The sequence below is a fragment of the Mercenaria mercenaria genome, chromosome 1 (genome assembly GCF_021730395.1).
Source record: "Mercenaria mercenaria strain notata chromosome 1, MADL_Memer_1, whole genome shotgun sequence".
Lineage (NCBI taxonomy): Eukaryota > Metazoa > Mollusca > Bivalvia > Venerida > Veneridae > Mercenaria > Mercenaria mercenaria.
In genome coordinates this window covers 66,497,951-66,570,039 of record NC_069361.1, presented here as the reverse complement: position 1 = coordinate 66,570,039, position 72,089 = coordinate 66,497,951, and the positions used below count along the sequence as shown (strand labels likewise).

Genomic DNA, 72,089 nt, shown 5'->3' with positions numbered 1-72,089 from the left:
TTCTCATTGAATCGTGGCCACATGCAGCTAGAAGTTGGTTTAATTAGCAAAGAGAAATACGATGGCTTACAAAAGATATGAAACGACATATACAGGGATCCGAATGTTGTGTTATAGGTGCTGGTAGAACGAACACTGAAAACATCTCTGACTGAAAGAAGGCTAGCATACAGTTTAAGTTTTAACACAAAAAGTGCTCTATTAATGAAAATACTTTTGAAAACTGAAATAAAACCGCTATGCGAAAGCGTATTTTTAACATGCAAAACAGTTCCGACTGATGACCTCGGTCTACGTCAACAGGTGAAGCCAAATAAGGTTAGTCGAAAACAATACAATTAAGATTCCTTTTTTGAAATCAGTACAGAAATAACATGTAACGTATTATGGAATACTGCAAGGGTAGTATCTGTAAATTATCTCGTTCTTTTATATTTTCTATCTTGCATCCAATATCCGAATATCAGTATCCCATTTGTTTGCAACACTGTGGTCAATTAAGAAGATGCTATAGAGAAAGTAATTCTGTAGAGAAGGCTACCTATTAAACTCATGTATCAAAATGTTTGTACAACACTGTGATCCATGATAGCATCACATAACGACCATCATAACCACAATATTCCCCTCAAGCTCTTGCCAAGCATTCAGTAGGACTCCACTCAGCCGTTGCATCTAGTAGCCTTAAACTTGCTTCTCTATACTATTGTGCAGAGGATAATTTCATGTCTTATGGTTATGTTTTACCTTTTTCAGATTTTTACAGTTTCAAAATGCCCATTTCATTAGCTTTAAGAAAATGTATACATCACAGGGTACAAAAAGGTTAAATTATATAATTCTGGCAGTAAGAATGCCTAGTGATGTTACGTGGGAGTACATGACGTCGTTTAAAACGTTAAACGTCTAGATTACGTTCTTACGACGTTATGTATATCTTTATTCAATTTAGTCCATACAACACAGTTTTGTCAAACTAAAACTATGTAAACCTTTGTCTTTATTTAATTTGATGATCTAAATGCCTCATTCATAGCGACATAAAATAACACATGTTTACTTAATTGTCATTTATATTACTGTTATTTCTAAAACTAAACTAAAACAGTCCGAACATTTTACGACTCTTCTGGAGCATGACATAAAACATCCAGAAATGTTCGTCTGACTAGAGAACGCCCTTGCCGGTACAGGTAACGCACACGTTCAGCAGAAAGGCCGGGAGGAACTATCTGAGACGAGACGTCATCTCTGGCCATCTCCAACATATGCGTTTTGCAAATAACGAAGCACACCTCGTTTTCGTCAACAGTTGACTGCCTTATGTACACAACCCCTGGCTCCTCAGAACTGAAACAGAAGAAGTGATATTTTGTGACATTTGGCACTTCCTTAAATCTATCACCAATGAAAGTTTTCTGTGCCCTCCAAACCCATCCACTTCCTCCGTCATAGGTAACAGGCTTGTTACTATGGGAACTGTTGCTAACGACTCCAGCTATAGGTTGTAATGTGTCACAATCCTTCCTTCGGTACAGTGTCTTAATGTTCCCAAATCCTGCATCGATCAAACACCTTAAAGAAAAAATAAATAGCATTTTGCAACAACGTACAGAAGCAACCAGCTTTGGTGTTCAAGACCGACATTGAAGGTACATGTATATGTAACTGAATTTCAGGAATTGATTAGTGACGTTAACGTTAATCGTGTCATTTATTGTTATATTCAAATATGTTAAGTCTAGTGACGGCTCACTGCTTAGCATCATTCTGATTATTGAATATATAACCACTGGGCTAACATCCTTACGCATTTGAAATCTTGACCCCGTTATAGCCGACTATAAATAACCCGAATGCTTTCATTATTTCATTAATTAATCAAAAATATTTTTAAAAAGGGTCAGCATGCTAATTGCTATGATTTAATGAGTTCCACACACCATCACTAAATTGCCGACATCCGTTTCGATACTGTTACAACTCTGTCTTTAATCTTAAATAAAGCTTACCGTGTATGTCCAGGAAGTTGCATCATGCACCACACTGGTTATTCGGGTACCTACTCGTTTGAGCGATACCGCCCTCGTGTGATTTATATACATGTATGTTATATAGGGTATATAAAACAATGCCAACATATTTAAGCATGTTGAACATTTTAAAGACAGAATCGTCCGAGGAAATGCATTAAACTGCACTGGTGAAAATATCAGTCCTCAATAATATTGATATGACTACAAAATTTGAAGAAATGTAACAAAATTCATGTAATTTGACGTTTTGAGACGTATCTTTCTTTGTTCGAAGTTGAGATATCTGAATTTGCCACTCTCCTTGGTAAAATTATGCATACTCAACTATAAAACGAATGGATCGTGTACCTGCAAGTTATTTTTGTTGATAAAATTTCAATTATATGCATCCTGTCGCTGTTTTTGATGGTACCTCTGACGATGGATGAAAACAAACAATGATACCTACCCGTTTGCCCATGAGTACCGTCCTCGTTATGTCAATGAACATTTATAAATTTCCCCGCAGCGATTACTTCCACAATACGGTACACTTAAATGAACGCAATTAAAGGTAATCGCTTTGAGGATCTGGAAATAAGAACTGGAAATGTGAAACCCGACCTTTAGTAGATCTATTTGCTTAGAATGTTAACTTTAAAAATGTAAAAATGTGTGTTAGCAGTATTTCACCAATATCAAATCTTCCCTCACATCCACCCTCTATTCTACACATTCTATCATCTTGCCTACTTGGAGTTTTTCTTTTTCTCCTTCAGTCTCATTATGAAAGCGACCAAACTTGTCGTCGCACCGTGCAAAAGTGCTTATGTTAAGACCTTCTTTTTCTTCCTGAAAGAGAAATCGGACCCTCTCTATGGGCATGTATTCGTATAGGGAAAGGCTGCGGCTTCATAAATCTGCCTTTTATTGTATCTTGTAATTATAGGTGCACCCTCCATTAAGTTCGTGCTAATTATGCGACTTATTTACAAGTGCATACAATATACACTACTGTATAAGTGTCTTACAGGTGACTAACTAGAAAAAGAAGCAGATATGGAAGTCTGGTTATCAGATCAAATCTCTTTTTAATGTTTGTTCACACACTCCTCACAGCGGTTGTAAACGTTAAATGTACGTCAAGGAAGGAAATCTGTGAGATTCAATATTTCAAGATTTTATTTATAACTGGACCCATACGGGCATCAGTATTATAATAACAACAAATTTAACAAAACAAACACTTAAAAGGCCTACATAAAATAAAACAGTAGTTTTACGGTCATAATAGATCTGATACAAATATTTTGTAAGCTAAAAGATAAAAGACGGTGTACATTTAGAAATAACCAGGTTTGAAAACAGTGTTTTAACTGGATAGCAAATAACTGCCAGTGACAAAAATTTGAAGTATTTTCTGTACAAATAATGCTAACTTAAAAAGAAAAGTACTATCATTACTATGAAATAAACGTTGAAATGACATTACATATGACTGTTGAAAGTCATTTGGTATATTTTTTACTCTGTCTAAATTTAAGTACGGACATTCTATAATGTAATGAAATTCATCTCCTAAAGATGTACTATTATACAGATAACAAGTCCTGTTATTGAGCTCAATATTCAAAATTATCCCTCTTTCAACACTTGTAACAAATTGTTCCTACATCGGAAATGACACATGGATATTGCGAGATTTGTTGGTAAAACTCTAAAATAATTTTCAAACTCAAAGGTTGTTATAAATATTTTGTAACAAACATTTTCTGGAAATTTGCAAAGATTTTTTCATTCTAAGATTGAATAAACTGGCCTTCAACTTCTGTTGTACAATATTGCAGGAATACACTGGTAAAAATACTGATTGATTCAACCAGTATTCAGCAAATCTAAGTTGTTCTAAAAGTTTTTTTTACATATGAAATCCAAGAACAATAATTTACATTTTCTGATGGAGTCTCTACATGAACCTGTAAAGTATACAGTTTATCCTTTTTTTGTTTACCATTAATAATTGTACACCAGTAGTTAAATATTCTATTTCTAATTATAACATCTATTGGTAATACACCAAGCTCGCCAAAAAAAAAAACAACATGACATTAGGTGTTGACATTTTTTACCTTCAGTACCATTTTTAAAAAATTTTAAGCTGAAAACTTTTAACAATGCTAACATCACCACAACCCCATACCTCTGATCCATACAATAACATTGGTTGAACCACAGACTCAAATAAACGTAATTATAAATCAATACTAAGCTGCAACTTCCTACATTTTTTTCAACAGAGCATACATATTTTTTCTAGCTTGGTCAACCAAATACATTTTAATTTTATTGAAGTAACTATTGTTGTTAAATTAAATTCCTAGATAACTGAAGTCATCAACTACTTCAAGTGCCGCATATTATTAGCATAAAAGGTAGGCTTATTTCGCATTTTTACACGTGAAAAAATAACGACCTTAGTTTTATTGGAATGAACTGAAAGTTTCCATATATAACAATATTCTGACATAACATTTAATACAGTTTGTAAATCATTTTCAGATTCTGCAAATAACACTGTATCGTCTGCATAAAGTAACAAGAATAACTTGAAAACATTTCTGAAATGTCATCATTTAGCAGGTCCTTTACATTGTTTGATAATTCCATTAGTCCTGAAAAAATAGGCATACGTGAGACTAAATGATTAAAAAAAAAACAACAACAGAAAATAAGATTGGTGATAAATTTTCACCTTGTCGTACACCAGTTGAGCTATAATGAAGAAATTTGATAGACCTTGTAGACCTTGCTACTCTTTACACAAGATTTGGCTTTATCATATATTGTATATTTAGCCTCAAAAACTTTGTCATCAATGTTATGCTGCAGCAATTTATTCCATAAACACATACGATCGACAGAATCAAACGCTTTCTCGTAATCTACAAAGGCACAATACAAAGGCACATTGGTTTGTATATACTTTAACTTACTCCCCTTAGATTCATAATCACCATTTGCAATACAGAATTAGCAACAGACGATAAAACAGGTAAGATGATATTTTGTTAAAGTTTAAGTATCAGACCAGCTGTAATTACTTTGAAATGATGTACAAAAAGTTACCCAGAGCAAGCATAGGGTGGACCCAGTTCACCAAACTTTCTCGTCGTTTTCTCATTTTTTTTTCATTTCCCCTTCATTTTAGCTCTGATTTTCAACATGTTGATGATAAGCAAATTCTTCGATGCTTGAATTGTTCTACACACCTGCAAACCTATTAAACTTCATGTCCTCTTTACCTATCTTAATCAAGCGACTAGCTACCTTTAAGCAAATACGCAGCTGTGTAGTGAAAATCTTGCAACCATACACAATTAATTGGCTAGTGTCATGCAACGGAGATGGTTTCATACACTTTCATTGCTTACTTCATATTTTGTTTGAAGTACAGTAAACTCCGGTTTTAGCGAACTCATCGGGACAAGCAAGTGCGTTTTCGTTATAACCTGAGTTTGTATTAAAAACTGATTTATATGATTAGTTGATTTAACGTGCATTGAAATTCACCAATTGTCTTTGTAGTTTTATAATAATTTAGGTACAGTTTTGCAATTTATCTCATAATCCTACTATCTGATTGCTTATTTTGTAATAATCCTGACCATGTGAAATATTACAATCATACGCTTTCTAGGAGGAAATTTCTATAACAAAATTATAATACAGTGTTAACAATTAATAAAATGTTGGTTGAGAAATCGGAAAAAAATTACATTTTCAATGCTAAAAGCTTTTGAATAATGACATTTTGTATAACACTGCAAACGTAATTTGTCTCGCATAATATTTACTTTATCTTGAGCTGAGCGCGAAACTATTGTAACGGTATATAAATAAAAAATAAGATATAATAGCTTCACGCTCAGCCTTTGATATCATAGATATATGTTATAATTGTACTTAAGTGTATGAAATTATCAACTATTATTCCATAGAAAATAAAATTCAATAGAAATCCATTCATTACACCTAGTTAAATCTTACGCTATTGACACCGGTATAAGTCATACGAAATTACAGTATTTGACAACCAATTCACAGTGAGATAAATATGCTCCTTCTATATAACTGGTGATTAACTTTTTTCAATGCGTATTACGTAACTAAATTAAATGTATAAGATTTCGAAAGACCTTAAACAACATTTTTAAAAATCATCAAGATTTCAGTGCAATACTTGATTTTAGATGTCGTTTAGATAATACTATATCAACAATCCCGCTACGTTTAAATACTTGTTTTATGATTCAATATTGTTGGTACGAAATCTGCCCAATGCTGATGTTAAGCCTGAAATTTTCATAGTTTCGCACTTCGCCGTTGTGATCTCGCGCTTCGTCTTTCACGCTTCTCAGTCATGGGAAGGCGATACCCGAAGCGCGAGATCAAAATGACAAAGCACGAAATGGAGTTATTTTTTGTTGTTTTTAGCTCACCTGAGCACGAAGTGCTCAAAGGTGAGCTTTGGTGATCAATCTGTGTCCGTCTTCCGTCGTCGTCCGTCCGTCGTCGGCGTCGGCGTCGTCAACAATTTGACTGCTAACACTCTAGAGGTCACAATTTTGGCCCAGTTTTAATGAAACTTGGTCAGAGTGTTACTCTCAATAAAATCTTGGATAAGTTTGATATTGGGTCATCTGGGGTCAAAAACTAGGTCACAAGGTCAAATGAAAGGAAAAGCTTGTTAACACTGTAGAAGCCACATGTATGACTGTATCTTCATGAAACTTCGTCAAAATGTCAATCTTGATGCTCTTTAGGTCTAGTTTGAATCTGGGTCATGTAGAATTAAAAACGAGGTCACCAGGTCAAATCAAAGGAAAAGCTAGTTAACACTCCAGAGGCTACATTTATGATTTTACCTTAATGAAACTTGGTCAGAATGCTTACCTTGATGATCTAATGGTCAGATTTAAATCTGGGTCAGGTGAAATGAAAACTAGGACACTAGGTCAAATCAAATGAAAAGCTTGTTAACACTTCAGAGGCCACATTTATGACTGTTTCTTTATGAAAATTGGTCAGATTGTTAATCTTGATGATCTTAAGGTCAAGTTTAAGTCTGGGTCATGCAGGGTCAAAAACTAGGTCACAGGGTCAAATCAAAGGAAAAGCTGGTTAACACTCCTGAGGCCACAAGTATGACCTTAATGAAACTTGGTCAGAATGTTTATCTTGATGATCTTTAGGTGAAATTTGAATCTGGGTCAGGTGGGGTGAAAAACTAGGTCACCAGGTCAGATCAAAGGAAAAGCTTATTAACACTCTAGAGTTCACATTTATGACTGTATCTTCATGAAACTTAGTCAGAATGTTAATCTTGATGATCTTTAAGTCAAGGTTGAATCTGGATGATGTGGGGTCAAAAACTAGGTCACCAGGTCAAATCAAAGGAAAAGCTAGTTAACACTCCTGAGGCCACATTTATGATCATATCTTAATGAAACTTGGTCAAAATATTAATCTTGATGATCTTCAAGTCAAATTTAAATCTGGGTTAGAGGGATGAAAAAGTAGGTCACTAGCTCAAATCAAAAGAAAAAGCTTGTTAACATTCTAGAGGCCACATTTATGACTGTTTCTTCATGAAACTTAGTCAGAATGTTAATCTTGATGATCTTTAGGTCAAGTTTGAATCTGGGAAATCAAAGGAAATGCTAGTTAACACTCCTGAGGCAACATTTATGACCGTATCTTAATGAAACTTGGTCAGAATGTTGATCTTTATGATCTTTAGGTCAATAGGTCAGGTGAGCGATACAGGGCCTACATGGCCCCTCTTCTTTTTTTCTTTTTTTTTTCTCGAAATATTTCGCTTCACCATCGTGATTTCGCACTTCACGCTTCACAATACGCAAAGTGTTCACAGCGCAAAATCACGATGGCTTCACCATTGCTATCTCGCGCTTTACAGCTCGCCAGAGAAAGAGATGCATGAAGCGCTAAGCGCAAGATTACGATGGCAAACTGCACAATAATTTAAAAGGAGTAAGAAACATTTTGCAGAATACTGTTTTAGTTGAAGAAAAGATAAAACTACATTTTGACGAAGTTGACATAATGCAGACGTCGATGACATTCGCCGAAATATTTTTCCTATGCAAGGCATCAGTTTCTTATTTGGTACATGTGTAACAATATCATGAAACTTAGCATGTCTTTGTTGACTAGTATTCAGTTTGGAGTTATGGAAAAATTCCTTTTAACAACTCTCAAATATATACTTATACACACATCTCTTGTTATCCAATCATAATGATGTTTTGAAAGTGTGTTACCACCAACCATCTGTTTTGAATACTGCACACATATAACATAGATCAATGAACCACAAATAACACGTGCAATATTACACACATACCTAGTAAAATAATACATTTTATATAAAGGATTAAAACGAATAAGGTTTTAGTGCAATGTTTAGCTTCAAATACACGCCAAAATGCACCATTTGCGGTTCTCAGATGAAAAAAATATGGGGAGGATACCAAGACCCCTACGCATTACCTCTGCGTACTATGAAGAATGCCCTAGCTACGCGCCTGTAATAATAGAACATCATTTTTTCCAACGCCTATTTTTCATGAAAGTTCTATCATAACTTAAAGTAATGATGAAAATAAAGAGGGAGTGTAATAGTTCTTAGTAAAATGCCAGTCAGTTGTGGTCTGCTACCCTAAAATATGCACATGTCTGCACAATAAACCCCTACTTTCGGTTTCGATCCGCAAAACTTGCAGTGTGGAGTGTAGGCCTATAAAGCTAAACCATCTCATTTCATGCATTAGGCCCGGATCCAGGGCCCGGCAGAGGAGGCCCGTGCCTCCCCAGTTGGCCGAGAAGTGACATACTCATCAAAGATGCACCCTACTATTTTGGCAAAGAAATAATTATTTCTCAAAATTTAGACCCAGAAATATACCAGAGGCCACCATTTCATACCTGTATTTCTAAATTTTCCAGGGGAGAGCCCCCTGGCCCCCCAATCAAGAGGGAAGTATCTTACCCCTCCAATACTTCAAAATTTAGACCTAAAATACACCAGAGGACACCATTTTCTGCCTGTATTTCAAACATTTCCAGGAGTCCCCCTGACCTGAAACTGAAACTGAAACTGCTTTATTTGATTAAACGCCTAATTTTACACATAGTATATTCACTGGCGTTGTACATTAAATTATACCAGATTTATATAGCGCCCAAGGCGCTTTACATAGTTCAAATGCAGCCACACAGGGCGCATAATTCATCCTCTACTAGTACAGACACAGAGCGATCTGACCAGAGGGACAGAGTGAGACAAAGCCCCCACGACCGAGAGATCAGAAATCAGATACAGGCTTATCCGGCTAACTTAGCCTAGCTCGTTTCGAATAGACAGCCTGGTTCTTTAACGTGCCCAGTGTATAGCACTGATACACGCAAGGATTGCATGGGTTCCTGACCAGTACACCTCTAGTTGGGTGGGAAACACTGAAAAGCGTTTCTGAAAATTCCCGAGGAGCTGCCAGGGATCGAACCCCGACCTCAGGATTGGAAGGCCAGTGTGCAAACCACTGAGCTATCCGTCCACCGAAAGGTGGACCTGACCCCGGAACCCTGCCTAACGTCTAACATGGACAAAGGCATCCCCTCCAATACCTTGCAGTGTTGCACCTCGGCAGTGTTGTCCTCGTTCAAGACTGGTGCCAAACGCCCTCCCCCTCACCCAGTCAAAAATTTCTGGATCCGGCCCTGTGCATGATGTATTCTTGCAGTAAAATGTGTGATTAAAGCACTTGTTCCATACGAATTTTCGAAGAACAATAGATCTGGATTTTTCTTGGTTGAATAAAGTATGTTGGGTCTTTTTCTCTAGTGTGGTGGGGTAATTTGACATATTGTGAGACATCGAACGTGTAGTGTACGTCGTTGCGTGAAAAACTGTCTCCACATCTTTCGTCTTGTCACCTTAATCTCTCAAACATGTATGTTGTCCCCTCAAATCATACCCAACGGACATGAGCTATCACAATATAACGTTACATAATGTTAAGTATCATAATATAATACGAACAACATTTCAATGAATAATAGTTTAATTTGTTGTAAGCGACTTGGTTGTCAACTGAACATGTACAAAACATTCTTATATAATCATCATAAATATAAATACAACATTATGCATATCATTCGAAAATAAATTGACGAATAGTTTTCATTTCACTCATAATATTAAGTTAACTATAATAATCAACAGGTTATTTTATGTACCCAATGATAATAATACCATGAAATTACATTCACTTCTCGTATACACTGAACCGATTTTAAAATCCAAGTGATTTTCTATATAGCTAATCGACATACAATTATCGCGCCTCGAAATCCGTTCAGTGTATAATATTATATACAAAATGGAACACGCACATTTAAAGTATTAAAACTTAATATGAAAAATTTTCTACGGACATGTTGACAGTCGAGTGACCAAGCGCTGAAGTGAACTAACCACTCCGCAATGTGAGAAAATCGTGCTCAACAGAGCGCGAAATAGTGCCCCGCAGTGGTCCGTCAGGAACAATACGAGGGGAAACAATTCTTTTCTAATTCACTACGTTTAAGCGAAAAGAATTATATTCCCCTCAAATCATACCCAACGGACATGAGCTATCACAATATAACGTTACCATAATGTTAAGTATCATAATATAATACGAACAACATTTCAATGAATAATAGTTTAATTTGTTGTAAGCGACTTGGTTGTCAACTGAACCTAAAGAACGGGAAAACCTAGGTTAAATAGACTAGAGAAATATAATACTTAATTCAAGAATTAATGATCTACTTGCTTAAATGTGATATACGTGTTCCTTAAAAACATAAAACATGACTACACAATAGATCTACTAAATAATTCAAATATTCATAAGCACAGACATTGCGAAACAATAAGACGTTCCTCCAAATTGTCTTTAACATAACCGTGTTTTGCTTGTTCGCTGGTCCAACGACCATGTCTTTTAAAAATTCTGTCCTTAACACCCTTGTTTGCAGCGGCGGTGGTGCCACCTGAACGTAATGAATGTAAACAAAATTTTGATATGTCTATAACATGTGGAGCAAGAGCATTTTTAAAAATATCCCCCAAGGTACTGTTTGACATAGGCTTGTTAACTTTCCTGCACTTAAAACCTGTTTCTGTAGCACTCAAATTTCAAAATATAAAATTATCTGAATTCTCTTCGAAATTTGTCCATTCAAGATATTTTAAAGTGTTTATAACTGGACACAAGGATGTTCCTGTTTTAGCAATAATGCTCCATGCACCGTCTCTGTATTGATCTGTCTTACTAGATTCAATAAATATTTCCAAATGAGTATCGCGAAAAACTAAATCATTTCTTTTTATTTTCAACAGTTCAGAACTTCTTAAAAATCCAGCGAATGATAACAATAAAGCACATATTATTCTCTGAGACATAATATTACCATGCGTATATAAACTCTTATAAACTGAAGCAAGAAGATCTACGGTAACAGGCTCTTTCTTTACGACAGGCCTAGCAAGTAAACGCTTTGCTGCCTGTAATACATTATAAACTAACGAAGAATTAGTAGGAGAACTTAAACCATTAATTTCGTGAACCCACTTTATAGCGTAATAAGCAAATGATCTAAAGATTTCAAAACTCTGTAAACTGCCACAAGTTCTCTCCATGTGGAGGACCGTAAAGACTCCACCGGTGACCACACACCGTGTGCTACATGATTATATGCACTTACTTCGTAACCACCGTAAGCTAGAGAGCTTGCATCTGAATAAACAATTTTGTAGAAGAAAAACAATCAAAAAGCTTTCTAGAATTCAAATGAAGTAACTCTCTTTTCCAGAATTCTAACTGGTCTTTACTCTCTGGAGACAATTTTACATAATAATCCCAGTGAGGGACTGTAGCTATGTCCATACTAACAAATCTGGTCATAATTTGAGAAATTTTACCTATGACGATAGACATTGAAATCCTTTGACCAACAAAACTAGCCAGCGATCGAACATGGACTCTGCTATGTTTCACAATGCTATGTGACAAATTATCCAATGTCTTTAGACATTTGTCAATTCTAGTTTGAGGTACGGATATCATTCCATATACCGAATACCAATATCATTTCCTAGGAATTGTAAATGTTGTACTGGTACCCAAATACATTTTTCTGACTTGGGAACAAACCCTGAAAGAATGAGGTCCTGTTTGACTGAAACCCCAAGAGATAAAGTACGTTCGTAACTAGAATCGCACCCAAAACCATCATCTAGAAACATAAGTACTTTTTTACCTTCTGCTCTCCACTTTGAAATTAATGGTCTTGTAACCTTGCTGAATATATAAGGACTTGTTGATAATCCGAATGGTAATACTAAAAATTTATAATACTTGGTAATTCCGTTTTCGTCTTTCCATGAAAAACTCAGAAAAATTTAGTATGTGATGGAAAAATTTCAATGAAATGATAAGCTGAATGTATATCAAATTTAATCATCCAAAAGTATTTATCCACAAAAGATAACGCTACTTTGATATCTTCGTACCTGAAATACTGTTTCCATAAATGTTTATTTACTACTCTAAGGTCAAGGATCAGACGTTTCTTACCGTTATCTCGGACTGAAACCGTGAGCGGATTAACTATGTAAGGAATGCAGTCACATTGCTCGACTAAATTTCTATCCAATAATTCTGATATAGCTTCACTTACAAAATCGCTGTTGTTTAAAGCAGATTTATTGTTACATAAAAATGAAGACGCGGGTTCTGAATAGAAAGGTATTTTATAGCCTTGGAAAATAGTATCAAGTATAAAATTACTTGCACCTATAGATTGCCAAAAAGATAAATTATCTCTCAAACGACCTCTAACCAAATGTCTTTTTGTCCAGATTCATATTCAAAATAGTCTTTTGTCAATTTTGAATCTGCATTTTTACAGAAACTAACAGAATGTGAAAAATACTCATCTTCCATAGTGTAATCTTGAGAATCTCTACTTTTTGGCGGGAACCTGACCGGATCTGTCGCTGTCGAACCCTGTAGCGGCATAAGGACATGATCGTCGGAAGTGTTCGAAGGAGCCACATGAAAAGCATGAGCCGTAGGCGGGTGGTCTAGCTGAGAAGTTGCCGGAGCCTCGAGAAAACCTTCCTCCCCTTGTTGGAAATGTTGAAATATTCCCTTCTGGTGTGTAGTTACGAAAAGCAGAAAGACAGTTGAACAAAGCACCAGAAGTAACAGTAGCTGGAGGTGCTTTACGTGCTGACTGCAAACGTTTGGCCGACTTTGATTTCCGTTTCTTGAGAGCTTGATTTTCGGCCTTGCGTAGTTTAGATTCGTCTTCGGAATCGCTAACCAGTGGGTTAGAAGTGTAGCAATTGACTGTGTCCCAGCCTCCCTCAGAGCTGCCGGCGATACGAATAAGTTTCTGGCGTTTGGCGACATTTTCCAATGCCTCATTTTGAACTTCTCGGCAATATTGTGGTTTGCTATTGTCAATAGCCCAAACAGCTTGTTTCAAAAAGTCAATAAGTTCAGAGTTAAATACGTACTGTATTCTATTTCCCTGGCGTTTCCACTGAATATCAATGTCCGACTTCAACTTTTTGACTTCTTTTCCAACTGTAGCGTTAGTACCACGTACTTCTTCTCTCAAGGCTGTAACTTCTTCCCTATGCTGTGAAAGTTGTCGGGAAATCTCAGCCAAATGTTCCGTTATCAAAGTATTATTATCTGTTGCCGGATTTGACGAAGAAGAATTTTCTACGGACATGTTGACAGTCGAGCGCTGAAGTGAACTAACCACTCCGCAATGTGAGAAAGTCGTGCTCAACAGAGCGCGAAACAGCGCCCCGCAGTGGTCCGTCAGGAACAATACGAGGGGAAACAATTCTTTTCTAATTCACTACGTTTAAGCGAAAAGAATTATATATCTTTCAACACACTCCCGGTATATTTCTCTTTCTTTGCTAGCTTGTAATACATTATTATGATATTTCTCTGTGGCAGACAGTTTTTCATCTTCTGTTCTTGCTAGCTGTATATCTTGGCGAAAATCATACCACGTTTTGCATGCGTCATCTTTTAGAGCAGTAATGAGTGCCAGATATTTGAACACTAATTTTTCACTTGGCATGGCAACAGAGGTCTAAATTGAAGCTAGTTCCTGTTTAAATTTCATTGTGGATGTATTTTTGACATTTTGGTAGGAAAAATGGGAGAGCATGGAGATGTTGTCAAAAGTTATGGCATCAGAATCTTGCGGGCATGCAGTAATTTCAATAGCAACCACCACGCCACCGCAAATCAGGAGAGATATTTTTTTACTTTTTCCTGAAATCCGACTCGCTATAGGGCCAATAGAAATGCGCTTATTCTGGAAAAGTACAGCATTTCCCAAACTGAACATGTGCCCGATTCTTTAGTCTAAAGATCAGAACATTATGTATATGACGTGTTTAACGTATAATGTTCGGGAAATCCTTGAAAAAAGACCGAACAAAAAATTCATTCCCAGATTTTTATTTAAAAAAAGAAACGCCATATACGCTGATCAAGCTGGTATTTATCTGCAGCAGAATTATCGTTTAACTTAAACAAGTACGCTAAATACTGTTATAATTATAGGTTATTAGCTTTGTATCGGGAAATATGCACGAGTTCTTCAGCGGAAAAATTGCGCGACTTTAGGAGCGCAATATTCTTCCGCTGAAGAACGAGTGCATATTTTCCGATGCAAAGATAATTACCTTTTTATTACATACTCATCTACACGTATAAATATTATGTAAATATCATAATCATGTTCAACAGCCTGAATAGGGTCGACAAAACTGAACTAAATAGAAAAAAATAGTGCAACAACACACACTGAATTACGTCACGCACCCGATATGAAATTCAGGCGTCAGTGTATGGAAAAATATTGACGTTTCCGGTACCAGTGTAATTTAACGGGGAATAGAAACGAGTTTGTAATAATTGCGCGTACACATACGTATTTCATCATTTTTCAGACCGAGTAATTTTTGCTATGGGAGGTAATCCACCATTCTGCTATGATAAATTGCCACAGGTGCCCGTTATATTTTGGCCTCATTTTCTTGGTAATCATCCCTGCTGATGTACATTTATGTTACCAGTTTAATGTATTTCATCTTTCTGAGGGTGCAGAAATCTTGTTCTTTTTCTGCGGGCGTTTCGTATCCTTATTTACTCGAACCTAACTGTATGAGCCAGTTTGGTAGGTTCATTGATATGACGAATCACGGTTTTAATAGTGTTTAATGTATTTCTTATATTATGATGCTGATAGTTTGAAATACAGGTGTATATTAAATAACCTAAAATTGAAACAGACAATGTTATTCTGATCAACAAACATAACGAACAATATGAATAATAATATCATCATATATCATGTATATTTTTAAGAAAACAGTTACTGAATTTTAGCAATAGTTGGAATGGAAAAAAAGATCTATAAAAATATTTTTACAGGTGTTTGTGTGTTAACTAATAACGACTCCTTATTACAAATGATTCTTATTTGTAACAAAAAACATTCTTGACTTTTTTATTTAATAAGTATTGTACACATTAGAAAACATAGCCTAGATTTTTTCAATGTCAGTTCAAGGAAATCCTGTTCCTTTAAACTTTCACATATTGGAATATTTTGACTTTCTTTCCAAACTTCCATAAAGTGTTACAAAGTTTGCCTGTTTCTGTTAGGCTGTCAAGAACACATGATGTCAGGACATAGAGTACAAACAAAAGTATTGAAGAGATTGAAATACATTGTATAGCTTTATCTTCTTCATTTTATCAAACCTGGCAATGAAAGGTTTTTGTTTGTCGATGAACAATTGCTATTGGACAAGACTAGATTTTTTATCTTTATCTTTTGAACAAAATATAGAAGTGTATTGAACACAAAGTTAATAATTTTTATTGTTGTGCACTGTTAAAGTTGTGGTCACTCCATTTCTTGCCACACACAAGTGCATTACATAATGCCTGCATGTACTTCACTGACATAAATGGGTTACATCAAGACTTGAAACTGCAAAGCATTGCCTCCATCAGTCTTCTCAGTACTTTGATTTGTAGTTGTATATAGATATCTAGATCAACATGCGATTCTTTCTACCTGTCCCGACTTCTACGCAGTGATTAGAGTGGCAAGGGAGATCATCACTGTAAGTAATCTATAAGTAAACTATATGATAAACTGTTTTATATCATGTTTGATATCATCTAAAAATTTATTAGATTTCTAAATTACTCCCCTTTATTCTAATTTTCCCCTATTTTTGTACAGCTTTTATAATGACCGATTCATATTATTTATTTTTACATTTCATTTTATCTTTTAATATTTTTCTTTCACGATTTATGTAAAATTGAGTCAAAATATTTGTTTAAGATTTCTATTTTTCAACCACCGCCTCGGTAGCCTAGCGGTAGAGCGTCCGCTTCGAGTGCGGGAGGTCATGGGTTCGATCTGCGTCATACCAAAGACGTAAAAAAATGGAACTAGTAGCTTCCTCGCTTGGCGCTCAGCACTTAGAGGATAGTGCTAGGACTGGTCAGCCCGGTGTCAGTATAATGTGACTGGGTGGGGTATCATGCCACGTGTCTACGGCGTGATATTCCAGTGAAGCAGCACTATAAAGTTGGGCATTGTGCTCTCTGCTACAAGTAGACACCGTCGTTTATATGACTGAAAAATTGTTGAAAAAGGCGTTAAACCCGAACACACACACCTATTTTTAAGTAAATATAACTGTAGTATATAAATTACTACATTATTCCTTTGCACTACGGCGCTAGAAACGCGAGTACGGTCCGGTGCGAGTACTGGCCTTTCCAACCAGACTGTTAAATCCGGACTTGAGTACGTTTAGGTCTCAATGGCCGCTGTACTTACAGTCAGATTTTGGCTACTAAATTCATGCTCTTTGGACGAAACTCTCTGGGAATTGCAGTGAGGTAATCAATACCCCTGCATTCGAACCAAAAAACACTTAAGAGGCATGTTTGCGGTCTATACTCTAAGTGGCATCTATATGCTTCATTGTGTCTGAAAGGGCGGAGGGACCGTACTTTAACTTAAATAGACAGACAGACAAACCATTGCGCTACGGAAAGACACACGCTAACAGTTAAACAAATGGTCGTGCTGCACGTCTGGGATTACATATTTGTCTCAATATTTTATGTAAAAAGACCTATTTTTCTACTTACAAGATACATAATTGACATTCCTTGTAAGTTCTGAATATGTCGAGATATTAGCGATACCTGACTATGGCTTTTAACAACATTACGTCATTTCCGGATTTGTATTTTAATTGTTGTTAAATTGAAAAATTTACACGAAAATTATTGTCATTTTGTTAAAGGCCATAAAGCCGAAACGTTAATAAAACAGATTAAAAGCTACAGAATTTTTAAATTTGATTGTTAAGCAAAATAGAATCAAAGCAGTACATAACGAGAATTTATAGTCGGTTAAAAAGCTCATCAGAGCCTATGTTACTTGTAATTGTCTTTCCGACTCAATAGATCTTATCTTATCTTAGAATATCAAATGTGGGTGTTTGCATGATGTGAAGTTTATCGATGTTTAAATGTGTCCCCGATTAATGAAACTGTTTGATTCCATTTAAGCAAAATCTTCTCCCGACAATTTTCATGTGTATAATTCTTTCTCTTATCTCAAAACTGCGCGGAAGTCAAAACAGCAGGATCTTGGGGTAGATAGGTCTAGTTTCTAGCTTGGTGGACCCCACTGGCTTCTACTGTTGTTTAGCAGGGTCGGTCGTTTATAAAGACTTTTTTTAACAAGGTAGCGGAGTTTAAAGATAACAGCCCATGAATTAAATAAGGGGGGTTTGCTAAATGTTAAATGTTTTGGAATCACGATTAAGTCGTAACATCAATACATTTTATTTCTAGGATCGGCTCACCAAGAAGTTGATTTCGCAGAAATGTGTAAAATTATACAACCCGTGTTCCAAGAATTGTGAAAGTTGGTGTTTTATGTGATATCGTGTTAAATTTTGAAAAATAATTAGATTTTTCTATTATACTCGATACTTTGAACCTAGTTACATAGAACTATTTTTAAAAGTATGTCTTCTAGCTCTTAGACTAAATTAAGAATACGAGAACGGATCAATAATCATAAGATTATTCTATATATCTGAAAATTGTGTCGACACAATGGCTCTTCTTAATAAGTAGCCTTATTTTTTAATACAGAACGATTTGTAAAGAAAACATGCACTCAAGCATTATATGAACAATAGATTGGTGAACATAGAAAGTAGTACTGATTAGGTCAAGAAGGTATATTATTTGTTGTTGCCCGCTACCAACTGTAGATTTGTTCTTAGTATTCGAAACGCTATAACATACTTTAATCCAAAGACCGACACGCAGAGGTACATCCAAGATGGCATTCATGTGTAGCTTTCGAATTCTGAACCTTTCTAGAACAGTTCTCATTTAGATGCCAGTCCTGCTAGAACAAATCATAATTCTCGTTTAGTTTATCTATTAAACCTCACAATTTAGCAATTGTTCAAAAAAAAAAAGAAAAAAAAAAAAAAGAAAAAATAAACAAAAAAACTTGAAACCTAGCAAACACTGATAGTCATGTTTTGTTTGTTTTATCTTTCTTGAATTATGATAAGCTTAGTTTGGAAACAAGTGGAGCACATTTATGTACACAAACAGCTTCGACTAACTTTTTGAAGCATATAACGTAGCTTAAAACATCAGCAGACATTCTTCCTTACAATCAAGCATAAATAAAGCTGATATTTGACATCAAAATAACCTTTACTAGTCGAGAAAAATCTATTAATATGGACTAAATTCGAGTAGACCATGGTGGCATATCTGGCGAATAGTTACCCTCATGCCTTTAAATACCAACGTGAATGTTACATACACACTTCTTACTAGTTCTATAAGTAAACGTCGGACTTCAATATTTTACGATTTTTACATTTCATATAGCCCGACGTTTTATCGAAGTTAAAAATTTACCGGTAGAGCTTTCCGCAAAATATCTTGCGGAAGGTTTTACAAGTTCACGGTGGAAGTGACTAAAAAGTGATAGGTATATACCAACAACAGACAAAGAAACCAATAAATGCTGGTTACACCCATCCATTAGAATCATATGCACACTGCATAGACAATACCTTAGGTACGGGCCGCATTTTTGTTTTTATAAAATCCGACCGTGAGAATATTTTTCGTCTAAAATCATTCTCTATAATAAACAAAATTTGGCAGTTTCGTGTTGTGTTGTGTTGCAAAAGTGAATTGATGAAAATTTCACTTTCGAAGTGTGGACAGGTCTTTGCTAATTTCAGTAAGACAGTGTGTTCAATGGATGTGTAATAATTTTGATAGACACTGCGTAAAAACGATCACAGAGAAGTCATTTTACCTCTTATTTTTTTTTAAATGAAACCTCAAAGTATTGTGTAACAATTGTAAAACACAAAATAAAATTGTCGATAACAATTTTCCTTGGGAGCCTCGAGTAAGAGAATTTAATCGGACAGAAATTAAGCGTCAACTCTTAAGAATCATAGCCTTGCTCTCTGCATTCAAAAAGAACCATAGGGCAGCAAAAAAACCTATCTACATTTCTTCCAAACTTTGTAAAATGAAGAGCTTTCACAAAATGTAACAAAGTATTTTCAAAGATGTCTAAACATTCACCTTTCAGGTTAAATTCATTTTAAACAGCAAGAAATGGCTAATCAAATGAAAAATTTCCGCTTTTGTACGACTACGACAAATCAATGATAATAAGTATTTAAAAAAACAACAGTTTATCTTACTTGAAAAAAAAAAGAAATATAATGAATAAAGTTTGGTCCTAGTGGGGCTTGAACCTACGCCTTCCTGAAAAATTAGTTAAAGGATGTATATTATAACCGATCCGTCAATTTTCCTAATCATCATATTAGGGAAGTAACAGGACTAGACCATAATCATTAACAGTTCGGTTTGTAGCGGGTTTCCCTCATACCGACAAGAAAATCACCCCATCTGATCAGTGTTCATACATTCATACATAATGTGTTTGTTTGTGTGTGTTTGTGGGGGGAGGGGGGGGGGGGGGGGGGGGAGGCTTTGCATATCGAAGTATAGATGTTGTGTTTGTTACCTTTATACTTTATCTGATATTATGTCCCTCAATGTTTATTATTGCTTCTTTATAAACATATATATACGGTTATGGCACGCCAATTGCCCAAACAAAACACGTGAACCGAGGTTCATGATCGAAAAACTAGAATTTCGACCGATAAAATAGGTTTTTCGAACGTAAAAAAGCTTTTCGAATACTTACCCATAAATCATTTTCGAGCCAAATATAAGATAACGTGCGTTGACCATAGTTTACGCCCGTGAACCCAGCTTTAAACTAGTATTTTATGAATTATTAATTTCGGTCGTTAATCTATGTTCACGCGTGTGGACCTATGTTTACGGGCGTAATCCATGGTTCACGAGTGTAAACTATAGTTTACAAACGTTAACATATGTTAACGATCGAAAAAATGGGTTTACAACCGTACACATAGGTTCACGCTCGTGAACATAGGATTACGACCAAAAATCATAGTTTTGTTCGACGAACCAATTTTACTGAACGTCACGTTCGTAAACTATGGTTCATCTCGTAAACCTAAGTTCGTGGTCGTAAACATAGGTTCACGCCCGTAACCAATGGTTCGCGGCAATTCAATAATCCAATAATTTCATTCTTGGTCGAAAAACTAGGATTATCGAATACTGACATATATGTTCGAGCGAAAACATAGGACAACAGGCGTAAACCATAGTTTACGCTCTTGAACGCATGTTTACGTTCGATAAACTAGGTTTCTCGATTGAAATTTAACTTGGGTTTACAAATGTGGACCTATGTTTACGAGCGTGAACTATGGTTTACGACGTTATCCTTTGTTTTCGCCCGAAAGAATAGGTTAACATGCTTTTAAGTTTGAAAAACCTAGTTTATAAACGTTAATCCTAGTTTTTCATCTTTGAACCTGAGTTCATGTAATTATTAGACGATTTCCATACATGTCACGTCTGTAAACTATGGTTCAAGATCATAGACCTAGGCTCACGTTCGTATACAGGGGTTCAAGATTTGTAAACGAGGGTTCACACCAGAAATACATGGTTGATTGTTTAATCCTAACCATGGTTTACATTTGATAAACTATGTTTCTGGAATAATCTATGAATTTCGTTCATTATCCTATGTGGTTTGATTGGATTACGTTCTCGGAACCTGACTTTTTGTAAGATATTGATTTTTGTGGTTTCCGATTCCCAAAGGAGAATTTTGTGTTGTTTGTCTCACTAATTATGTTATCCCAAATGGAACAAACACTGTATTTTTTCACCATTTGTAGTCTGTAATAATCTTACACTACCTTCACAAATTAATCAAGATGGTTCATCACATCAATACCATATGCCCCCCTTAGTTTGACATGAAAACCCAATAATGTCTAAGATTTTGCAAACATCTTTCCCGCACAGATTTCATCCAGCGTTTGTGGTAGCCAGCCTTTCTGTACTTTCAGTACTTTGATTATATATACTCTTTCTGGTTAGTGTTATGGTGAATTTACATGTATATAATGTTCAAATATTGAATTATTAGTGTTAATAATATGACTTTTTCTTTTATGATAATATAAGTCTCTTGTAAATCTGAAAAGAAAATGATTGGCCATTTACAATTTTAAATGGTTTTGGATATGTTTTATATTTATGTCTGTAAATGAATGAGACTATTGATATCAAAACAGTGCCAATGTTTATATATAATGATAATAATATACTTCAATAGGGCGACATCCGATATGTGGACACGATCATCTCGAACAAATTAAACAGACTAAATCTAAAAAAAAATAATAAAAAGAAAAGAAAACCAAAAAAAAAAAAAAAAAAAAAAAAAAAAACATAAGAAAAGAAAAAACAGATAAGAACAAAACTCATGAACATGAGATTTTAGCAAACATGTTTATGCTATCACCTATTTCATCTTCTGTTTTAGATGAAAGGCATATTACAATCACTCCGGCTACACACTCATGAATATTTTTTCGCGGACGTATAGCCTATTGTTCGTTTGATATATATTTTTGTTGGATTAAAAATGGTTGGTGTTATGATGATTTTACATGTAGATATGTAACATTACTAAACTATAAGTATAAAATATATGAATATGACTTTTTCTTTTATAGTAGTAAAAGCATCTTGTAACACTAAACAAGAAGGTCATGATGACCCCATATCCCTCATCTGATAAACTTGGCCGTGGAATCACGAAGATAAACATTCTGACTAAGTTTCATGAAGAAAGGTTCATAAATGTGTTAACAAGCTTTACTTTCGATTTGCATGGTGATCTAGTTTTTGAACCCGTATGACCTAGTTTCATACTTTGCAAAGGAATCAACAAGATAAGTATTCATACATAGTTTCACGAAGATATGGCCTCTAGTGTGTTAACAAACATTTCCTTTAATTTAAGCAGGTGACCTAGTTTTTGATCCAGCAAGATCAAGTTTCTAATCTGGCCTACAATTTATCAAGATTAACATTTTGACTAAGTTTAATGAAGAGAGGGTCATAAATGTGGCCTCAAGAGTGTTAACAAGCTTTTCCTTTCATTTTGCGGGTAACTTTGTTTTTGACCTAACATGACCCAGTTTAGAACTTGGCCTAAACTCATCAAGATTAACATTCTGAACAAGTTTCTTGAAGATAGGGTCATAAATGTGGCTTTAAGAGTGTAAATAATATTTTCCTTTCATTTGACCGGGTGACCTAGTTTTAGACCCAACTCAGTTTTACACTTGGCATAGGAATTATCAAGACGAACATTTTGGAAAAGTTTCACAAAGATATGGTTATACATTTGGACTACAATGTGTTTACATGCAAGTTTTTCCTTCGATTTGACCTGCTGACCTAGCTTTTGACCCTACATGACCAAGTTTCATACTTGTCCTAGAGATCATCAAGATAAACACTCTGTGCAAGTTTTATCAGTAATAAAGCATGAATTAAACCTCTATATGACGTTAAGTGCTAGTACAGAAAATTTTGCCTCTTTCAGCGGCAGTTACTCTATAGAACTTATGACCAAATCTAGTCGATTTTCGAAAGAAATCGAGATCATGTAAGTGTGGTTAGACTTGAATGTAAAATGTCTCTTCCATCGTGTTGACAAGGTAAAATTAACAAATGTTTTCTCTTTCAGGGAACATACCTCCGAAACCTATGACTGGATCTGCCAGATTCATAATAGAATCCAAGATCTATCGCTGCTTAAGATATTGCATGTTTGTATTAAATCAAAACATAAATGGAGTCTCTATATGGCTGCAAAAGCCAAAATAGCGAATTTATCCCTTTAAAGAAGCAAAACTCATAAACCCATAATGAGATCTGGTCAGTTTACGAAAGGAACCGAGATATTATGCAAATACAGGTTGTGTGCAAGTCTTATTAAAATCAGTCGCAAAACGTGGTCTCTATCGTGTTCACAAGCCAAAAATAGCAAATTTTGGCACTTAAGGGGTCATTTCTCCGGAAGCTATGAAAGGAACCGAGATATTATGCAATACAAGTTGTGTACTAGTTAAATTAAAATTGATTGCAAAATGTGGTCTCTATCGTGTTCACAAGAAATTGTGGAGAGTCGACGACGGAAGACGGACGAAGGGCGATCACAAAAGCTCGTGACAGGTGAGCTTACAAATTATGTGTAAGTTTAATTAAAATTGGTTACAATATATGGTCTATATCGTGTTCACAAGCCAAAATAACAAATTTCGGCCATTTAAGGGGACATAACGCTGGAACATATAATGTGATCTGGCTAGTTTTTGAAAGGAACTGAGATATTATGCCAATACAAGTTGTGTGCAAGATTGGATAAAATTGAATGCAAAATGTGGTCTCTATCATGCTCACAAGCCAAAAATAGCATATTTAGGCCCTTTAAGGGGCCATAACTCTGGAACCCATTTTGGGATCAGGCCAATTTTTGTAAGGAACCAAGGCAGTATGCCAGTACAACTTGTGTACAAGTTTAATTAAAGCTGGTTGCAAAATGTGGTCTTTATCGTGTTAACAAGCCAAAAATAGCAGATTTTGGCCCTATAAGTTGTCATAACTCTGGAACCCATAATGGGATCTGGCCAGTTTTCGAAAGGAACCAAGGCAGTATGCCAATACAAGTTGTGTGCAAGTTAGATTAAACACTGCGAGGAATCACATGATCAAAATTATCTCTAAACCAAAATAAATTTATGAATAATGTCGGATAATATTGAAGAAACTTTTGCTGTAAATCTAAGATACAGCCTATCATACACCAGCATACATGTATCCTAAAACTACATAGATTTCAGTCACAATCACCTTCTGGTTATCTGGAACACTTCAAGAAACTGATACTTCTTATTTTCCTTAGTGTTTGTAACTACAGGATATCTATCATTATTGTCAAATCCATGAAAATTTAACAATTTTCATTAGTCATATGATAGGCTATGTTTAAATTTCATATCTTATCATGACTGGAAATATATTCATGTTCTTCAAAATATAACTTTGGTTTGGAGATTATTTTGATCATGTGATTCCCCACAGTGTTAAAGTTGATAGCAAACGTGGTCTCTAGCGTGTTCACAAGCCAAAAATGGCAAATTTTGGCCCTTTAAGGGGCCGTTAGTCTTGAATGTATGATGAGATCTAGCCAGTTTTCGAAAAGAACCGAGATATTATGCCAATACAAGTTGTGTGCAAGTTTGATTAAAGTTGATTGCAAAATGAGGTCTCTATGATTTTCACTATCCAAAATATCATTTTCTTTTTGCCCTTTAAGGGGCCATAACTCTAGAACCGATAAGGGGATCTGGCCAGTTTTCAAACGAGATCGAGATATAATGCCAATACAAGTTGTGGGTAAGTTCTATTAAAGTTGATTGCAAAATATGGTCTCTATCGTGGTCTCTATCGTGTTCAAAAGAAATTGTGGACTGACGGACGTCGAATGAAGGGCGATCACAAAAGTTTATCCTGTCACTAACATATTTTAATGATTCTGCGTGCGTTTTATATTGATATCTGTAAATGAATGAGGCTATTAATTTCCCGATCTTATCGTATTCAACTATAAAACAATGTATATTTACTACTAAATTTATCATATCTAGCCTGTAGAATTGTAGGGTTCTTTTATGGCTGCCTGTGTAAGTAAGAGTTTTCAGCAACCCAAGGGACAGCGTGAGACGGAAAACAGAACGCTTTCCCGAGGGTTGGAAATTCATCTGCCTTACTCGGACAGACGTGTCGGGTAATTTTATTCTTGGCTACCATTAATACCATTGCAGCAGTTTCAAAACTACAAGAGTATTGTAGGCTAAGTCAAAACTCTCTTATACACTACGATTTCATAAGATGACGTCAATTTTGACGATAATATGCCTCCGTGTAGCTTATGTTTTCCCTGCAAGGTATGTAAGAAAAATAAAGTACATCACATAAATACAGCTATGCACTTACCTGTAAAAGTATAAACCTACCATATAAACAACGTATCAAAATTTAATTGAACATAATCTGATTTATGGTAAGTTAACCAAAGAGAGAAAAGAACCCGTTGGTAAATTGTGTGCAATAAGCAACAGTCACTAAAATAGCGCTCATAAATTTAACAGAAGGCACCAGTCAGTACCCTTTGTTTATTTTCTATTTTCATAAGCAGCAAATCTTAATACTGCACTGTATTCATACTAAAAGTCATAAAGATCGATGTAATATATAAGTGAGTTACCGTTGTTTATGGACAAATTTATGATGGTATAACGTAGACCACCCATTACCAACCCATGGTTTACATAAGTATTTAAATCTGAACAAATTCGGCAATTGTAACTCACTACGAAATTCTAACATGAATGTTTTGCTTTATCGTTTTGGGGGAGTGTTGTAAGTTGTAACACAATTCTTTAAACTTTAAATTAAAAAATGTAAATTACTACCCAAATGTAAAAAGAATAAAAACAACAAAAACAACAACAACCAAAACAGTCGTTTTTTTTTCTTTTACATGGACATAATTGCCAATTTGACCTTAACCTTTTTCATGCTGGACAGATCTGATTCTGCTTTTGCGACCAGTTTAGATCAAGATCTGCACTGTTCACCGATTAGTCAGTTTATTTTTGGTAAAGCACCCATTTCAAAAGTTAAAGGTACTTCCCAAATGTTTATTAGAAATTTAGCATAGTAAGGGTTAATGTCTCGATTGTAAAGAATGTCGATCTCGTAATTCTAAAAGATCACACAAAACAAATGAGCCTATTTTGGTTTTTAATCAACAGAATTTGTGAATTAATAATGTGGTCTCTATGTTCGTGTGTCAATCCCATATCTTTAAAATGTGATCAGATTATCACTACTGCAAATATCCCCTCCGTCCTCCATAACCACTGTTCGAGTTCCCTCTATTCTGTGAACACCTGTTGCCGAAAAGATTAGGTTTCCCTAAAAGTTTGAAGTCAGGTAACTGAGGAAGTGCAGATTTAGATTCAATTTCATTAATTATCGGATTCTTTTCAAGACATTTGATCAACTGGCCATTAATATAGTTAATTCCATCTAAAGATATTTCTGTACAATTAACTTCTTGCTGCAACGATTTCAACACCTGCTCATGTTGGGCCATTTCATTTTTCATTTCCCTTTCCATTAGATAGAAATGCAGATCCTTTCCAAACTGTTCAATGGATGTAATCTTTCCTTTCGACCGTTTTAAATTAGCTTAAAGTTTTTCTATTCCAAATTGTTGTGTATGAACTGAACTTCTTAATCCATTGCATTTTGTCTTAACTGTTTTCATGACATTTTCTTCAAAGTTTCGAAAGTCATTGTCAAATTTTAGCTTTAAACGCATCAGTTGACTTTTAACGATTCTCAGATTCTTCAAATCTCTGTATATTGTTTAATTCGTGCATTTGTAGACTCTCTGCATGTTTTTCTATCTTTTCCATGTCTTCTCTAACACATTTTGGAAAACCTGATGCTATAGAGTCGGTTATTGACAATAAAGACTGGCATTTTCTATGGGTTACTATAGCACATTCATTGCAACACAGCTGATTATGGTCCTTACAAAGATATTTTACTTCTTCCGTCGGATGGTTATGACATTTTGTAAGTTTGTTGACATAGTCTTATCTTTTTGTTTCATTTAGATCACCTTGTATGCTCATTATTTTGTGGCTAGATGTGAACTTGATTTTTGAATGATGTTTTGTGTAATCTCCACATAAAATTTCGCTACATTCGCAGCAGTACACATTTGCTAATACATATACCTCGTCGCATAAATATGGTTTGCAGAATATATCCTGACTATCTTCTTGTTTTTCAACAACTTCTGACGAATTTTCTGTAGATTCGTCTTCATTGATATCATTCTCGTTCGGGACTTTGCTAAAGCAACGCAGGTTTTCATCTAGCGTTTATACATCTTTATGTGTAGCCATTGTTGAAAATGCAAAGAAATACTTTCGCTTCCCTGTCTATGGAATTAAAACATGTTAATTAACACAACTGTTTAAAGTCTATATGTGCACTTGTATCTTAATTTCATACTTATATTAAATTCTGTGCTAGGACGCAATTTATCTTAAGGCAATCACCCTATTAAATCAAGTAGAATTTTTCCAGATTTGCTTTTTTTGTTTATTAGATAGACAGAAAGTATGAATTTATATAGCAAATACTCCCATGATTTAGACTGAAATAACTACGCAGTGCAATCACTCCTTTAATGCCGATTATTACCATTTTACATGTAGTTGAAGCACAGCCAAGGCAAAGAATACTTTACTACTTAAAATCATTCATTTGTACGAATGATTAGGTATAATCGTCTTATTTGCTACGATAATATCGTGTAATACAAAGTGTTCTAATTGTTGTCCTGTATTATTTTCAAAGTCAGTCATTACAAAGCGGTATGTAAGAGACTCTTAACATTTTTATAATAGACACATTAAAATTGTTTATCTGCATTTTCATGACAAGACTGATAGCTACCATGACCTTTATTTTTATATACGTTCTTTGTCTCTCCACTGTGACATACCAAAAGTTTATATTTTTCAATATTTTATACATTAACTAAAACATAAAAATGTTTTTCACGATATAATGTATTATATTACATAAAATCTTATTAAACAATATTCTTAAAATTGAAATATGTATTTACTGGGTAAAGCAACATTGTTTTAAAGACGTTTTGAATATTAACTTACGTCTGTATCATTCTGTAGTATCACAGTTTGAGAATATGTTCTTTCCAGGGCTTATATCATGTATCTGTCTTGAAAAGTATTTCTTTTCAAATGTGTATGGTACATCTTTTCAGTAGAAGAAAAAACATTTTATCATACAAAAAGTAAAAACGGTGAAGTTTCTTGTTTAACGTGGGTAGTCGACGAAAGTCCCCACTGGATGGAACAACTTATTTCCAGCCGAGCCCACAGCAGGTGTCATATTTACCTCCCCAGCATCCAGTCTAGGCCGATACTGCTGGAGACAGTAACATTTTAAGCATATCACCCAGCACTGAACTCAAGTCGGGATATCAGCCGCGACCGAGAATCGAACCCGGACCGCTGGCGTTGTAGTCCAACCTGCTAACCAATGCGCCACTGACTCCCTTACAAATCAACTTCTTTTAACGTTGTTTTATTCAGTAATCACAGATCACCCCAGAAACCTTCTTTGTATTGAAAATATCAGTACTAAATACTGATATAACGAACACCATTATAATTCGAACTCTTTAGTTTATTAATAAGCATAACAATGAGTTACCGGCCTAGAAACATGTATGTTTACATTTATATCGCGCAAGATTTGAAACCAGATCGTTATCTAAATCTTTGCATATCTTTAAAATTACAGACAAATGAATTATATATAATTCGATAAAAGCTGCATACCACATGGATAAGTGTCTTGTGAAATGTTGTGCTGCACAACTAAAGGTGCCCCACTGCAGAATCAGTTCAGTGATAAGGGCGGGATGACGGTCTCAACTTGGACCAGAAATTAATTTTATAATTATGCAATTCAATGCAAGTGTGAACCGAACTCGAGATACAAGCCTAAGTAATATAAAGCCACTGTCACGCTGTATTGTAAATTATATGTGTATGTGTAATATGCTTGTGAAGTACAGTACGTTGGGCTACGTTGCCGAATCAGTTCAGTGGTTAGGGCAGGATGACGGTCTCAGTTGTGACAAAAAGAAATGAAATTTTAAATAGTAAAAATCTATGAGCCGCACCATGAGAATACAAACATAGCGCGTTTGCGACCAGCATGGATCCAGACCGGCCTGTGCATCCGCGCAGTCTGGTCAGAATCCATGTTGCGTGCTTTCAAAGCCTATTGCAATTAGAGAAACCGTTGAAGTGAACAGCAAAGGTCCTGACCAGACTGCGCGGATGCGCAGGCTGGTCTGGATCCATACTGTTTGCAAATGCACTATGTTGTTTTTCTCGTGGTGCGGCTCATATATAGCATATGAAAAATGTGTGGCGCTTTTTGAATTGTTTCAGTCTGGCACGTGACTCATCCTGGTACGACTGAATGCAAGTGAGAACGCTAGCCTTAGAAATGTCCGGCCACTGTGACTGAAGTGTTTGTCGCACAATTTCAAAGGAAATATATTTATGTATTTAACCTGTGATCTACATTTATAGGTGCTTCATTGCAGAATCGGTTCAAGTATTACAAGAATCAAATGTAAATAAATGTAAAAGCCGATAACAAATTAATTTCTCCATATAAATCAGAGATTGGGGACGAATAACTTCAGACATAATGTCTTTTATCAAATCGGCATGGAGAACACACGCTAGGGGATCGAACTTATGACTCCCCGATATGATGTTCTCCTGGAGGAACCAGGTCAGAAACCATCTGGTCACATAATGGCGGACAGGTTATTAAACACTAACTTTTAATTCGGTGAGGTAAAATTGTTTTTGTTTAAATTTCATTTTGGATGTATTTTTGGCATGTAGGTAGAAACAATGGGAGAGAAAGTTATATTTGGTGGAGAAAAGCATGCATAGTCCTACCAGGTCAGAGCAGTGTGATTTTAATTTGACAAGTGAAAATCTTTCGTATAGGGTATATGACCCCTACTTTTCTCTCCTTTGTAAATCATGATAATTCTGTATAATGCGGTATGGACTTTTAATTTGAAATTGGTCCGGTTTTGCGTGGCAGCTCGGCAAAAATTGTCAATTTCATATAAAACATAGAGGGAAAACAATTTAGGTGTGTGTAACCAATATCTTTTGTTATCATGCAATATCTATCTATTTGCTTAAATGTCACAATACCATTCAAATATTTCTTAAGTTATCAATACGGAAGTATATTTAGCTAGATGTTTGTTTAACTAACAAGATAAAGTCTTTCAAGAAAAGAAAAATACTTTACGTTCGTGATTAAGGTCAGATAGAAAAAATAATTTGTAAACGCCTCCTAACAATTAATATGTAGACTCGTATAGTTTCTGATCATATATTTCATTAGCGTAAACAGTTAGAAAAGAAATAAACCTATATGACTTAATGAAAACTAATTTTTATTTGTATGAGAAAACATATAGTTTATTAATTATTCGTTTTAAAGTCTCTTAAATCTTTTTTTCCCAATATAGTCCAGTAAAAATATGTAATTTAGGGGAAAAAATTTGCACAGAAATGATTTTTGGCATGTGTGATCTATAACATATCAGGAATGACATATCAAAAATCTACCAAAATCCAATGATGCAAATACCCTATTTTTGGGGTAAAATGTTGAAAAAATGAAACGAAAGTGCGAATTTTTGGAATTCCATTATAGCTTCATATTATACTTATCTAAATATGTAAAAATTTTAAAGGATATAAGCAGAGTCTATTACCAGCCACCGAAAATTATATTTGAAAGAATATATATCCAATATGGCTGCAAAATCCAATATGGCCACCATAACTTAACCCTTATCATGCTGAACATGATTTATTCTGTCTTTGCGACCAGTGTAGATCATGATCAGCCTGCACATCCATGCAGTCTGATGACGATAAGCACTGTTCGCCATTCAATCAGTATATTTTTGGTAAGCATCCCTTTTAACAATTAATGGTACTGTCCAAATTGAAAAATGGACACATTCATTATAGAAATTCAGCAGGGTAAGGGTTAAGGGAATTTCTGGAATTGATTCATAGTATGTTTTATACTGCATCTGAGTGTGTCAAACATTCATATGATAACAGAAAAGTAGACAACGTTCATTAGACATAATTCCTACAGCATTTTAATCCAATATTACATCATATATCCAATATGACTGCCTTATTTCCAATATGGGCGCCCAAAACAACATGATAACCAACAATTTTATCATTATCTTTATGAAATGGGTAACAAGTACCCTTATAGAAACAAAGGTAGCGGCTAGCAAGCCAAGCTGCTACCAAGTCACTTCTAGTTTTGATATCAAGAACTAGTAGCAGGAAAGAAGCAGGTGGTAGCGAGTATCTGCTATGTACCTGCTATCTACTCACTACTAGTAGAGACCCCCCACTTTCGGTATCAGGAACCTGCTAGCACAGATATAAGGTAGCGACAAAGCGATTTTGGTGGCACATTAAGTCTAATATGACAGCAGCTACTTGCTACCATAGCAATAAAGTAGCACTTAGTATGATGTCATTGTGTAGGGCCCCTAACATTTATTACGATATCACAATGTCTGTAGATGGAAATGAAATGTTCAGTGCTTGGGACATGTGCTGTAGTTGCCCGATTCAAATGTATAAAATGTTATATATTCTGATTTACTCAAGAGGGTGATTTTATTTTCACGCAAGTAAGAGTCTCCCTGAGTCTCTCTCTCTCTCTTAGGTTTTTATAAGAATGTCAGGAAGTCAAAAACATTGTCAAAGTTGAATTCAAGATGGCGCTGCTATGTTGTTTCATCCAGATATTCCGGGAGCTGATGTATTTTCAAATCCGTAAAATATAAATTTAGTTATTTTTTGCTTCAGAATTCAATTTTACAAAACAAGAGATGAGGGCATTATGTTGTTCTAGTTAGGTTGAGTGATTTACATGATAAATAGAAAAACAAAAACTGTCTTTTGATACAAATGTTATTAGGTCTCGGCAGCACATATCAGCCTCGACCTGATAACATTAATATCAAATGACCATTGCCTGTTATTTTCTATCATCGATATTTGTCATTTGATATATCAATACAAACTTTTCTATCAATGACAGCTCTATGAAATAAAATCTTGATCTAGTCATAATTATGTCTCAAAATATACCAATTAATGGTTTATATTTTGTTAATTTTTACTTCTGTTAATTTTGGGTCTGTATTCTGAGCCAGTCTTTTTAACTTCTACATTTATTTAGCTCACCAATATCTCGGTGTGATCAGGTGAGCTTTTTAGACCACATTCGTCCGTAATCTGTCAGACTGTCATCTGATCATAGGCATAGACGATTTCCTTGTAGACACTCTAGAGGCCATTTTTTTGCAATCTTCATGAGTCTTAGTCATGATATCTAGGTCAACCTTTTCAGATTTGAACACTTTCGGGGTCGTACATTCATTAATTTTTTGGTCCAATCTTCATGATACTTTACTATGTTTACCCTGGGTGGATTAGATGACATCCACGAAATATTCTACAATAATTTCAAAGGTAGCAGCTCGGTAGCATGAAAAGGTAGCAGCTAGGTAGCGGCTGCCAGTATAGCAATAAAACTAATATGCATACAAAACACTACCAATAGAAGCTAAGTAGCAGGAAAAGGTAGCAGCTAGCCGCTACTATAGAAGCAGGTAACAAGTAGCAGCAATTAAGGTAGCAGGAAAAAGTAGCAGCTAGCCACTACAAGTAGCAGGAAAACTAATTTGCATACGAAACACCAATAGCAGCTAGCGGCTACTGGTAGCAGTGTGGTAGCAGCTACTTAACTGCTAGATTTACCTAGCTGCTATTGGTAGCGAGAGGCCAATTATTTCTGTAAGGGTAATAACTAAAATTCACAAAAATTATATTTTAAGAAGTTATCACACTGTATAGCTTTACTTAAATGACTGTTGTACTCTAATAGCTAGTATCTCTACCAATACAATATCAATGCAAATAATCAAACAAGTCCTGATTTCTGAGCTTTTATTTTTTGTAGATGTAGAGAACTTTAGACTGTCAAGTCCTCTGCATGTGAACTACATTCCAAACCTAATTTTCTGCTAATTTACATGCTAATGTTTTACACCTCGTTACCTGGGCCCAGTTGTCTGAAACTTTAACGGGCGATTAAGCTAATGGCTAATTAACATTTAGGGTTATTTTAGAAGACTTAGTAAATCAAAGTTATAGATTAAGGAATATGAACAATAAAATGTCCTTACCATAAAATCAAAACATGATACTAGTGTTTTCCGCATTAACTAATATTTTGGATAAAAATTTAACCGGCGGTTAGTTCAACAGCCCGTTAAATTTTCGAACAACTGGACCCTGATTGGCAAGTACAGCAAACAACTTTCATGACAACTGTTCCGCCTGTTTGACGTGCAGAGGACTTAGTTGTGATAAATCGTTTGTACCGGAGTTTAGTGCTGACAAAATCTTTAACAATCTAAAGTTCTGTAGTGGGAATTCAGTTAAGGTTTAATTAAATCACTGTAAGAGGTCACAGGAGAAACAGCCAATCAGAGAAGAGGATCCCAATCACCTGGCCAAGAGGACCAATCATCGACGAGCAGCATCGCTTAACTTCCAGACTCCATTGTATCTACACGTATTCTGTATCACCAACTGAAACTATTCTGTATCACAAACTGAAATCCAAGGCTATCTTGGGTAGTAAGTGACTGCATTGTATTTATATCTGTCTGTTTAACCTCTTCCGCCCTAATAGGAGTATTGGACCCGGTATAGCAATGGCCATTTTCGCTATATTGGTGTAAGAAGTGGAATGAATGCAGCTCCTCTGCGGATACTCATCACTGATTTCCTCAAGACTAAAGTCTGGACACAGTAGAGAACTAACAGCCCCAGAGCTATTTGCCTGCTGTCCTCAATGTTACGGACATTCGCCCAGCACGAGAGCACTACTCTCATTCACCCACACCCCCCCCCCCCCCCCCCCCCCCCCCCCCCCTCCATTTCACTACATCTACAAAAATAATAGCTCAGAAATCAGGACTTGTTTGATTATTTCTGAAGAAATAAAGGATAACATATTTGTAGAAAATCTCTGGTGAGCAGGTCGGTAGACTAATTCAGAAATATTTGTTTTGCTGAGAGTTAGACATGGAAATCAAATAAAAGTATGCATTCATATCCACATGTGTACTTGCCTAAGTGTGTATATCAGGGCCGTAGGAACAGTCGGGGGGTGGGGGCCCCCAATAATTTGACTGATTATGAAAATTATCTTAGCAAATATTTTGAGAGCGAGTCAATTTGAGCTGATTTCCATGTGTTCGCTCATCCCCCAAATCTGAAAATGCTTCCTACGGTCCTGCATTTGACTTTGAAAGACATTCGAATTATGATTATATCTGTATTTGCTTATGTCCAGTTGCTTGATACACGTGCTTTGCAATGAGTCAAAGAAATCCTTACCAATACTTACATGAGAATACAATCTGGATATTTTTACGACTTCAAGAGATTTTAGATCGCTTGAACCATTTATAGCAGAACTCACTTGCTCTAAAGAAAGTATTCCGCAGTCACTTAAACTAATATTTTCAAGTTATTCAGTCCAATGAGCGCGTTTGAATCCATACTCTGATATTAATCTGTGCATGTAAATGAAATTCTTCTAATCTCTTTAGACCAGTGAAACATCTTGCTTCCAACTTAAGCATCTTCGTGTCGGCGTTCAGACTGTTTGTTAACGTTAAACGCTTCACCTGACTCCAGTTTTCTGACTGAAAAGTGGACCTTTCGACTACTACATTACCATGTTTGTCCGTGAAGTTCTCAATACGGACATCCAAAATACCTTGTGGAATATCCTTTGGAAAATAATTACACACATAAATTCTGTGAGTTTCATTTTCGGAACAATTATGAGCAAATGATATAGAAACATGTATTCCAAGCAGAAGACTCATTACATATTTCAAAGCCATTATATGTGAGAATCAGGGTCAATCTTCACAATGGCGCAGTCGTTTTTATATTTAATTTCCTTAATACACGCGTGTTTCATAATTCAACTATACATCAAAGAGTAAATTCTTAAATGAGCCGCGACATGAGAAAACGAACATAGTGGCTTTGCGACCAGCATGGATCCAGACCAGCCTGGTCAGGATCCATGCTGTTCGCTTTCAAAGCCTATTGCAATTAAAGAAACTGTTAGCGAACAGTATGGATCCTGACCAGACTGCGCGGATGCGCAGGCTGGTCTGGATCCATGCTGGTCGCAAAGCCACTATGTTGGTTTTCTCATGGCGCGGCTCAAATGACATAAGTCAGCGAATATAGATACTTAGTGTTGATCACGTGCATCTTTTTGATAGATTAAGCCCGTTGTCCTTTTCTTTTCTTTTGAATAAATGAGCCGTGCCATGAGAAAACCAACATAGTGGCTTTGCGACCAGCATGGATCCAAACCAGCCTGCGCATCCGCTCAGTCTGGTCAGGATCCATGCTGTTCGCTAACAGTTTCCCTAATTGCAATAAGCTTTGGAAGCGAACAGCATGGATCTTGACCAGACTGAGCGGATGCGCAGGCTGGTCTGGATTCATGCTGGTCGCAAAGCCACTATGTTGTTTTTTTCATGGCGCGGCTCAAATGTGGTGGGATATTTTTTTTTAAATAATGTAATATGCATTGCAACCAGTAAACAGCAAGATTATAATGTAGCTAAGATGAGACAAACTAAATTTTTTACACACGCAAGAACACGCACACACACGCATGCGCACACCATACATATTTACCCACAAGATAAGATGAAACTAGTATTTCTTGGAGACACCCGCCATTGCCTTTGAAAGTTATCTGCAGGACATAATTCAAACCAATTTTTAGGAAACAAATTCATGAGGCCCATGCTGCTGTTGTGCTGTGTGCCCATACACCATAAATCCGATTCATTCATGGGCGTCGGAACGAAATATAACGTGCGCATCCAAATGAACTGTTGTTCAAAGGTAGAGTATGCGGTGTACTTCAAACATTGCCAGTTTTATATGGGAAATAACGATGACACTTTATATCAAAGACATTTATTAAACCTATACAGGATTACAAAGAAATATGACGATCCAGTGGCTACTTCTATAATAATACATATTATAATATCCTGCAATAAAGAGCATTTTTCATGAGAAGTCATCCCTTAACCCGTATCATGCTCGGCACGATTGATTCTGCCTTTGCGACCAGCGTATATCATATTCAGCCTGCACATCTGTGCAGTCTAATTATGATCTGCACCGTTCACCATTCAGTCAGTTTCTTTTAACAGTTGATAATACTGTCCAAATTGAAAGATGGACGAGTTCATTATAGAAGTTAAACAGGGTTAATTCATTTTAGTGCGAATATATGCTCAAAGGTCGTTTCAAGTAGTGGATCCAAATTGACAATCGATATCTACACATATTGTTATAAAAACGAATTTTCGATGCTGTTATACAGACACTAAATAAGAAAATGGCGCGAACAATGCTTGTTGCTTTACGGTGGATTTAAAAGATCTGTTTTGTTTGCTGTGTAGAGCTATATTCCTTATTTTGTGTGAATCACATGACAAATCTATACTTGACATCCAGGTAGCATTTTCATAATGAAATAAAGATATAGTATTACAGAATATGTCATGAAAACTTAGATTATACACCACCACTATATTTTGTGGTATCTTTTTAAGATGAATTTACAGTGTGTTTTTTCGACTGAAAATATTTGTCTTGCATCAAAGATGATCTACATTTTATCTTTAATACGGGTCCGCTACCTTCATGGCACTGTCAATTCAATGGCGAACACTCATTATTCTGCGAGTGCGTTATTTTCATTTCATTGTCAGTATTTAAATATTACAGTCAGAATTTCCATGAAAGAAACTTTTTTTGCCATTGAGAAAATTTCATAAAGATTAATTGAACGGTAAAATAATTTCGTACGAATCTCTTCCAAAATGCCAGGAACCTGTGAAAGAGCCCAGGTCAGTACCGAATGTTTGCTTTTAAATGATATATATTTTCCAAACTCCGCGAGCGATTACCTCCCCTAGCGCTACATTATTCTCTGTCGTTACAAATACCGCGTGAAAGAAATTCATTCTTTTTTTACTTTTTGATCTTTTATTTTTTCTTTTCATCAACCACAGCAGCCTAAAATCTCTGAACAATATCCGAAACAATTTCAATCGCTAAAATCTAGCACAAGATGATGAATAAAAGCCATTTATGGAAGTCCTGTTTTTGTTGTGGCACAGGGTTTGCTGTAGGCGGAGATCACTGCTTAGGTGAGTCAAATTTCATATCATATTCTGCGGACGCTCACGTACAAATCATGTTAATGTTTACTTTATTCGCAAAACGCCATACAACCTACGTTCAAAGTACACCTGTCGTTTTCTTACTTCTTCCTACTTACGGCGTAATATGAGAATAGTTATCGTAAATATGAATATATTTAAAGGAACTAACCCACACATTTAGGCGAAAAATATTTTCTCTCAAAAATCCATAAAATGTAAGTACTCTGAAAGTGGTTAGTGGTACAAACTATCTGACATTTTTGCAAGATATTCTAATAAGACTATATGATATATAATACTAAAATTTACATTCTTCTTGCATTTTTACCAATATCTAACGTTTATTTTCACCCTATTCATCTTTTTTTTTTGCAGTGTCAAACTTGGTCGGAATGAACATGTTGAAAAACTTCACCCAAACTGTGGGCGAAAGCTTTAAGCACAATAATAAAATTTTCCACATCAGCTAACTGTAGAAACAGGTGTTTTCTTTTATTTAAGTTGTCTTATATCAGAAACAGTCCGGTTTTCGAATTGGATATATTATGAATTCTAATAAAGAATCTAAAATTTAGAATAAATCCAAGAAAAAACCAGTTTAGAATATCTTAAACATGAATGAGTATTTCGATGTAAATAATTAATAGTATTGAGACATATCCTGTTATATATTTATTTTTATTACTAAAACTAAGCAAAGGAAGTATCGTGACCCACCTTCACCATGCAGAACAGAAGAAAACAAAAAAATTCCAGACATATTATAGGCAACACAATCATGAAATAAAGTCGTTACATCAGCATATAACAGAATCATGAAATAAAATGGTTATATCAGTACATAACAAAATCAGAAAATGAAATCATAGAATTAGAAATCAAACATCAAAACATAACAAAATCATGATAATTATAAAATCATTACATCAGAACACAACAAAATCAAAACGTGAAATCATAACATCAAAACATAATAAAATCATGAAATGAAATCATAACATCAGTATAAACAAACTAATGAAATGAAATCATAACATCAGTACATAACAAAATCTTATAATAAAATCATAACATAAAAGGCCAAAAAGTGAAATCTTAACTTCCAAACATAACAAAATCATGAAATGAAATCACTACATCAGTACATAATAAAATCATCAAACAAACTCATGACACAAAAAAAAAAATCAAAAATTGAAATCATAACATCAAACATAACAAGCTGATGATAAACCTCTAATCCTCCGAAATTTTCAAGTAAACCTTTTAAATAATCCGTTGTGATAATGTGGAATCACTGTTTTCTTGTTTCATAATCTATTTATCTATATCCAACAGAATGCTTTTTGTAGTCCTATTTCAAAATCATCTGCATAACATTCAAAGCAAGCGGCTGGCTTAAATCTTTTTAAAAGCGGTTAAAGAAATTGGGAACGGTTAATGGTCTACAGCTAAACATGTTACATTTTCATTCTACTCGTTCATAAGTTAATAGTGGTTAAAATCTTCTGTTACGATATTCGTAAATAAAAACTGGAATAAATGTACTTTATTTTATATACATATTTTTAAGCAGAACCCGAAATAATACGACCATAAAACATTGATAGTTAAAAATTTGCAAATTACGCAAAAAGTGTAGAATCTGTATGGTCAACACCTTAAAATAAAATGTTTTCCTAAAAGAAACAATGAATACAAAGAAAGGATCTTTATTTTTCTACTTTAAAGGTTAAACGCAATAAGATCAAGAATAGAAGAACACACGTTTTCCCATGTTGTTTTCAGAACGTATTGTCCGTTTTGTTCCGTCCAGAGAATTCTGACATTCTCCTTGTATAGCAGTTTTATCCTCGGTTTCATTAACTCTTCGTCAACAATCCCTTTTATCATCAGTATGATTGGTCTTTGCAGCTGTATTGCCTGCTCGAGCTCATTGTGACAGTAGTTGCTCGTACAGAAATCATTAGATAACACAACGATAATCACAGCTGATTTCTCTATGCATCTGATAGTTTTATCAAGCACAAAGAAACCTGGTCGTAAGAAACGATCTCCGGAACAGACCAGTTCCCGTTGTATTCCTGTTTGCAGCTTCATGTTGTCTCTCAATGAATCAAAAACATTATTTTCCACAAACTCTTCATCCGAACTGCTGTATGAAAGGAAAGCAACAAATTCAAATTTCCCCTGTCCATTTTGCAACAACTGTAGAACGCTTTTCCTGTTTCTCTTTTTACGTATTTGTGTCCATCGCTTGTATACATAGGTTAGGAAAATTATTACCAAAAGCACAAACGTTCCAGCGGAAACACTTGTAGCAATCAATACTTTCCGTCGTTCACATATTTGCCGTACAAGTTCGATAGCGGCGTTTGTGACGTTAATTCTATTATCATTTTCTCCAATGCATTTGACCTTTGATGGATTTATAATCTTCGTCTGAAGAAGCCATGTTAGGAATCTTTCTGACTTACATTCAGAGCACGAAACTGGATTGTCCTGAAGATTCACGATTGCTTCTGGGTGTCTTTCTGTAGAAATTGAGTTAAGGAGTTCTATAGATGTTTCATCAATGACGTTTATTTCATTGTTCCGAAGGTCAAGAAGTTTCAGCTTTTCTGCATGGCTTAATGTGAATGTAACTTGGCTGATGCTGTTTGAAGAAAGGTCAATTGTCTCAAGATTGAAATTTTTTACAAACATGTTCTTAGGAATAGCAAGCAAATTATTAGCGGAAAGACTTATTGACTTCAACTGAAGCAATGAAGAAAACAAATTCTCAAATAGAATATCACTTTCATCCATCATTTTATTTAGCAAATTGTTTGAAAGATCGAGCCTTTCTATGCGTGGCATGAAAGAGAGAATACTCGGATGAAGGAATTCTAAGTTGTTTTCGGCTAGGTCGAAAATGGTAATTCTGTTAGCCGTGTGATTACCACAATAGATTTGAACATCCAATCGGTTTAAATTGTTTTTGCTTAAATTGATTTCTTGTAGGAGCCATTGTATGTCATTAGCAACTGTAATATTTAAATTTCGAATCTCCAATGTTTGTTTCAATATGCCACTCCCATTAATACTGCGGCTTGTCAGCACTTGCTCTAAGACGTTAGAAATGTGCGGAACTCGGAAAACATCAATAAATTGTACACTGTGTTGCATTATAGATTCAAACCGTGGCAAATGTATGTAACTCAAATCCAAAACTTTGAGACTTTTAATGAATGTTGAATATTTTATAGTGTTTGTGTTATCATAGTAAAACGATATATCAGTAATAGTGGACAGCGACAAATTTAGAACTTCTAATTTTTCCAGCAAACGAAGCTGGAAAGGACGAAATTGTGTAATCACATTTTCACTCATATCAATATGTTTAATGTTTGTATTTGCGAGCGCTTCAAAAATATCCCTGTTTATTTCAAGTGCTTCATTTGTAGTGCCTAAACTGGATATTTCAAGAACTTCTAAACTTTTGATATTAGCTGAGCCGATCGCGGAAGAAAGTTCGCCTAAACTTAATCTTCCACATTCGCTAAAATCTAATACTTTAGTAAACTTTAATCCAACAAAGGCGTCTGGTTCAAGACGAATTTGACGTGCTACATGAACATGCAGCTCTTGCAAAACTTCTAGCTGAATGAAACACTTTGCCGAAAAATTTAGTATTCGATCGCCATTGTCTACGGATCTATCGTATAGCGTTAAATGTGTCACTTTACTCCAGGTTTCCGACTCAAAATATGAACTATTTACAATCACTTCGTCGTACTGTTCCATGAATTCAACAATTTTTACTTCAGAAATTCCAGCTAGAATTTCGTTTGGAAAATAGTTACATTGTAAAATTCCTTTACCGACTTCTTTACACATATAGCTGTCTTCTGTGCAAGAAGTAGCAGTAATTCGAGCTAATAATAACACAATATTGAGACTAATCGCTTTCATCTTGAAAATATCTGATTTAATATCATTTATTTAGATGCGAATCTAGGTATGAATTTGCTATATACATACTTGGGTAACACTGACAAAATAACATGAAGTATCAAGTAATGATAGACAGACAAGGAAGAAAGTGTGCATGAAATCTGGGCATCCTAATCTTTCATCTATTCAGGTAAAGCTTTACAATCGCAGCTTGATTGAAACTTAAATTTTCTCATACAGTTAAAGTTTAACATAAATATATAACCTAAACCACAATCGAATTAAGTTGATTCAATTATGATGAATCATTAGGATTCAGAGTCTTTTTCAATATATTTTTTTCATCATATGAGCGACGGCGCCTACTTATAGCAAAATGTCCATCTCTGTAGGATTTCCAAACTGGCATGTCACGTAGACACGTAACATGATACACCTCCAAGTCATGCTATACTAAAATCGGACTGACTAACTAGTTCTAGATCTATCCACCAGGCGAGGAAGCTATTAGAAGCTAGTACCATTATTCACGTTTTGGCTACCAGTATGAAGCGACTAGGGAGTGTACCCAAGGCCTTCTGCACTCGATTAATGGGCTACCAAGGCAGCGATTTCATATCTTTATATAATATCTGATAAACAATTAAAGACTTTTGTACATACAGAATACTCTTCCTAAAATCCTTTCTGATGTAGACAGCACGGTGTTGATCAAGATTTATATGTCTCATTTAGTGATTTAAAGTCGGTAAATAAAATCATTGTATTGAGTTCATATGCAAATGAATTACACCACGAGGGTGCAGCCCAAGTGACGTCATAGTACGCATCTTAACGACACTGATTTTATTCAAGAGCAAATCACTGTTTGAGACATATTATTCGGATTCTAACACGTTATCAATGTATATCATATACATCTTTGAAGATATCCATCATGTTTTTGCCTATTTTGTGTGGTTTTCTTTTTCAGTGCGCCGCTATGACGTTTGACGCTTTGACGTTTGACACTGTGACGTTTGATGCTATGACGTCTGTTGCTGTAATGTAATAATTGTGACGTACATATTGTATGTGTTGCATGTTGTTATGAGGTATTAAGAGGTATATTTTGTAGGAAGAGCCTCGCAATACTTTGATCTATTGGGTATCAAGTCAACTCGTAGGCCTACCAAAGTCAACTCCCACGTGAATTTAAACTGTTTCTTTATCTTATCATTACTTGTTACGCTAACGTAAAATTTATATTTTCGAAACATGGCTTTATTCTATACAGAATAATCTCTAACATATAAGCTCGAAAAAGTTGCATGTTTAGTAAACATGAGAAATGATGATGGTATGAATAATGAAAACACAGGATTGTCACAAACTTCTGCGTATATTCTTATTTTGAAAAAAAAAAAAGAATCAACTCTCATCAATTGTACTTCGTTTGACGTTTTTATTACACCTTCTCATCTCATGTTCTAGTCTTACGATAATGGGCTTGTCTAACTTGAATAACTTGCACGAAATCACCCTGTTATAAAGTTTTGTGTGTGAAATTATATACGAAATTTCATACTACCTAAACGGATGTTCCCGTTTAAATGAGGAAAATGTGTTTTCAAAAAAGAAGTCAGCTGCTATTTTTCCTTATTTCAGTCTAGCTTTGGACTCGTTAATTCACAATCAAGTTAAAGCAGCATAAGTGATATAATGTGAATTATTTAAATGTGGAGCAATTCCTGGCAGTCACTTACATTTACATATGACTGAAACTAGCAAAGCTTTTAACATTCTCCTGTAACCAGGTGAAATTAATGTCTTTCTCTATTATGATTTAATATGTATCTTCAAATGTCGAATTGTTACTTTATGTACTAAAATATGATCATAATTTTTTGAAAACTAAAGATTTGGAAGCATGAATATTGCTTGTAGCAGCTTCTCCGGGCTTTTTTATCATAAAGGTTCAAATAACGTCAGTATGACCCGTACACTGAATTAACGTATTGCTAACATTTTTCCCGTAATGCCCTCTAGAAATAAATGTCACAATTTAGCATTGAAATAATCCTAATTAAATGCCACTAATAAGGATGCAAAACGAGCGCAAACTATGACCATTTTGTGTCGATTCGCCGTAAAACCCAACGCACGCGAAACGAGCGCTGACTTTGATCAAGTTGTCCCCAATACGACCTACCCCAAAACATAAATGTCTGATCAAAATCTCGCTTGGGAAATGTTAAATCTTTTATGCGAGGAGGCCATCCAGATGATTATGTCAGTGGTTTTACCAAGGGGCTTACATATGCCTGAAACAATTTTTGGAGAAGCACCTGGAATTTTTCTCCACCACCAAAAGCTTGAGAAGTCACAAGTTGACTGTGAGTCTGACGACTCAATAAAAACAAACTTATTTAAAGCTGAGCATTACCGGTGAATTACTTTCAGTAACGCAGAAAAATAAAAAAAAATGTGTTTTGATACGACCCGATTATTTATTTTCCTTTTAAACAAAGAAGGCAGAAAACTGTTCGTTTATTATTCAACAATTCATTTTTACTGACGTCAGAATTATTACGTCGTAGCGTTAAAAAAGAAATCGATAGAAACTAGGCAAACATTTTATGGATATCGTCAAAGACATACATAATAATCCTTGATAACGTAATATATTTCAAACAATGATTTGCGCTTGAATAAAATCATTGTGTGTCGTTGAGATGAGTATTACTACATCACTCTGGCTGCGGGCTCGTGATATGATGATATGAGCCGCGCCATGAGAAGACCAACATAATGGGTTTGCGACCAGCATGGATCCAGACGAGACTGCGCATCCGCTCAGTCTGGTCAGGATCCATGCTGTTCGCTAACAGTTTCTCTAATTGCAATAGGCTTTGAAAGCGACATCACTCTGGCTGCGGGCTCGTGATATGATGATATGAGCCGCGCCATGAGAAGACCAACATAATGGGTTTGCGACCAGCATGGATCCAGACGAGACTGCGCATCCGCTCAGTCTGGTCAGGATCCATGCTGTTCGCTAACAGTTTCTCTAATTGCAATAGGCTTTGAAAGCGACCAGCATGGATCCTGACCAGAATGAGCGGATGCGCAGGCTGGTCTGGATCCATGCTGGTCTCAAACCCACCATGTTGGTTTTCTGATGGCGCGGCTCATATAATTCCCCAAACTAAGATTTCATTCAATGACAAATCGTCGATTGGGATATGTTATTATTTAATGAAAACCCATTGTACATCCTAAGTAGCTAAATATAGTATCACATAACATAACGATATAGATTTGTTTCACATTCACTGCATGAACAAATACATCTGTTCTGAAAACTTAATAAATCCGACCATTATAAAACTATTTCTGCTTTCTTTTCTTTGCAAGAAACAACGTTCACTCATTTAGGGATCTTTATTATAAACTTTTGGTAAGTGATCAAACTGTACCTACTTGTAACGACCAAATTATATAATCTTCGCTCTAGTTAAATTATAATTACATGCGTGAAATGCATTTATTTCGTTTCTTGGTATGTGATGAATGGCAGGAAGGAGAATAATCGTTTTCCTTTCAGCATCGTTGGACATATGTTGTTGTTCCTTTCCGTGTCATTGGACATATGCGGTACATTTAATGGGCTCGATTGTATACCCCGATTTCGCCCGGTACACTGATTTCGCCCGATATGTACTCGTTTCAGTCGGGCTAGTTGCGGGCGCATCAATTTGGTACACATGCGGGACATGCCGAATATCCGAGTTTAAACATCATAGCGCATTTAGATATACCGATCACATAACCCTTATCGGGATAGTCCGGTGTTGCATAATCGAGTCCACCTTTTAATGTTGGGTGCGGCTATGTAAGCCGATTTCTACCAAATTAAATGTGAGTCTTCGCAGGTCTAGTAAAAATAGTCCAAATATAAGTAGTCCTTCTTTCTTCCTTTCCTCGCGCTCTTCCTCGATAGCACAGTGTTTTCCTTGCGTTTCAGTATGTATGTCTAGCAGTCTGTCAAAATCGACATGATCTTAAACAGCGCTAGATAAAAATGGCGGCATAAGAACTTATTTTTTGGAAAGAAAAAATGAAAAATTTGTGTAGCTTTTTATATAAAAATTAACACCTCTTTCTTTTTTAAGTAGTAGCTGTTCATATATAATATATATATATATATATATTGAAATGTAAGTCTCTGGAAATCTAATATTTATAAAATGACGAATTAACATTATTAAGAAAGAAAATTTAATAAAAATAAAGAACAACCTAATTTAGCGGTCTTCAACGTTGAGCGTAAGAAAATGCGTGCGAAGAATGCACAGTTTCTAGACAATCGGTCAATTTTCATAAGCCCAAAAGAGCTTTGTATTTTGTGTTGTCTGTTGGTCATATGGGCCGTTAGATAAAATGTAGCGTTACTAATAGGGTTTGTACAACTGGGAAATACGGATCTTTTTGTTTCAGTTGGAAGCCATTTTAATGATCTGACACCTCACACTACCACCATTCATTCTGGTTCTGACAGCTCGAAAAGTCCCATGTTTTTATTTTCTGATAGCTTTAAAATATATATGAAAACGAAGAAGATAGCTGACATTGAAGTTTTCTAAAAATTTTGCAATATATTCCTGGTTTCAGGTACGTGCAACATGAGAGTTTTGAAAAAAATTCTTTCCGACTTGCACAAACCATCAGCTATAATAATCAAGGCAATTAAATGTGTTCATGAAAATGCAACAGAGATAACGAAAGTACTGATATTAAATCACCTTCTGTCTTTGACAGATTCGTTTATTGATTAGAAATGTTTAAAATATTTTGACTGAACTATTCTCAAGCACGCAGTAGTCGTGGTTGAACGATAATTGGAATGCGTGTGTAATCAAAAGTAATTCTTCAATAAAACGGAAAATGCGCTCAAACAAATTTGGAGACCTAAATTCCTTCTTTTCTGTCTAGACTTTCAATTTTCCAGGGGATGCAGAAAATCTCTGTGAGCTTACAAGACTTATTATGAATCAGTAGATAGAAATGAAAATCTCCCTGATTTCTTTGTTAAGCTCGAGAGAAGAAAGGCGAGATATTTCTAATTTTCCATCAAAGTAAAGTGTCTTTGTGAAAGCGGAGACATGGGTGGTTTCATACTTACACATATAGGAGAGACCGCCGTGACGTCACGCATTAACACCTGTTTATCTGGTGGTGGGTAAAACAAATGTTTTTACATCGTTTATGTATGGGATCGGAATTTTTAATAACTTTTTCGCTAATTTATGGATTTTAGAAATTCAAAAAGTTTTGAAATGCTTACGATTTTCATATTTTCTTTTTTAACCATCCTTTTAAAATGACTAACCATTTTAAATGACATATGATTTTAATAGCGGCGTAACGATGCTCCAAACTTTTAGAAAAAAAAAACACTGTAAGTTAAGCGTTCATAATTAATCCATTTTATTTCGAAATAATAATTAAAAGTAATCAATAAATTGCTTGTTCTATATCCTTTCCGCTGATCAAAATATTATTGATATCGTTTGCGTTTTAAGAAAGTTTAAGCCGTTAGAAAAACATCACTGTTTACAAAAAACATGGACGCTCGGCGTCTGCCCACCCGACCATTGTCTTATCAGTGCTAAAATTAGAAAATACAACGGATTTGTATGAAAACACGATCTCTCCGTGATAGTTTTTTCGGACGGGTCGATATTTACCCCACACCGTGCCAATTTGGTTGTTTCTAATCCCCTTACCGTACCCGTACCGTATATCCGTATTCGGGAACTATTACTTTTGTTTTGAGAATGGCGGAAACCTACTTCTATGACATCAAAACACTTCAGAAACACGTAAAACTCGGCTTATTAAGAAATTTGCCGTTTGATAATTTTATATATTTCTAGGTCACTTATCCAAATCATTGACGTCTAAACACTGAAAAGAGTTACCGTAACATATGTTGAGAAGCCTTTAAACTGCACCCTCAAACTTAGTGGGGTGATTGGCCAACCAAATAGAGTAGATAACCCCTACTGCTTTTAAGGTCAATATGTTAAATGTTAAGGATACAGTCGGAATTATTCCTCTCTGTTTCTTCCTTTAAAAATACCGAAAAAAAAAAACAGTTTCTTCAGTCACACTTTCAGCTAGTTTATTCCAGATGTTCCTCAGGTGAGCGACCTAGGGCCATTTCATCCTCTTGTCAACTATCTTTGCCCTAAGCTGTGTACAAATACAGAATACTGTCAAAGATTTTGGTTGAATATATGCCCTTGTTTGAAATAAAATTGGTTACTAGTACGTATTTCGTACCAACCTACGTTCTATGAATGTCCGCCACAACCCACCTCGTTGTAAGTTAATTTAAGCCAAATCTAACATGGTGACATACAAATTTTCTTTTTGTTTTAAGTTTATACTAATTTGTTTTAGCCCGATGGTTTAGCTTTTTATTTTAGATTAGGTAGACATAAGCAAATACATGTGCAGAGTTTGATTTAGTTCTATTATGTGAAACTCGATAAAATAGCAGAAATACGAACTTAAGATTGACACAAATATAAAAAATAACCATTGGTCTGCTGAACAACTGTTGTTCCTTTTTTACAAATCAATCTCTTTTTGATTTCTCTGAGTATGTCCCCACTGGAATATTGTTTTCTGTTATAGAAATGCTTAGATTACAAATTTATACTAGTTATTGTACATTTTAATTTACTGAAATGCATGATAGGAGTATGGAAAATTTGAAAAATGTTCAAAATAGCATCATATCTGAGGACAAATAAAACTGAAACATTTCTGGTGACCTAGTATTTTTTATTTCATTTTTAAATACATTTACATGATCTTGTAAAACGGAATATTTCATCAAAATTATTTATTATTCTAACACGACCAGCGAATAACCTACATACATGTAGAGCAAAATCTATCTCGGGTTATTCTGCAATAAACCACTCGCGTGCAATGACGTCATCCGATCCAGGTGCGTAGCACGGTCGTAAAAAAGTAGTTACCATTTTTTCTAACACTGTTGTTACTAGTATGTCGTGTTGGAATCGAAATAACAAGTCCCCAAGTGTGATTTATCTTAGAATAACCCGAGATTTTCGTTCTTATGCGAAACAATATTATATCACTTAGGCCTACGGCCTTCGTGATATATTCTTACGCATAAGAACTCAAAAGACGGATTATTCTACGATAATCCACGTTTGGGAATTTATTATTTCTTAATTAATTGCGAAAAAAATGACGAAACTGCAAAATTTTTAAGGAAACCGTGAAGAGAGAAGTGTTTATATCATTGCTAATGCTTAATGTTTAACCAACTAAATAAGTCTATTGAAGGAGAAACGCTAATGGTTCAGGTGAAGTGTTTGATACATCCCTCCAAGTATTTACCTGAAGTACAAATACATAATCTTGAAAGCAAACAAAAGGTATTATAAAAAATCCTTTAACAAGGTGACATCTGATATGCGGATACGATCATATCAAACAAATTACCCACTGGCAGGCTAAATTTATATCTCTATTTAATGTTAAACATGTTTTGCTTTTCTTTCCTTTAAAAGCATTCATTTAAGTATCCATTTTTTTAATTGACAAAAAAAATCCAACATACAAACAAACAAATAAAAACAACAAGGAAAAAAAACACAAAATCATGAACATTAGATTTTAGCAATCATATCTGTTTAAAATGAAAAAGGTTATATACAAAAACAAGTTTTATCAAAGACGTAATCAAACAATGTAGATTTACTACTAAATTTATATCTAGCCTGTAGAATTGTAAGGTTCTTTAATGAATGCCTGTGTAAGTAAGAGTTTTCAGCAACCCAAAGGACAGTGCAAGACAGAACGCCTTCCCGATGGTTGGGAATTCATCTGCATTACTCGGGCAGACTTGTCAGATCATTTTATTCTTGGCTACCATTAATACCATTGCAGCAGTTTCAAAGCTACTAGAGTATTGTAGGCTAAGTCAAAACTCTCTTATACACTAGGATTTCATAAGATGACGTCAATTTTGACGTAAATATGCGTCCGTGTAGCTTATGTTTTCCCTGCAAGGTATGTAAGAAAAATAAAGTACATCACATAAGTACAGCTATGCACTTACCTGTAAAAGTAAAAACCTACCATATAAACAACGTATCAAAACTTAGTTGAACATAATCTGATTTATGGTAAGTTAATCTAAGGGAGAAAACAACCTGTTGGTAAATTATGTGCAATAAGCAACTACGCATAGGTACTTTAAATCTGAACAAATTCGGCAATTGTAACTCACTACGAATTTCTAACAAAACTTTTTTGCTTTATCGTTTTTGGGGGAGTGTTGTAAATTGTAACACAATTCTTTAAACTTTTAATTAAACAATGTAAGGTACTACCCAAAAGTAAAAAAAAACAAAACAAAAAAACAACAACAAAAAAAAAAAAAACAGCAGTCATTCTTTTTTTCTGTTTTAAGGACCATTTCCGCAAAGTTTCGAAAGTCATTGTTAAATTTTAGCTTTAAACATATCAGTTGATTTTTAACGATTCTCTCAGATTCTTCAAGTCTCTGTATATTGTTTAATTCGTGCATTTGTAGTCCCTCTGCATGTTTTTCTATCTTTTCCATGTCTTCTCTAACACATTTTGGAAAACCTGATGCTATAGAGTCGGTTATTGACAATAAAGACTGGCATTTTCTATGGGTTACTATAGCACATTCATTGCAACACAGCTGATCATGGTCCTTGCAAAGATATTTTACTTCTTCCGTCGGACGGTTATGACATTTTGTAAGTTTGTTGACACAGTCTAATCTTTTTGTTTCATTTAGATCACCTTAAGGTGACCTTCATTCTGAATCTTGCGATTAACGGTTTTGCAAAATTAAAACCGGTTTCACATAGTAATAGAATCGGATCCGATTTACCGAGTAAGTGTCCCAGTCCTAATTAGGAGTGAATAAATGCTCAGAAGGTCGTTTCAAGTAGTTGATCCGTTATGAAGTTCGTTATCTTCTCCGATTTGTTATAAAAACGAATTTACAATACTTGTACACAGACACTAAATAAGAAAATGGCGCGAAAAATGCTTGTTACATTATGGCGGATATAAACAGATCTCAGATTTGTTTGTTGTGTATAGCTATATTCCATATCTTGGGTGAAATCACATGACAGGTAGCATTTTCAAAATGAAATAAAAAAAAACACAGTAATGGAAACTTTGGTCATACATTACTGCTACATTTTGTAGTCTGTTTTTAGATGATTTTACAGTGTTTTTGTTGAAAATATTTTTCTTGCATCAAAGATGACCTCCATACCATTTGTACATTTTCTTTATTCAATAATATATATAAATTACAGAAATCGAACTTTTAGTGTACTGCAGCCATTTGAAGTTTATCAAGTCTATAGCTATTTAGTGTCTTTCTGCCTTATGGGATGCTGAAATCGCAAATGGAGAAAAGGGTTACGGGTCCACTACCTTCATGGCACTGTCAAATCAATACCCACAACAAAATGGCGAACACCCATTATTCTGCGAGTGCGTGCTTTTCATGTCGTAGTCAGTATATAAATATTACAGCCATCATTCCCGTGACATAGGGACTCTTAGTAATATGTAATGTAACGAACATGAAGATACGTTAGCCATATGCGTGAAAAATATCATAAAATTTGATTGAACAATTAAATAAATTCGTAAGAATCTCTTCCAAAATGCCCGGAACCCGTGAAAGAGTCCATGTCAGCACCGTATTTCTGCCTTTAAACGATATACATTTCACCTAACTCCCAGCAGCGATGACCTCCCCTAGCGCTACGTCACAAATACCACGTGAAAGAAATTCATTCTTTCTTTTACTTTTTGATTTATTTTTCATTTCATAAACCACAGCAGCCTAAAATCTAACATAAGATGATGAATAAAAGCCATTTATGATTTTATTTTTTTGTGGTGGCAGAGAGGGTTTACTGTAAGCGGAGATCACTGCGAAAGAGACTGAATTTGCAGACGCCCACGTATTAACTTTTAATTTATACGCAAAACGCCATACAATATATATTTTAAGTACACCTATCCTATTCTTACGTTTTCCTACTTGTGTAATATGAGAATAGTTATGATGAATATAAATATATTTAAAGGGACTAACTTTATAATACTTAAATTTAAACTCTTCTTGCGTTTTTTTTTAGCAATATCTTATTTTTATTCCCACCCACTTTATCATTTTTCAAGTGTCATGAATACATCCTATGCCAAACTTTGTGCAAATGAACCAATCAAAAAACAATCAAAACTGTGAGCGAGAGCTTTGAGCACAATATTGAAATTTTCCTTATCAACTATCTTTAGAAATGGGAGTTTCTTTCATTTAAATTGTATCATATCTGAAACGACTCGGTTTTTGGATTTAGTTATACTGTTGTTCTTATATAGAATCTGCAATATAAGGAACTCTAAGAAAGCTCCTGTTAAGAATTTCTTAAACAAGTATAAGTATTTCGATGTAAATGTTAAATAGCTGAATGCACATATCCTGATAGATAGTTATTTTCATTACTTGAAATAAGCAACATAATAAAGCTATCTCGGCCCATATGTACCGTACAGAACAGTTAAATACATTAAGTTGGTGTTATGAATTGTAATTGAGATCAATTTGTTTTTGCTTTGTTCCTTGTGCTATAACCATGGTATTTTGACTGACTGCTGTTCAAAATCTGTGGTATGTTTTGTGGTGTTGAAAATCCTGGGCAGTTTTTGAAGACAGTCTAATACGTCTCGTAGATCTTGGTAGGTTGAAGATAACCTCCAGACAAACTCCAAAAGCCATTTCTAAAGGAGCCAAAGATCTGTATAGGTTAACTGCCGGGTACCACCCCCCCCCCACCCCCCTCCCCCCAAGCACTGAAACAAGCGCCAATATATGGCCATATCTTTTCGGCATTCTTTATCGGGTCTTTATCCAAAGTCATCATTCGGACTTTCTCTGTAATTGCATTCATCGAAAGAGAGTGTTAAAATTTCTTTCCGATAACATAAAGCTCTTAATCTGCGATGGGTTTCATACGCTCTACTTATAAGGTCTCTGTGCCTGTTACCAGTATAACAAGAGCTGTCGGAGGACAAAAACGCTCGACTATTCAACAGCCTTGTCAACTGAATATATACAAAAGTCGGAAAAGGGGCATAATTTTGTTAAAATGGGAAAAAGGGTTATGGAACCGTTACAGTGCTTATCAGCTCATGACTGATACTCATGACTGAGTGTGTGAAATTTCAATCCTGAAAAAGGGGCATAATTTTGGAAAAAAATGCAAAATAGAGTTATGGAACCTGTGAAGTGCATGTCGAATCATGACAGTCAACAAGTGTGTGAAGTTTCAATCCATTCCCATTAGTGAGAACTGAGATACCAGCTTACATACAAAACCGTAACCAAGAATTTCTAAGTCGAAAATTAAGAGGCATGATTTTGTAAAAAGGTAAAATAGAGTTATGGAACCTGTGCAATGTAGGTCAGTTTATCACAGTGAATAAGTGTGTGAAATTTCAATCCATTCCCACAAGTGGTTACTGAGATACCAGCTTACATACAAAACCTTAACAAATCGGGACGCCGACGCCGACGCATGGGTGAGTCCAATAGCTCTACTATTCTTCGAATAGTCGAGCTAAAAATCGTTAACAAGTTCATATCATCATTGTTACAAACTCATTCACCAAAACATGTCCGCACACACACAAAACTGGTCAATGTGTAATGGTATGTAAATGAAAGACGTCAATGACGGCTATTATCCAGTTTCAAAGACAACATATGTAGGGAATTATCCATGGTCATTTTCGGATATTATCCATTTTTCACACAAGGATCAATATAAATGGTTTTGGCATAAAATCGGCAAACGTAAACAACTTACTCCAAACTATGTCAGATAGTGTAATGGTAGAGCTGTATATACAGTGAATTACAAGCATAAAAACCAATTCTAAATATTTTTTATGAATTTTCAAACTAAATTTATATGGATTTTGTAAACTATTTAACATACTGTGTATTGTATTCACAAAAATAAAGTAAAATAGTTTGAGTTCCATGGAAACAAATCATCATTCGTTCTTTTTGCAACATCTGGTTGTTAAAATCTCACAGCAACTTACCGAAAAACCTGAAATTTTCAGAAGCGTTTATCTGTCATTTTGTAGCAGTTTGTAATTATCACATCATTTCGTGTTATCCGGATAACAAGGGTGTGTACTAATCCCCAATGATAGCGAGATTCCCGCCGAAACGCGAGGACGAGTGTATTTCATGATAAATGATGAAATAACAATTCATAATGCCCCTGTACATTTACTGACAAGTAATTCATCTTAAATATTCTATAATTATATGGCAACATAGCTCAGCCGGTTAAAGTTTCGCAGTAGGCCTTGAGAAACAAAAATCAAACAACACCAAATCATAGAAAGAAAGAGTGTTTTTCTCGACGATTACTTAAAATAATCGGGAAAAGTTGTCTCCTTTTGAAAATGAATACCATTTGTATTTAAATTAATCGTAAAAAGTTCCCTCCCTTTGAAAATGAATACTATTTGTAAAGAAATAAAAATAAACAATTGCTGAAAACTGTGTTCAACCTTGTTATGTGAAATTTCACCGCTCGCACACTATTGCAAATGCATGAAAACGAACACGTGTAACTTTCCTTGAAAATGGTGAGTTTTATAGGCGTTTAACTGTCCGGAAGTGGAGCTCCTTTAGGCAGTCCTTTTCCGGAATTTAATGTTTATATCAGTATACTGACAATTGTTTCGTAAAGTAATATATATGTTTTACATGCTGTTCAATTTTTATGTCAAACAACTCTTTCTTTCTATGATTTGTTGTTGTTTGATTTTTGTTTCTCATGGCCTTCTTCGAAACCTTAAACGCAGATAACAATTGGATATAAGCAAATTATTTTGTGGGTTCGAATCGAGATGTAGGTTTTTTAATTTTTAATTTTTTTTCTATTCGTTTTCATTTTTGTTCCCGTATTTTGTTTCTTAAATTTCTTTGATGGCTTGTATTTATATATATGTCTTTATATAACACAACAGTATGTTTATTATTTGCATGGCTTAAATACAAGCATCTAATCAATATCATCTTTGATATAATGCTAGACATTTCTGATCTGCCATGTCGGCTTAAGATATTTCTCTGTTGTGTTGTCACAGAGTTCATGAAGGAATCTAAATGTTTATGCGAAAGTGAAATAAAATGTTATGTCGATACTGATTTTCGAACCAACACGGCAAAAGATCTGTTGAATATGGACTGTATGCTTTACCACTGAGCTAATGTAATATGCAATTGGTACAAAGTCTAGAAATATTTAGATTGTAACATGTTAGAAAAATGTTGAATTCCCTATGTTCCATTTTAATCTATTTATAGTCATGTTTGTAAATATCAAGTTATCGTTGGGACATAAGTAGTATAAATAGAGAGCGATAACGAAAACATTATTGGAAAAGCCGATTATGTCTTTGTTGGTAATTCAGGGTTTACTAACATGGTAAATCAGAGTTTTCTTTATATTTAATAGTAAAACTATTTTGTCACGGAAAATGGTTTCACTACCCGATTCTCCATTTCTCAACAGTAACATTTATCATGTTATTGCAGTTGTGAGGCAGTTAAATTGTAATATTTACATTTACCTTTGAAAGATTATTAAATTTACAATCATTTGTTTATGTAGTCACTTTGTTTTTTGTATTTTGTAAAATATGTTTTGTTGTGTTCATGTTTTTCCGGTTGTATCGTATTCGATTAAGTGTACGAATATTTCAGCCTTCTAAAACTTAACTTTTTCAGACCATTCATTTAACTGAATTTCATCGTCTGAATCATCATCGGACGGAACTGACATGTCAGAATCTGCACGATAATGAATATTTTCTTTACTTTAAGACAGAGTTTTGGCAGACGACATTATTTTACTCATTTGAAATACAGTATGAATGAAACACAGTGGATTTCGTCTTTACATGGCCGCTTAATTGCAAACACTTATTTTAACAAGGGAACTAGCTGGCACTAATTATAACATCTAAGAAAAAATACCCAGTATGCAAAATAATTTTGGTTTTGCCAAGATTATCAACAATATATAACCAGTACATGTCACAACCAGCATGATGTCTGTGCTGCGACTATACTCGTCAATCGCCGTCCTGGGAAGTCCTGATAACGCGCGTATAATCAGATATCGACGCTACGGGGGTAGAAAATATAACGCATATAGCCGCATTTCGGCCCCAGGGAGTTAACTTACGTCTGCATCATAGTTTGAGGATATCTTCTTTCCAAGGCTTATATCACGTATCAGTCTTCAAAAGCATTGTTTTCAAATGTGTGTGGTACTTCTTTTCAATAGAAGAAAAAAACATTTTATCATGCAAAAAGTAAAACAGGTGAAGTTTCTTGTTTAACGTGGGTAGTCAATGAAAGTCCCCACTTGAACGGTTGGAACAACTTATTTCCAGCCGAGCCCACGGCAGGTGTCATATTTACCTCCCCAGCATCCAGTCTAGGCCGATACTGCTGGAGACAGTGCCAATTTAAGCATATCACCCAGCACTGGACACAAGTCGGGATATCAGCCGCGACCGAGAATCGAATCCGGACCGCTGGCGTTGTAGTCAAACCTGCTAACCAATGCGCCATTGACTCCCATACAAATCAACTTCTTTTAACGTTGTTTTCTTCAGTAATCACAGATCATCTCAGAAACCTTCTTCGTTTTGAAAATATCAGTACTAAATACTGATATAACGAACACCATTATAATTCGAACTCTTTAGTTTATTAATGAGCATAACAATGAGTTATCGGCCTACAAATATGTATGTTTACATTTATATCACGCAAGATTTGAAACCAGATCGTTATCTAAATCTGTGCGTATCTTTAAAATTTCAGACAAATAAATAAAGTATTCCATAAAATCTGCATACTGTTCGTACAAACAATGGGAGAAAAAGTTAATGCATGCATAGTCCTATCAGGTAAGAGCAGTTTTGATGTTGGTGTGACAAGTGAAAATCCTTCTAGAGGATATATGACCCCTACTTTTATCTTCTATATAAGTATGTTCTAATCTATAAAATGCAGTATGGACTTTCAATCTGAAATTGGTCTGGCTTTGCATGTGAAAATTGTCAGTTTTCATATATAAGTCATAGAGGGAAAACAATTTAGGTGTGTGTAACCAATATCTTTTGTTATCATGCAACATTTATTTGCTTGAATCAAATATCTTTTAAACTATCAATACGGAAGTATATTTAGCTAGATGTTTGTTTAAGTAACAAGATAAAGTCTTTCAAGAAAAGAAAAATACTTTACGTTCATGACTAAGGTCAGATAGAAACAGTAATTTGTAAACGTCTCCTAACAATTAATGTTTAGACTCGTATAATTTCTGAACATATATTTCATTTGCGTAAACAGTTAGAAAAGAAATAAACCGATATGACTTAATGAAAACCGATTTTTATTTGTATAAGAAGGCATACAGTTGATTAATTATTCGTTTTATGGTCTCTTAAATCTTTTTTCCCATTATGTCGAAAAAGGGATTAAAATATACTTAGAAAATATATTGCTATATACTCGCCTAATATTTACAAAACATTTTCACTCCCAGCTGTGTTTGATAAACTTTGTCTTTTATATCTATATTGAATATTTAAAATTGATTTGCGAAGTTAATGACTATTTTGCAATTGAACTTAAATCTTGAAGTTCTAGCAAAATTTACTGTCAAAATTCAATTTCAAACTCAGCTGAGATCAAAAGATATTTTGTGAACTTGGAGCCTGACCATTCCACCAGTTCAAAAGTAATTTTAGTTGACTTTATTCCATCTCTGTAGAATTGTGCTCTATTTTTTTTATGAATTGATTATAATAATTAGTTAGTTTTACTCCTTTTTTTTTTTTGCTTTTTGAAGAAAGAGAATACTCATCCTGAAAATGTGGATAGTATTTATGGTGAAAAATTGTTTTCATTAATATCTGACACACTTAATTTCAATTTGAAAGATAGCGTACCAAGAAGCAAGGTACTTCCCTTTTTGCTTTATTTTATATCACGTGAAAGATAGAAGCGAGGTATTTCTCTTTTTTGCCTCATTTCGCAACTCGTATTTCAAGTGTTAAGTCTTCTATTCAAAATCAATACATGAGGGTCTTTCTAAAAGTTACTTTGCTATTTGTTATTACAGTACTATTTAATTATCCTTTTTAATTTTTTGTATATATATGAACTGAACAGGAAATACCTGCAGCAAAAAGAAATTGAATTGTTATCGTGCCTCTCAGAATGTCTGGGACTGTAAATTTGAAACAAACAAAATACGTATATACAGTACCAGCGCTAATCGTAAAAACACAAATTTAAGATATGTTAGAGAACAGTAGACCAAAGATTTCATCTAAACTTAGTACTTTATCGTATGATATTTCAGTCGTTTGCATGTTTAAACGAGTAAATTATCGGCTTCAGGACACTAAATTCGGAGGCAAAAATGTTTCAGTTTCAAACCGAGGGGAGAGGAGGGTAGGGGTGGGGGAGGAGGTTGGCTTTCCCCATATTTTCTGCAAATGACTCTCCTAATCATATGTGTATTTTAATAGCCAAAGACTAGACGTAAATGATAATAGATTCTAATAAGAAAAATGACCATATAATCGTTTACATATTTTTTCTCACAAATTTGAGCTCATTGTAGATGGATGAAATACCGTATTGTTTCCGGTTTGACTGTCGATACCTCAGGTAAGCCTTTAGACACAACCTTCTCAAAGGAGGTATGAAAATCCATTCAGTCATTTATTTATTTTACGCAACAAGTAATCATTCAAGGGAACACTTTCTTATTTCTATAAACATAATAAATGACAGTCTTTATAAACATTCTTCTTTTGTAAAAAGACCCTGGCACAATACGAAATTGCTCCTGCAAAATTAGCTTGTACAATATCTTATAGAAGATTGATAATATTCAATGACAAGTATAAATAACAAGCAACATAGACTAAACTTTCACACACTCAATTCTTTTTAAGTATTGTCTGTATAATTCATTACCGCCATTAAAGTACCCTAACATCTTCCCGGTTGTCGGCTATATGTTATGAAAAACTATGAAAAAAATGAGCTGTACACTAAAGAAAAGTAAAAATACAACAATCCATTCATAAAAAATACAAATGTATAACGTTCTTGCTATATGTATGCAAATATTTTGGTATGCATTTATCATTACTATTATATCCTATCAGGTGCTTTCTTTTGTAGTATTCGAAGTATAACCTTCGTCACATATACACACGGAGCTTGTGTTGTAATCAATGTAAATATGTATTTATAAAATTTAAATTTTGATTAATGTAGGTGAACGTAGAAGTCGATTTCACACTCATGATCAATATTTTCTTTAAAATTGCCAAACCTTTCAAACATTTAGCGTATATTCATTAGAATCATTATTGACATTTATTTGCGCCAAAGCTTTTCTCAAACATCTTTTGATTTAGCGTTATTTCATCACATTAAGCCGAGTAACTGAACGTATGCAAGACTGCAATATAAGAAACCTCTTGCCACATGAACAGGTCACCGTTTTCATTCTCGTCAACGTGACATGATGAATGAGTTTTGCAACGCAAAAATATTTTCAAACATCTTTAATTAATACATTGGTCCAATTGTTAATCATGTTACGTCATACTGACTTTTTAAGACTATTCGAGGGCTTGAGACATGCTTAAAATTGCACAAAAAAATATTGTTATATGTTTTTATCTTAAAAGACAATAAATGATAAATAAATAAACACCAAGAAAATGTTTCTGAAACAAGTTTCTCAATTACATGTAATACACAGAGCAAGTTTTAAGTTTCTTAAGTGTACTAGATCTAATAGTCTCTTTTATTTTCGACACTGAAATTGTTGGATTGATGGCATTGTAATCTTGAGACGACCTTATCACACGTAGTCAGGATTCGCAACAATTAATTAAAAATACAAAGTTTCAACACTCTAAGTCTTATACCTTATATATCAAGATTACGTACACGCACACTTTCCTTTATTTAGCCATCGAGCAGGGTGTTTACTGAAAAAAAGTTATATTCTCTTCCTTACTTAAACTTGATCTGGAGGTTTGGATACCACGTGAAATTTTGCAACACCCCTCATTATAAATAGTATGGAATATTCCGTCACAACAAAGTTAAATGGCGTCCTGTGATCGACACCCGTTGGAAGAGAAGGATAATTTGTGTTGTTCTATTTGTCTGGATATTCTTTAAGACCAAGATCTTTACCTTGTTTACATTCATTTTGTCATTTATGTTTTATTAAATGTGCAGAAGAGACTAAAATTAATCCAAGATTTTACTGTCTACTGTCATCTTTGCCGTGCAGACACGAAAGCTGACACAAGTGGTATTTCACGTGCTGGAATTTGGGTTACTAGATTTCCTGTAAATCATGAATTTTTCGACTCATGCAAAAAGGGAGAGAATGAAATTAAGGGTAGAGGAACATTATAATTTTGATACTTCTGTTAAAAAACCGACATCGACACCTCATGATTGGCATGGTACGCCAGAAAGGAAATTTGTTTCATCTGAAGTAAATTCAAAACCAGGCTTATGCGAATCATGTCTGCGGGATGAAACACATGTATCAGCGACTGTGTACTGTTGTCAGTGCGCAGAATTACTATGTGGAGACTGCAAAAGGTGTCATTCAAACAATAAATTCACATCTGGTCACAATATGATTAATACAACGGGAAATATTAGTGAAACAAAAAGAATGGAATATGTAAAGAAACTCACAAAATGCAGGAACCATCCTACAGAAGAAATAAGATATCTGTGCATAGATCATGATCAACTGTGTTGCAATGAATGTGCAATTGTTAATCACAGAAAATGTCAGGAGTTACTTTCAATTGATGACTGTGTAGATAAATCAGGAAGGCAAGCACCTGTGGTAGAAAACATGGAAAAAATAGAGAAACACGCCGAAGACTTAAAGATGCATGAATTTCAACACAGGGTGACAACTAATGAATCTGAGAGACTAATTGAGGATCAGTTGCACTATATAAAGATACAATTCGACGATGCGTATCGTATTTTCGAAGAAAATGTACTTAAAGCAGTGAGAACAAGATGCGACAGAATAAAAACCTCGATTGATAATCAGATCTTATTAAATGAACAGTTTGAGGCTGATTTAAAATATTCAAAGGAAAAGATAGCATCGTCTCGGGAGTTTGGGGAAAAACTACATCATTACCTTATGGAAAGAGATATGAAAGATGAAATGATCCGCCACGAACAAGAATTGATATCGTTGCATCAACGATCTAACTGCACAGAAATATCTATGGATGGATTAGACCATATCACTGACCATTTGATAAAGTGTCTACAGAAGAATCTTTCAGTAAAGGAAATTGCATCTAAATTTAATATTCCTCAATTACCCGCCTTCAAACATCGTGTAAAAAATGTGTCTGCTGGTAAACCACGCACCCTGCGTAGGGGAGGCTTACAAAAGGGAAATTTACATAGGAAATTGTTAAAACATATTAAAAGATTAATATAAAATGTTATTTTGTTCAAATAATTCATTTCCATTTACTTGCAGATAATTTTTATGTGTTTGTCCATTCTTGCTTCAGAATAAATTAATATTATTTATTTATTTGACGCACGCAAGTTTCAATTTCTTTTTTACATTTGTGCACCATATTATAGTAAACCAGTTACAAAAGAAAATCGCCCAAAGTATTTTACAATTATATTATAGTGAATTGTTTAGTTTTTGACTGTATCGTTTTCCTGGAATTTTCAGCTAAATTTCATTTATTGTCGAAATATTCATACCTTACTGCAGAGAATAGTTATTAATGCTCCAATACCATATCTCACCAAAATTACCACCGTTTTTATGCTGCTTTAACATAATACGTGATGTTACAATTAAACGTTCATTTTGAAGTAAATTTGAAATTGTTTTACAAAAACGGATTTAGTTTGTCAGAAAGCTAAATATTCACTCTTGTGGAAAGTTTATCATTTTTACATTGTTTTAGTGAACTTTTCAAAAGTTGATTTGATATGGTCTTCAAATCTTATACACATATGATACATCATATCGAATCCGTTTTTGTGTTCTGGAAGAGTTTTATTAAACGTAACACTATCTTCGCGAGACATGTATACATTAACTTCTGACAAATTATTACAACAAATTAGAACGACATGTCAGGTTTTTCTGCCTGGGTATAACTTGACTTTATTTGTTATGATAAACTGTGAGAATAGCGCTGTAAAAGACCCACTTAAATCGAATCTAAGTGAATATATTTTATGAACCTCTTGTTCAAAAGGCTGTTCTCTTTCAAGTCGAAGAACTGTACCCAAATTACACAATATTACAATCATTCAATCTATTTGTGTAACGGTCAAATGTTTGAGTGAAATAAATCAAGAACACTTAATACAACTGTCATGTGCATAAAACAAAGATTGGTAGATACATGCTGATAACGCATTTTTAACATATGTTCGATTTGACTCAGTGTTTGTATTCTGATATATATTAAGAAGTGTTCCTTTGAAGGAATCCCAAAATTCTTTTCAAATCATAATACATTTTACAATATGTTTTAACGAGATTTTAGCAGAACGGATTTTTCGTGGAGATTTGGAAAGACTAAATTTATAACCGTATATTTCTATTTCAGTTGGGATTTAATTTAGTGCTTTGACACAACCACTAAAATTACAATAAATGGTCCCAGACAAATTATAATGTAATAGGCAGTAGTCAGATTAGACATTTATTTTCTTAATGCAAAACGCATTAACATAGACCATATTTGCTATCTGAAATGAATAATGTTTTGTTAAGATAATTTGTTTTTCTTAACATGCATGTCGAGGATATTCGTCTTATCTACAAGTTTAAAGTTAAACTTTAAAATCAATATACAAGGGATTTACCAAAATGTGATAAATGTCAGTTACTCATTTTCAGTTGTATAAGTATCCGTGGTGTAGAATTTTATTTTATGAAATTTTAAATATAAATACGCACATGTCAGTTTTAATACGAAGCGAAACTAGTCCCTAGTTTTCATGCAACATATTCTTCGTCTGCCTATGACAAGAAGATAACACAAACACAGATTTCTAACCAAAAATAGTTCGCGACTTGACGGGACGTAGTAGTACAGAATTATATGGTAAAATTTAGAACGACCCTCGATAGGTAGATTGTAACATATTTCGGCACATTAAGATAAATGGCGACGTCTGAAGGACAGACTGAGGGAGGGGAAAAAATATGTTGTTCTGTTTGTTTGGATATTTATCAAAGACCAAGACGTTTACCTTGTTCACATTCATTTTGTCATGAATGTTTAGTTAAATGCGCAGAAAAGACTGATCAAAGACAAAAGTTTTGTTGTCCTCTTTGTCGTGTAGATACGAAAGCAGACACAAGTAATATTTCGCGAGCTGGCATTTGGGTTACCAGATTTCCAGTAAATTATGAATTGCTTACTCTGGCACAAAAGGAAAGAACTATATGGATGGAAGAACAACCAGGTAATTTCGATACACCTGATAGAGAGACGGCATCAACGTTTAATGAACAATCCCCAAAAAACAAATTACGGATAAATTCAACTAATGTGAATAACAACTCAAGCTTATGCAAAGGCTGTCTACGGGATGAAACACATGTACCAGCAACTGTGTATTGCCGGGAATGTAGCGAACTACTATGTGGAGATTGCAAGAGACATCACACGAAAAATAAGTTTACATCAGGCCATATTGTTATTGACATGAAAGGTGATCTGAGTGAAACGAAAAGCTTTGACTATGTAAACAAACTTACAAAATGTCATTACCACCCAACGGAAGAAGTAAAATATCTGTGCAAGGACCATGATCAACTGTGTTGCAATGAATGTGCCGTAATTACGCACAGAAGATGTTCCGATATAGTTTCTCTTGCAGATGAAGTGGCTGCCTCACGCTGTCATAAACGCATCGATACTGATGTAGAAAAAGTAGAAAGACACGCTTCAGCGCTAGCTCAACACGAATTAGAATATAGTGCAGCATTAGATCAATCGGAAAGATGCATTAAAGATGAACTGAAATGTATAAAGTTCCATTTGGACGATGCATATCGCCTAATTGAAGAAAGCATAATACGCCAATTTAATTTTACACATGCTAAGAGGAAAGAGTTGGTCTCTGTCCAGTTATACAACATTGAAACGTTGAAAGCTTCTTTAAACCTGTCAAAAGAAAAAATATCAGCAACTGAAAAGTTTGGACAAGAATTGAATGTCTATTTGATGGAAAGGAAAATGAGAAATGAAATGGAACAGCATGTGAACATATTAAAGCAGTTGCACCAAAGTGCTAACATTGTGGAAACATATTTAGCCGGAAAAGATCTTGTGGCGGGGAACTTGATGAAATCTCTCCTAACGGGGTTATCGTTGACTGACCACATGAGTAATGTAGGTCTTCCAGCTTTTCCCAGTTTTGAGACACAACAGAACACAACAGAAACTGTCTCTCACCAGCGCAGAGGTCATCAAAGCTTCACAAGGCATGCTCCAAACGTGGGTTTTCAGAGATACATGTAGACAAATACTGAAATATACTATGTCAATGTACATATAATGTGTATAATTTCAGACTCGTTGTCCTTTGACATCGACAAATTGGTAAAGGGTATGAATATAAGTATGAATGTTTGTTGATGATTGTTAAAGCGTGTTTTATGTTATGTTCACTTTGTATTTTACCTTCAATAGATAAAGACTTTTAGTAGTATTTATATACAGCTGTTTGATTAAATACATCTCCTTAAACGCCATATCTTAGGACTTGACGATGGCCGTTAAACGGTCACGTTCAGACGAACTTTTCCTAAGCCAATCAGAGCCTTGATTTCAAAGTTTGGCAAGCGAAAGTAGAATTCTATATTTCAAGCAGATGATTTGAACTTTTGCTGTAAACCAGTAACAGCTCTAACGAATCAAGGGACCTATCTCGAAAAAAGAAACTTTGAAAAGTTCATCAACAAATGCTTGATAGTAAAAAGCTTACTTCGTGTCCTTGTAGTTTCATAACTTTTTAAAACTGAAATATAGTAAAAACCAAGTCAAAATTCCGATATTTAGAGGATTTTGCGGAGATTTTGTGTGAAGCACATTGTACTATGTATGTCCATTTTGATTTATTTTATCTGCAGGCATTATGCTTAATGTCTCTTAGAATATGTTTCTAAAATCTGCATTTGAGCTGCGCCATGAGAAAACCAACATAGTGGCTTTGCGACCAGCATGGATCCAGACCAGCCTGCGCATCCGCGCAGTCTGGTCAGGATCCATGCTGTTCACTTTCAAAGCCTTTTGCAATTAGAGAAACCGTTAGCGAATAGCATGGATCCTGACCAGACTGCGCGGAAACGCAGGCTGGTCTTGATCCATGCCGGTCGCAAACCCACTATGTTGGTTTTCTCGTGGCACGGCTCAATTAGCCTTTTAGATGAAAAGAATGATTCTCTTATCGTGGAAATCATAAAGACTAACTCCAATAAAGTTTGTAACATGCATCATTTGAAGACCAGTCTTTAATAATTACTACTACAGTCGAACCTGTGTTAAAGACCACCTCTGTACAGAGACCACCTGGCTCTAAAGACCACATGTTTTGTTTCCCACCTCCCAATAAAGACTACATTTTGGCTCTCCCAAGTATAGTTTTTATAGACAGGTTTGATTGTATGTATTCTTTTCATGATTATGCCGAAAGGAAATGAAATTTTGTGAAAAACAACAACTGTATATCGATATATAGATCCAGTCATGGCCAGAAAACGTCTCTCTCAAAATATTTTTCGTTTACATGTAATAGCTATTTGTTGTTTCTTTTTAAGCTCTTATGGTAACAAAGTGGTCAAAAAGAACTAAAAACAAACTGGTGAAAAGAAAATGCTATGTTTCTGGCCATTAAGTGAATATCTATGGGGCGGCGTATGAGAAGAAACCGACAATCTACCAGTGTTCCAAGCGACGTTAAATTCTAATAAGTGGAAGTAAAGGTGAATGAACATGGACGGATGGACAGAATAAAGTGATGTTAGTAAAGCCTCGCTTGATGGAAACATGATTTGCCTTTTAAGGCGATTGTTTTCCAGTTATCATAAACGTAAATAAAATAGTTTAAGGGTGTGTTCGCTTAATGCATTTGCAGAACCAATGTAAAATTAAAAGTATATGGCGTAATCTGTAAGGGTGTTGCTTCGTTTGTTTTTGATTTGAGCGTTTGGGTGCTGAGTGAACGGGAATTTCACACCACAGAGACTATTTATCTCAATTTACAAAAAAAATCTGAAAAGCCTCAACGCTTCACTAAACACTTGAACTGTACGTTGTTGCTCGCATTTGAAACGTCACGACGTCATTTCTGTTTACGAACAAAAAAAATACCGCCCTGTTTAAATACGCTTCTAATTAAGATTCGATGTATATTTGGTGCTTTGAAATTTGAACGTCATCAAATCATAGAAATAATTCGAGAGTAAATAAATGTACTCGACATTTGGGGTCTCGTGCATTATCTTTCACGAATCCGCACTAACGAGTGATTTTTCCGTTTACAAATTTCATTATAGCCTTAAAAGGAAAGCTTACCGTACCTCATCTGTGGGCCATGCAATTTTAAACTTGAAGAACCTATCAATGTAACGTCTCTGTATTATTATTTTGAAATCAGCAAACAGATTCTCAAGACTTTCACTTGCGGTATTTGCGAACGACTGACATGCAACGATCCAAACGGTTCATCGTATGCAATTTGTGCTAAGGTAGCTAAATGAAAGGATGGTGACGAAGAGAAGAAGGGCACACTGACCGAAAGAGACGATGGTGATAATCAAGAACCAGATATGTAGCCTTCAAGTATTTAATTATCTACTAGATAGTCAGGTATATTGGACAACAACATGGAGTCTTGGCTCAGTATTGGATAATCCCTATTGCAATGATATGAGAATAATAAGGGACTGGTCTGAATGGTCTCCAGGCTTCAGTGATCTGCTAATGATCAAGACGGAACAACAACGCCTGACTATTGTCTTCTACAGCATCTTAGACCTGGTGTACCATTTTCTGTCAGTGAGAAATATGAACTCTGCTAAAGATAAACATACCAGGATATTGTTGAAGAACGCATAACTGGGTGTCCATATTCCTTATAATATGCAACACCAAGGACCAGCAATGACAGCAAACTATTTACCCAATGAAATTGCAATCGTCATTATAATGGCATTTCTAATTAAATCATGGCAACATGCATCCAGGAGATGGTTAAATTAGCAAAGAGAAAGAACAGAAGTTATGAAACGACATATACAGGGATCCAAATGTTATATTGTAGGTGTTGGTAGAACGGGCATTGAAAAAGCAGAGTTCAAATGGAGAATACATACAGTCACTGTGGCAAAGTTCATTCTGGCAGCATATACTTCATTAGAATTTTCACTCTAGATGACTCAAGTTTAGAACTTGAACTAGATAACTAATTCAAAACTTTAACAAGATCAACATGTTTTCATGAATATATAAGATAAAAATGATACCTGTGTGTTGACACGTTTTATATAAATATCACGTAGGAAATGAGATCTTTACAGTATTTACGTCTGTCAGTTGTCCAACATTTACTCCCCGTGATAAAACAACTTTAATTCAGTACCGAAACCATATAATCGCATTTCTTTGCCGTAATTTACAAGGGAAGTAATTCCAAATGACTCTTTGTAATGAATCGTAAGAGTTGCCCTGTTCAATATGAAGAAAAATGGATATTTTGGACTGGAGACCAATATGAAAATATTGGACTTTGTGAACTGTAAATTTCGGATGTTGCTATATATATTTAAGAAAATGTAAAAACATTTTGAATCGTACAGTACAATACTTGTTTCTATTTTATTGCTACGTGATAGACAGAATAACTTCCAGTTGGAAAAATATATAGATGTGAAATAAAGTATTTCAATAATGAAAAGATAAAGGAAGTCTTATATTTAGTTGATATGTTTTATTAGTTGTAAAATGCTATATTCAGTGGGGTTGGGGGTTGGGACGGGGGCTGGGGCTCCGTGGCGAGTAGTTAAGGTCGCTGATTCGAACCACCTCCGACAGTATCAAAAGTTTGTATTATAATTGCGTCGGCGTTACGTTAAATAAAACAAAACAAAATCTCATTCAAGTTAAAAAGCTAATAATAGTTATTGGTGCGGATAGGAATTATTATCGTCAAATCAGTTAAATGATAAATACTATCCACAAGTTCATCCAGTAAAAGATTCTTTTAGTGTGAAATAGTTTTGAAATCGGACCAGCATGTGTTCACTGTATACATGTAAGGAAAAGCTACCATGCTTGTCAACGAGATGAAATTATGAACCTACTCTCTAATTTGTTTTGTTTCAAGTTTAACGCGGTTTTACAATAATACTTCAGCTATGTACCAGTGGACAGTTAACCTAGAAAATATTCCTGGATTCTGTACCAAAACAAATCTTATCTCCGCAAGTAACTACCAGCTTCACCACAAGTACGAATCAGAGGCGATTCATACAGAGGCGGAGGATGATTTTTTTTCATCGTCACAAACGAGTCATCGTGAGCTAAAACCTTGCTACATCATTCATTTTTAAAGTCTTTCAAATATCCATGTATGCTCAACCTATTGGTTTTGTTACAAAAAGAAGCAGTTTGCATCTTAAAAGTTCAATAAAAACCGTATCAAAATAATCATTATTTCAAAATATTACTTCTGTGACGTTAACATAAACATAAATATATTTCAGTATGTTTAAAATTCCAGACTGTTATCTAAATTTGTCGATGGGACTACCAGAAGTACTAGATGATATTGGTATAAATGAAAGGATGGTGACTAAGAGAAGAAAGGCACACTTACTGAAAGGGGCGATGATGATCATCAGAAACAAGATATCTAGCCTTCCAGTGTTTAATTACCTGCTTGATAGTCAGGTATATTGTACAACAATATGGGGTCTTGGCTAAGTATGATATAATCTCTTTTGTAATGATATAATGAGAATAATAAAGGACTGGTCTGAATGAGCTCCAGGCTTCAGTGATATGAACTCTGCTGTGTTAAAGATAAACATAACAGGATATTGTTGCAGAACGCGTAACTGGTTGCCCATATTTCGTATGATATGCAACGCCAAGAACCGACAATGGCAGCAAAATATTTACCCAATCAAATTGCAACAGTCATTTTGATAAACTTTCACATTAAATCATGGTCACATGCAGCTTGGAGATGGTTTAATCAGCAAAGAGAAATATGATGGCTTACAGAAGATATACAGGGATCCAAATGTTATGTTGTAGGTGTTGATAGAACGGACACTGAAAATGGAAAATATTTACGTCTCTGACTGAAAGATGCCTAGCATACAGTTTAAGTTTCAACACCAATAAAGCGCTACATTAATGAAAATAATTCTGAAACTTATGTAAAACCGCTACGCGAAAGTGTTATTTTAACATTTGCAAAACAATTTTGAGAATCTGCGGAAAGAGTAATAAGTGGTCATCATTGAATTTGTTAACATTATATAATTGCATAAATACGAAATGTCCAAATTTCATCAACAAAGAAAATAATCTGACTGCTGGATATTTTAAATTTTTACATCAAGAAAATTGTAATTTACTTGAATTAACTTCTAATCTAAGACAGTGTAGTTGCATTGCAGTCCTTGGGATTCCGACTGATGACCTCGGTCTACCTCAATAGGTAACGCTGAATAAGGTTTGTCGAAAACAATACAATAAAGATTTCTCTTTCGAAATCAGTACAGAAATTGCTTGTTACATAGTATGGAATACTGCAAGGGTAGTTTCTGTAAATTATCTCGTTCTTTTATATTTTTTATCATGCATCCAATATCCGAATATCAGCCTACCATTTGTTTGCAACACTATGTTCAACTAAAACGATAGTACAGAGAAGGTAATTCTTTAGAGAAGGCTACCTACCAAACTCATGTATCCACATGTCTGTACAACACTAGGATCCGTCACATAACGTCCACCATAACCACAGTGTTCCCCTCAAGCTCTTACCTGGCATTCAGCAGGACTCCACTCAGTTGTTGCATCTGGTAGCCTTAAACTTACTTCTGTAAACTGTGCAGAGGATATAGATAATGCAGCTTAAAATCTTCGATATACAGCCGAACATCATACAGTGAGGTTACTGAAACTTTGCGTACCTGTTCATAAGTTTCAACCCAAATGTAGAAAAGTGAATTCCATTTTCTTTCCAAACAGAGCAATGAACTATCCATTAGGCATATAACAGCATTTTGTGTAAGATTTTTGCCTCTGAAGTACCCTGTGTACCATATGCACTTTGATATGAAATGTTAAGATCTACTGGAGATTTAAAACTCCAAAGGGATGAAGTATATGTAGAGAACAAAGGTAAGTTAGAGAATCTACAGTGACAAAGTTCATCCAGGCATCATATACTTCATTAGAGCTTTGGCTCTAGATGACTCAGTATAAAACTTGAACGGGATGACTGATTCAAACTTTAACAAGATAGAAAATAATACCTAAGTTTAAAGTGTTTATAATACAAGTTTTCATGAATATATAAAATAAACAATGATACCTATAGACTGTTGACACGTTTTATCTAAATACCAGGTAGAAAATGAGACCTTTTCAGTACTTACACGTTTTGATGAAAACATAAATCGATGTTTTTCTTCAGCATTAAAGTTCTATTGATGTGCACATTTAGTATTTCTTTTAAAGTAGTCTCAGCTTTTTAATTTGTGTTTTAGTTCTGTTGTTTCATCAATTTTTGTTGCTATTCGTTGACGTAGTATCGACGTCACACTAGACGAGTGTTCCGTGTTTTTGGCTCCATTGAAATTACAAATAATGTAAATCGTTTGATGTCGTGTGCACATAATTCCGTTATTTAGGCCCCAAATGTCGAGTTTGTGAGCACAAAAATGTGTGGTTTTTAAATGTTAACTGTCATGTTTCCTTTTAAATTCAACATGTTCAATTTTGTGCATTTGTCCAAAACATTAGTCTCAACCGAAATATAATGTCATTATGATTTCATAGTATTCAGATTTAATATTTTAGTTTAAACATATGCTGCGTTGACACTTTAAATTTTTGTTTGCTCTTTGAAATGTAAAGTAATGTTAAATGCAGAAAGTTAAATAAATACCGTGCATGTTTTGTCCAAATTATCAGCACTGGTATTTTATTTCCTTTTTCATTATCATTGATTAAAGGTAAGCATTGAAATCAAAATCGATACGTAAGGGTTTTTTTCAAAAGTAAGACGAACACTAGTGTGCCAGCAGTTCAGTAATTGGTGTTACACGTAATCTGAAGTAATAACCAAATATTTATAAGAAAAACTAGTTTCATTTTATTTTAGTTGGTGCCAAAATAATACATCCTTTAGTTGGTGCCAAAATAATATACATCCACCACCTCCCTAACTCCCAAGTCAATTATTCATCAATAAGTGAATATTATGTGATAGTAAAATATAAACATTCCATATCGTGAAAGTACAATTAAAAGTTAAAAGGTAAAATATGACATGCAAGTAATGTTAATAGTATTACCATCCAAGTACACATTTTTTTTTTGTAATTTACTTCTATATATGATTAATAGTTTAAAATACTATTTTAGGTTTTGTAGTAACGGAGTGTAGCGAAATAAAATCAGTAACTTAATTCATTAAAAGGCCAATAAGTGATCTATAACATATTTACAGTTTAAAATGAAAAACCGAAAGTTACCACATTTTGTCAACAAAATAATACTCTGAATGTATTCACTTAATAGATAACTGCCGAACCCGGAATAATATACCAAGAAGTGATCCAAAATGTTTAAAATACCTGGTAGCTCACTCGATGTCTAGACTAATTAAAATAAGAATGTAATAAGAATTTGCAGTGGAAATTTATCAACGCTGTGTTATCGAAGTATTTTGCGTCCTTGAAAAAAACATTGTATTATATGCTTACATTTTTTCTTCCCCCATTTTTGTGTTGTCGTCATTTGTTTGTATATTTACTA

The 72,089-nt window shown here is 34.7% G+C and overlaps 3 protein-coding genes across 3 annotated transcripts; 2 read left to right on the top strand and 1 right to left on the bottom strand.

Moving 5' to 3' along the window:
* Window positions 1-39,545: 39,545 nt before the first annotated feature.
* Window positions 39,546-41,774, bottom strand: LOC123565987 (toll-like receptor 4). The gene has a single exon (XM_045359776.2). The coding sequence runs from the start codon at window positions 41,772-41,774 to the stop codon at window positions 39,546-39,548; it is 2,229 nt and encodes a 742-aa protein (XP_045215711.2).
* Window positions 41,775-60,679: 18,905 nt separating this feature from the next.
* LOC128559476 (uncharacterized) lies at window positions 60,680-62,648 on the top strand. The gene is made up of 2 exons (XM_053551236.1): window positions 60,680-61,318; window positions 62,625-62,648. Exons 1-2 carry the CDS (start codon window positions 60,680-60,682, stop codon window positions 62,646-62,648), a joined length of 663 nt encoding a protein of 220 aa, XP_053407211.1.
* On the top strand, window positions 62,202-66,368 carry LOC128555246 (tripartite motif-containing protein 45-like). Its single transcript, XM_053537043.1, has 2 exons — window positions 62,202-64,638; window positions 65,849-66,368. The coding sequence occupies exon 1, from the start codon at window positions 63,186-63,188 to the stop codon at window positions 64,548-64,550; it is 1,365 nt and encodes a 454-aa protein (XP_053393018.1). The 5' UTR covers window positions 62,202-63,185; the 3' UTR covers window positions 64,551-64,638; window positions 65,849-66,368.
* The last annotated feature ends 5,721 nt before the right edge of the window (window positions 66,369-72,089 follow it).

Excerpts from the sequence above, each read along its gene's own strand:
- LOC123565987 (XM_045359776.2), bottom strand. The coding sequence starts at position 41,774 with ATGAAAGCGATTAGTCTCAATATTGTGTTATTATTAGCTCGAATTACT.
- LOC128559476 (XM_053551236.1), top strand. The coding sequence starts at position 60,680 with ATGGAATATGTAAAGAAACTCACAAAATGCAGGAACCATCCTACAGAA. Across the intron at positions 61,319-62,624 it reads GTCTACAGAAGAATCTTTCA|TTGGGATTTAATTTAGTGCT; the intron begins GTAAAGGAAATT and ends TTTCTATTTCAG.
- LOC128555246 (XM_053537043.1), top strand. The coding sequence starts at position 63,186 with ATGGCGACGTCTGAAGGACAGACTGAGGGAGGGGAAAAAATATGTTGT.